We start from the raw sequence: 72,089 nt of genomic DNA, 5'->3' as shown, positions 1-72,089 counted from the left end.
GAGTGAACTAGCCCTCTGCCTGGTTTTAAACCACGACAAGGTCCCAAGGGAGGCTGGTCCCAGGCATTGAGGTCTACCAACACTCTCTGGGCCCCGACAGAAGGAGACCTGCACTCCTCATATACCCTCCTTCAGACGTGTATGGGGAGCCACTGGAGAGACAATATTGGGTCAGATGGACTGCCGATGGAGTGCTGTTGTTCTCCGGCTCTTGTGCTTGGTTCTGTTTCTCCAAAATGAACAAGTCAGTCATTTTTAAAAACTAGTATTTGCAAAAGGGGTGGGTTTGGGAGTGGGGGGAAATCACAAGGAAATGAGCAGCTATTGCCCATGTACAAAAAATTTGCAACTATGTTGTTCAGGAGCACGTCCTGGTTCATGCTGAGGGCTCTATCTTTGAGCCTCACTGATGCCAGAGATATGGTCTCTTGCTATCTTGTGGAAACCCAAATAATCTGGATGGAGACAGAAGAATTTCAAAAAACAGTTGACACATGTTTTTTGCAATGGTGTTCAGGTGCTCAAATTATCCAGAGACAATCTACATCTCTCACCCCCATCAGAAGACACAGGCCTCCTCACAAAGTGACAGAGCCAACGCCTGTGATGACACATGATTACTCATTGTGAATGTATGCCTTTTGCTAGTGGAAGGCTGGGATGAAATGTCATCCAGTATTTCGTCAGCATGTGCGCCTAGGCAAAGAAGGAAGTGCGGATTAAAAAAATGGAAGTTGGACGATCATCAAGTCCAACAGCCACTTTGGGGCTGGCCAAAAGTTCAAGCATGTTATTAAGGGTGTTGTCCAAATGCCTCTGAAACACTGATAAGCATAGAGCACTGGTCACCTCTCTAAGAAGGCTGTTCATGTGTTTGGCCTTCCAGCCCTGTCACCAGCTTTGTTGCCCTCTTGGATGCATTCAAGGACCTTCATGTTCTTAAATGGTGGGGTCTAGAACTGCACCCAGTGCTCAAGGTGAGCCTGCACCAGCGCTGATTACAGCAGGAGAGTCACCTTTTCTAAGTGGCAGGTCATGCTGTGCGTGATGCACCCCAGGATGCAATTTGCCCTCTTGGCTGCCGTTGGGCACACTGCTGACTTGCACTGAACCTGCTGCCAATCAGCAGCTCCAGATCCCTTTCTGTAGGGCTGCTCTCCTGCACCCCTCTCCCATTTACACTTGTGGCTGGCATTCCTCCATCCCAAATGCAGGATTCAGCATCTGCTCTTGTTCAGTTTCATGTCACTGGTGATTGCCCAATGCTCCAGTCTATAGAAATCATTCTGCAAGACCTCTTGTCCCTCAGGAGAGTCAACAGCACCTCTCAGCTTAGCATCATCAGCAAACTCACCAATGATGCATTCAACTCCTGCATCCAGATCATTGATGAGAAGATTGAACAGAACTAGACCTCGATCCCTGAGGAACAACAGTGGTGACCAGATGCCAGCCACATGTAGCCCATTTGCTAGAACCCTCTGAGTCCTGCCATTCAGCCAGTTCTTCACCCAGTGCACCATATATCAGTTCATCTCACAGCTGGACAATGTGTCCAGCAGGGTGTCTTGAGAAGCAGTACCAAAAGCCTCACTGAAACCTGCAAAAACTATATCCACCACCATCCCTTCACTCACTGGGCAGGTGACCTGATCACAGAAGGATCTCAAATTTGCTAAACAGGACTTTCCCCTTGTGAACCCATGCTTGCTGTGCCTGATAATTGCAATGGGTTGCATGCCAGTTTTACATTTCCACAGTAAAGGAGATGTTACAATGAATAAAGTGAGGACTGACAATTGTACCAGAGACCATCTATCACTGTTCTGTAACTCAGGGTGTTGTGTTCAGTGAATTGTTTACTGTTGTTTCATACAATTGACCTGCGTCGTGGTTTAAACCCAGTCAGGCAACTTGTTCACTCACTCCCAGTGAGTGGTACCGAGCTGACAACAATCGAGGTCCGTGTCCCCTCCCCACCGGGGTTCTCCCCCACTCCCGGAGGAACGGGGAGGAGGATCGAAAAAAGTGCGACTCCCACGGGTTGAGACAAGAACAGTCCAGCAACCAATGTACACAAATCACCGCTACTATCAACTACAACAATGATAAGGGAAAATAACAAGGGAAGAGAATACGATACCAGGGGCCAAGAAAACGAGTTCCACCCGGAAGCCCGTGTCCTTCCGGGTAACTCCCAGTCACCCCCCACCCTGGGCATGACGTGCTGTGGTATGGAATACCTCCCTGGCTAGCCTGGGTCAGGCGCCCTGTCTCTGCTTCCTCCCAGCTTCCCCTCCTCCCTGGCAGAGCATGAGCCTCACAAAGTCCTTGGTCAGGGTAAACATCACTTAGCAACAACTGAAAACATCGACTTCACCAACACTGTTCTCAGGCTGGAAGTCAAAACACAGCACTGTACCAGCTAACACAAAGGAAAAAAAAACATGACTGCTACTGCTGAGCCCAGGACATTATCCACCCCTTATTCCATACCATTCACGTCGTGCTCAGATCCCACATTTTCAATACACCATCGCTCTCCCATATATATACATCCATATAGATACAGACCAAGAGGAAAAAATCATTTTCTTAGTGCATGGACCAATCCCTATAATGCTGCCAAGTCCATTCGGTCCATGATGTTCAAAGTTCATTCTCTGTTGGGATGATGGCTGGAGGGAAGTCAGGGCCAGTCGCTGGTGACCTGGAGACATCTAGTTGATGGGCTATAAAAGCATTACACAGCAGGCAACAGCATACAATTGAGTTCACTGGCTGTTTTCCCCTAAAATCAAATCCCCTTGAGGTATACATCGGACTTCCCCATCTTCCCGCATTACCCACCAAGTATATCCAGGTCCCTGAGCAAAAGCAATCCCACGAGTGGGTTTGCCTTTACCTGAAGCAGGAATTACCCAGACTGTCTTCCCCAGCAAATTTTCATATGCACCACGGGAACTTTGTCCCCCTCTACAATATGTAAAAGTTCTGACTGGGCCGGGCCAGCCCTGTTGGCAGATCCTCTGGGGTTGACCAACCAGGTGGCCTTTGGTAAGTGTGTATCCCAATGCTTGAAAGTTCCCCCACCCATTGCTCTCAGTGTAGTTTTTAACAGCCCATTGTACCGTTCGATTTTCCCAGAGGCTGGTGCATGGTAGGGGATGTGATATACCCACTCAATGCCATGCTCTTTGGCCCAAATATCTATAAGGTTATTCCGGAAATGAGTCTCATTGTCTGACTCAATTCTCTCTGGGGTGCCGTGTCGCCACAAAATCTGTTTCTCAAGGCCCAAGATAGTGTTCTGGGCAGCGGCATGGGGCACAGCATGTGTTTCCACCCGGTGGTTACTTCCACCATGGTAAGCACATGGCGCTTGCCTTGGCGGGTTGGTGGCAGTGTGATATAGTCAATCTGCCAGGCCTCCCCGTATTTATACTTCAACCATCGTCCTCCATACCAAAGAGGCTTTAACCGCTTGGCTTGTTTAATTGCAGCACATGTTTCACACTCATGAATAACCTGGGCAATAGGGTCCATTGTTAAGTCCACCCCTTGATCACGGGCCCATCTATATGTTGCATCTCTGCCCTGATGACCTGAAATGTCATGGGCCCACCGGGCCAAAAATAATTCACCTTTATGTTGCCAATCTAAGTCCATCTGAGCCACTTCAATCTTAGCCGCTTTATCCACTTGTTGGTTGTTCTGGTGTTCCTCAGTGGCCCGACCCTTGGGTACATGGGCATCTACATGACGTACTTTCACCCCAGGTTCTGCACCCTGGCAGCAATATCTTTCCACAGTGCAGCAGCCCAGATGGGTTTACCTCTGCGTTGCCAGTTGCTCTGCTTCCATTGCTTCAACCACCCCCACAGGGCATTTGCCACCATCCATGAGTCAGTATAGAGATAAAGTACTGGCCACTTTTCTCGTTCAGCAATGTCTAGGGCCAGCTGGGTGGCTTTCACCTTGGCAAACTTACTCGATTCACCCTCTCCTTCAGCAGTTTCTACAACTTGTCGTCTAGGACTCCATACAGCTGCCTTCCATCTCCAATGCTTTCCCACAATCCGGCAAGAGCCATCAGTAAAGAAGGCATACTGCTTTTCACTTTCTGACAGTTTATTATATGGTGGGGCCTCTTCAGCGCGCACCACCTCCTCCTTTGGTGACATTCCAAAATCTTTGCCCTCTGGCCAGTCCATGATGACTTCTAGAGTGCCTGGACGACTGAGATTTCCTATTCGAGTTCATTGTGTAATTAGTGCAGCCCATTTACTCCATGTAGCATCAGTTGCATGATGCGTAGAGGAGACCCTGCCTTTGAACATCCAGCCCAGCACGGGCAACCGGGGTGCCAGGAGGAGCTGTGCTTCAGTGCCAATCACTTCCGAAGCAGCTCGAATCCCTTCATAGGCTGCCAGTATCTCTTTCTCAGTTGGGGTATAGCTGGCCTCAGATCCTTTATATCCCCGACTCCAAAAGCCGAGGGGTCGACCTCGAGCCTCCCCTGGAGCTTTCTGCCAGAGGCTCCAGGTAGGACCATTCTCCCCAGTTGCAGTGTACAGTACATTTTTTACATCTGGTCCGGTCCGGACTGGTCCAAGGGCTACTGCATGAACTATCTCGTGTTTAATTTGCTCGAAGGCTTGTTGCTGCTCAGGGCCCCATTTAAAATCATTCTTCTTCCGGGTCACATGATAGAGAGGGCTTACAATCGAACTGTAATTCGGGATGTGCATTCTCCAGAACCCCACTGCACCCAAGAAAGCTTGCGTTTCTTTCTTATTAGTTGGTGGAGACATTGCTGTTATCTTGTTGATCACATCTGTGGGGATCTGCCTACGTCCATCTTGCCATTTTATTCCCAAAAATTGAATCTCCTGTGCAGGTCCCTTGACCTTACTCCGTTTTATGGCAAAACCGGCTTTCAGCAGGATTTGGATTATTTTCCTCCCTTTCTCAAAGACTTCTTCTGCTGTATCGCCCCACACAATAATGTCATCAATGTATTGCAAGTGTTCTGGAACTTGCCCCTGTTCCAGTGCAGTCTGGATCAGTCCATGGCAAATGGTAGGGCTGTGTTTCCACCCCTGGGGCAGTCGGTTCCAATTGAACTGGACACCCCTCCAAGTAAAAGCAAAATGTGGCCTGCACTCTGCTGCCAAAGGAATTGAGAAAAATGCATTGGCAATATCAATCGTGGCATACCACTTGGCTGCCTTTGACTCTAGTTCATACTGAAGTTCTAGCATGTCCGGTAGGGCAGCACTCAATGGTGGTGTGACTTCATTCAGGCCACGATAGTCTACTGTTAGTCTCCATTCTCCATTAGACTTTCGCACTGGCCATATGGGGCTATTAAAGGGTGAGCGGGTCCTGCTGATCACCCCCTGACTCTCCAGTCTACGGATCAGCTGATGGATGGGAATCAGGGAGTCTCGGTTGGTGCGATATTGCCGCCGGTGCACTGTTGTGGTCGCAATTGGCACTTGTTGTTCTTCAACTTTCAGCAACCCCACAGCAGAGGGATCTTCTGAGAGACCAGGCAAGGTGGACAGCTGCTCAATTTCCTCAGTCTCCAAAGCAGCAATACCAAAATCCCAGCGGTACCCTTTTGGGTCTTTGAAGTACCCTCTCTTGAGGTAGTCTATGCCGAGGATGCATGGAGCCTCTGGACCAGTCACAATAGGGTGCTTTTGCCACTCCCTCCCAGTCAGGCTGATTTCAGCCTCCAGCACAGTCAACTCTTGGGATCCTCCTGTTACTCCAGAAATATAGATGGATTCCACCCCTTGACAGCTTGATGGCATCAGGGTACACTGTGCACCGGTATCTACTAGAGCCTTATACTTCTGTGGGACTGATGTGCCAGGCCATCTGATCCACACAGTCCAGTAAATCCGATTGTCCCCTACCTCCACCTGGCTGGAGGCAGGGCCCCTCTAATGGTCGTCACAGCGTTGGACACTTAAGTCGTGGTGAAAGGGATTATTCTTCGTTATCACAGGAGCTGGAGTAAAATCAGCTCTTCCATTCCATCTGGGAAACTGCTCACCAGAGACTGAAGCCGTAGCTCTCATGGGACGATCAGTCTTAGTCCTTGCTCCCCTCTTCAGTTCACTCACCCGTTCCTCCAAAGCTGAAGTAGGTTTTCCATCCCACTTTGTCATGTCTTCTCCATGATCCAGCAGGTAAAACCATAGGGTACCCCGTGGCGTATACCTCCTGTATCTCCTCTCTTGAACAATAGGACGCCTTTTGTTAATAGCTGAGACGTGTGTTGGTACACGTGAGGAGCTGGATAAATCAGATCGTCTCTCAATTGTTCGAGGTCGTGGGACAGTTTTTTCACAGCTGAGATGATGGAAGGGGTGAGGTTGTCTTCGAACTCTCGGAGGTTATGAACCATTTCATCCACTGTTAGTGGTACTATGTCATTCCAGGTTACTGTTGCCAATGAATGGGCATATGATGACGGTGCATTCCGTGTAAGTTTTCGCCACATGGGTCGTGTACATTCAACTTCATCTGGATCTATAGGTGTATCCCCGTTATTCGGCTTGATGTGATAGAGCATCTCTACGATGGCCGATTCCCTCAGAGACTGGATGCCTTTGTCTATAGTAGTCCACTTGGCCGAACGACTCGTAACATCGTCCTTGTACGGAAACCTTTCTTTCACAGCTGCCAAGAGCCGCCTCCAAAGGCTGAGGGACTTTTTCTCTCTTGCAATTGCTTTTTCAATTCCCCCTTCTCTAGCAAGTGATCCCAGCTGCTTGGCTTCTGTACCTTCTAGTTCGTGACCATCGGCCCCATTGTCCCAGCATCAGAGTAACCAGGTGATGATGTGCTCCCCTGGTTGACGGGTAAAATCTTTTCGCATATTCCGCAGCTCGGTTGAGGTCCGAGGTCGAGAAGTTACCTCTTCTTCTTCTTCTTCGTCATGTGATGATGACTCCTGATCAGATTCTGGACCGGGTGGTGAATTCATTGGTTCTTCATCTCGCTTCACCCTTTTTGCCTCCTTTTTACTTGTTCTCTTGCGTACAGGGGCAACCGATATTGGTACAAAGTGGTCCTCTGGTTTGGCTGCAGTGATTATCACTGAGGGCGGTGTAGCTGCTGTGCTTGGAGCTGGGGTAACCACGCTGTCTGTTGCAGTTGAAGTTTGAGCAGCTGCTGTACTTGCCGCTGGGGTAGCTGCGCAGTTCATTGCAGCCAAAGTTTGAGTAGCGACTGTTGCTTTGCCCTCAGATCTGCCGACATTCTTTTCCTTTTGAAGGTGCTGGATAGTGTTGAACAAGGCCCTATAAGCATAGGCCAAGCCCCAGCATGTTGCCGTGATTTGTCCATCTCTGGTATGGCCAGAATGACCACACACCTCATTTAAGTGTTTTACTAATTCTTCTGGATTTTGTAGTTGTTTGGTAGTGAAATTCCAAAGTACTGGAGGGGCCCACTGACCTAGATACTTGCCCATACTGTCCCACACACCCTGCCGCTCATGGCTGTCCAGCCTCAGGGAAAATCTCTCGGTCCTCCTACATCGTCGTTTGACCCCAGACAAGACTCAAACCTGACTCTGCTTAACTCCTGAAATCAGTAGTGGGCAAAACACACTTTGTATGCGTGTTAGCATGGTGATTCCCATCACCATCAGCAAACAAGTCTCAACAGCATTAAAATGCCATTCAAAAAATTCAAAACTCTCAAATGTAAATGGTCTGGGGGAACCACTGGGAGGGTAAAAGAATGTCTCCTTTACAGGTTGAGCACCTGAGAAGGAGAAAAAAGATGTGTAATTGCTAAGCACCTCCATCATATACCTCCCAAAGTATAAAGGTGGTGACCACACTGGGAACATAAGCCAGATCAGTTTCATGATCAATGATTCTATTGTATTACAAGTCATTACCATAAAGTACAATGAGACAAAAACCTTAGCCCAAGCCCCACACTTGAAAAACACTAATACAGCAAATACCGGATGGACGTAAGATACTATATACTGAAACTGTGAGATCAAGAGGAACAACCTTGAGAGCCAATAAATCAGCATTGTGACAAGTGACTATCAATCCAGTCAGATCTGTTCTTATCTCAACCCCTCGTGCCCCACGTTGGGCGCCAAAAAGAACTGTCGTGGTTTAAACCCAGTCAGGTAACTTGTTCACTCACTCCCAGTGAGTGGTACCGAGCTGACAGCAATCGAGGTCCGTGTCCTCCCCCCCCCACCGGGGTTCTCCCCCACTCCCGGAGGAACGGGGAGGAGGATCGAAAAAAGTGCGACTCCCACGGGTTGAGACAAGAACAGTCCAGCAACCAATGTACACAAATCACCACCGCTACTATCAACTACAACAATGATAAGGGAAAATAACAAGGGAAGAGAATACGATACCAGGGGCCAAGAAAACGAGTTCCACCCGGAAGCCCGTGTCCTTCCGGGTAACTCCCAGTCACCCCCCACCCCGGGCATGACGTGCTGTGGTATGGAATACCTCCCTGGCTAGCCCGGGTCAGGCGCCCCGTCTCTGCTTCCCCCCGGCTTCCCCTCCTCCCTGGCAGAGCATGAGCCTCACAAAGTCCTTGGTCAGGGTAAACATCACTTAGCAACAACTGAAAACATCGACTTCACCAACACTGTTCTCAGGCTGGAAGTCAAAACACAGCACTGTACCAGCTAACACAAAGGAAAAAAAAACATGACTGCTACTGCTGAACCCAGGACAACCTGAAACCAAAAAGCTGTAGGCAAGCTTTCAGACTTCGTATTTCAGAAAAGTGTCTATTGGTGAAATCGTAGTTATATAAAGGAAACCTTGCTGCATAACTAAGAAATAGTACTTTTATGAAGTTATTTGTTTGGGTTATGTGAGCAGAGTTGCAGTTTAGGTTTTCAGTTGGGTTCCATTTATTTGGTTTATTGACATAAACAGACACATACATGTGAAACTAGAAAGGAGAAATTTTTCTGTAGAGAACCGTGGGTACAGGGCTGACATTGGGGCCCATGAATGGACATGCCATCCTGTGCCAAAGGACACCAGCCCTTTGCTTGGCAGAGCAGAACTCATCAGTACTTCCCTTTGTGGAGCATGCGATGTGTTTCTCCAATACCGAGAAGAGATTTCAATCCATTGCTTCCTTTTCCCCATGCTCTCCTCCCATCTAGGGACATCACTGTTTCTTAATCCTTTCCTCCTGCAGCGCATCCTTCCTTATTTTTACCATTTCAGGACACTGTGCAAATTGGCATCAAGCTGTCCCTTCACTGCTTCTCCTGTTTCCTGCCTTCACTTATGAAAGCTTTTGCAACAGCATAGCTGCTGCAGTTCCCTCCATCTTGTCTCTCTTAGTCTTGGCTGCAGCTCTGTTGTTTCACACTGGTGTCTTCAGCAGAAATCCTCCATTTCACTTGCCAGTACTGCTGTAATGTGAGGAGTTATTTGCACAAACCAAGGAGATCGGTAGAGAGCGATAGAGATGTAGATATAGACGTACAGATACAGATGTAGACACAGCTATAGATATAGAGGTAAAAATGCTCTACAGCTCTATAGCTGTAGCTAGATAGAGAAAGGTGTGCCTCTGTTTGTGCATATTGTTTTTTCCTTGTTGTTTCCAAGATGTGACTATGCTCACTTTCTAGCAGAGCTGGGAAGAGGCAGTACCATTTTCTACTAGTGCATGTGAAAAACGTAAGTGTTTTGCCTAAAAGAGCGGTTTGTTCAAGCAGGCACAAAAATTCCCTCATTTCAGATAGGAACACAGCTGGGGCTGTCTTCTTCAGCCTACACCAGCATCTCCAATAACAAACTCGGTGACTTTCCCTTTTACCCACCCCCTGACAAACCACTCAAGAAATAAGCCTATGGGAGAGAGACCAGCGGTCAGCCTGCATTTCAAAGATTTGACCAGATGTGCTGGGGGCATTTGTTGCCAGTCTCTAAACCTCTGCCCTCTATACAGTACCCCTGCATGATACTTAGCTGAGGCTGAGTATCACTGATGCCAGAGATGTGATCTTTTTCTATCCTGTGGATACTCAAATAAACTGGATGGAGACAGAAGAGTTTCAAAAACCACTTGATGCGTGGTTTTTGCAAATGTGTTCAGGTGCTCAGATTATCCAGAGGCAATCTACATCTCTCACTCCCATGAGAAAACCTCCTTTTACAACTGTTTGGTCACTCAGTGCTTCTGCATCTGTGCTTAAATGTCACTTTATGCATGATTATGCATGACTTATGAACTGAAATGACTTTTAATGATCGCCTGAGATATTCACAAATAAAAAATGCACCATGCATAAAAGAAACCACCATTTGTAAAACTTCTGAGTAGCAAATGCATTTCCAGCTGTCACATCTAAAACTGTGATCATTGGGGTCTTCATCCATGATGTATCATCCTGCATACAATGATTATACGAATAGCAATAGCAATAGTAATAAATGTACCTGTGAGGTTGCAAGTGAATATTATGGCTCCTTTTTCTCTGTGTGTGTTCTCATTTCAACCACTGTGTCATCCACAATGCCCACAATTACATCTGCAGTCTGAGCGGCGGAAAGCCGATGAGCAATAATAATAGTAGTTTGACCTTGCCTGGCCTGTAAACAAAATACCAAACTGCAATTCATGTCCCCTGTTGCTTGGTGGTTTAGAGTAATTCCTCTAATTTGTCATATTGATACTGCTGTTACATCCCATTGATCTCATTTTCTGAACATATGTATAATCCATGATTCTCTCACAACTGACTGAAATCTACAATTTGCTCCTCTTCCTGGCAGGCTGAAGTCATAACTGGCTTTCTCTTTTGGTTTATTTTGCAGCTTCTGCTTCTCTTGGAGTATTCTTTTTTTTTTAAATGCTGTTGAAAAGCCTGGCCATGAGGTACAAAGTTGGGAGCATTTTCATAGAGACTAGCAGAGGGTACATGTCTTTTTTGCCGGGGTCCTACCGGTTCTAACAGCATGACACCAGTTGTCTGCCACTGGTAAACATTGCTCAGCATCATCTGGCTGAAGGCAATGTGTTTGCCTCAGAAAAGTAGCTTTGTTCCTCCACAGCCACACAAAACCCATAAGGTTTATAATCTGGTAATTTATGGAGGAAATTTATTCACATCACCTAAGTGCAGATGCCAAATATCCAGGAATACAAAAATATGCAGGTTAGTATCTGCAGCCTGCCTATACAACCAACGAAGAGAGACAAAGACTTCTTCCAAAAGTCCTCTGACTCAGCTTCCTTCTGAGTTAAACACTCAGAACAGTTAAGCTCTGTGGAGTGTTACAGTGAGGGCTCATCTACTCAGATGGCTACTGCATGGCGCCAGCCGTTAGCTAGCTGAGCCAAACAGAAATCATTGGTTCAGTGATGGTGAGATGAAAGATAGGAGAATATCGTCACAGAAGAACAGTGGGCAGCTTTTTGCCATAAATAGGGAAATAACCCTTGTCCTTGTTACAAACATGTCATGGGAAATGATAGCTGTCACTTGTGTCTTCTCTCTGAATTTAAATTAAATACATAATTTGAGATACCAGTGACAAAGCACTTACTTTTCCAAGTCCAATGTGAACTAGCATCTTGCTTTCTGTGTCTAGAGCAGAGACAGCATCATGTAATAAGAGGATTTTAGGACTAAAATTCACTAAAATTCAATCAATAGCCGTTTCTGGTTTCTTACCCCTCATTTCTGTGGATTTCCTCTTCCAAACACAATTATAGCACTTTTTAAAGAGTATGAACTCTACCATTCTTTGCCCTGTGAACAAATAATTTTTAACTGGACCTGACTGAGTGTATAGATAAATGAAAAGGTCCCCTTTGATTTTGGCAGAGCTCAATCTGCATAGACAAGGGATCTAAAAGTAATGTTTTATGTTATGTCACATTTCCTCCTAGAAACTGTGTATCAGTGCAAATCCACCCTAATCCAGAGTGTTTTCCCACTGACATAACACATGGGAGCATGTCCCCTGGCAACAGCAGCGACATTTACGAACCTCAAGTTACCCTTGTGTCCAGCATCTTGCTGAAGGCGGGCGCTGTGCTTACAAAAACGGACTTTGAAAGCTGCATTTCCGTGTTTTCGACACAAGGTGGCTGCAGAAAATTAGTGTTTGGTTGTAATTGCCCCTCTCAACCCCCCCCCCCCCCCTTCCCCCATGCCTGTGTTCTACTGTTTTTCCAGGGCGCCAGATGTGACCCACTTGGGACTGGCATATAATCGCCCCTCCCAGACCCCCCCGATGCCGATGTTAGTCTAGCTTTTCAACTGCATTTACATTCATCTACTCATGCTGTAGCTTTGTTCTTTGTACTTCTTAATGTGTTGATCTCCATTTCTCTGTTCTCAGTGTGCTTCTGCATGCCTTGCTTTTTATTTCAGTGAGCTGAAAGATAAGTTATATTTTAGATGTGAACTGTTTTATAGATAAGCACACAAAACTCCACTACATATATGAATATTCTATTCAATACTGAACTTGGTGTCTCTTAATTTCCAAGGAAGAAAGATATTTGAAAATCATAACAGGAAATCCACTAGGTAAACATCCGTATTTCTTTCCTTCAACTTTGTTGAAGTTACAACTTCTTAACCAGTTACAGTTTCTCTGCCATGTTTTACACTTGTTCTAATCATAGAATCATAGAACCATAAAATAGCTAGGGCTAGAAAGGACCTTAAGATTATCTAGTTCCAACATCCTGCCATGGGCAGGGACACCCTCACACTAGACCATGTTGCCTGAGGCTCTATCCAGCCTGGCCTTGAACACTGCCAGGGATGGAGCATTGGCTGCCTGCCTGACCGTACCTACGAATTTTCAGAAACCTCTAATATTAAAACGATTTTTACATCATGTTCCTCCAGGGTGAACTGCAGAAAACATCGCACTCTGTCACAGTGCACAATTGCATTGTGCAATTTCACAATTGTGCCTTTCATCTCTGAATCAGACTGACATACAGGGCAATCTGATACCAGATTAACAAGTCATTAGGTAATGTTTTGTCCACTTTAGGTATATATATCTATGTTAAGTGGTCATAGAGTGAATCAGTGCCTCATGATTTTTAATGGAAGAGTGCCTGGCACTGGAGTTTAGGCTTGAGTGTATTTTTACGTGTTACAGATTGATCTGAAGAGAATATGATTGCCTTAATGGCTTCAATTCTGATAGGTTTTCTATACTCAATCCCACTAAACAAATGTTATCCCAGCATTTTCCATTCTTTCCTTTAGCCTTTCTAGAGGCATATTTATCTTCCCTCTATTGGTTATAAAGGGAGCCTAAATGGTTAGCTTAAGCTAGAGAGAAAACTTCTAGATGGTTAAAACCAGGCAAAATAATGCTCACATAAGATGTAAAAATTATTACATTTAAACTTAGAATGCTTTATAGGCTGAAATTGGGCTGGAGTACCTCTCTTATGAAGACAGGCTGGGGCACTTGGGCTTGTTCATCTTGGAGAAGAGAAGGCTCTGGGGAGACCTTATAAGTTTTCAATGCCTGAAGGGGGCCTACAAGAAATCTGGAAAGGGACTTATTACAAGGCGCATGTAGGGATAGAGCAAGGGGGAATGGCTTTAGACTGAAAGAGGATAGTTTAAGATTAGATATTAGGAAGAAATTCTTCACTATGAGGGTGATAAGACACTGGCACAGGTTTCCCAGGGAAGCTGTGGCTTTCCCAGTCCCTGGCTGTGTTCAAGGCCAGGCAGGACAGGGCTTTGAGCAACCTGGTCTAGTGGGAGGTGTCCCTGCCTGTGGAAGGGAGGTTGGAATTAGACAAGCTTTAAGGTCCCTTCTAACCCAAAACATTCTATGAGTCTATGAAATGTTAGAAACCAATGAATAGGTTGTTTTCTCATCTCCTGAGGAGAAAAAGTGATTGTCCTGGAGACAAGAAGAAAGTAATTCTCAAATACTCATTGGTTAAGTAGTTATTACTATATTAAATTTTACAAAAAACTTGCAGTCTCCTGCCATCTGCACAGGGAGAACTTTTTACTTGGCTGCATTGTAAATATCACTATTTCATTTACAATCTTGCATCGAGAAGCAAATAAAGCTTCAGTTATCTCTGTGTATTAAAAATGTTCAGCTTTACCCAGCAGAATACTGTTCAGAGGAAAGGCAACCTGAACTTTGGTTAGGCTTTGGTAACTATGTGATGTTTAGATGAGTCAATATATTGTGATAGAAATTCCAAGAATACTCTACTGCTATTGGGATGTCCCTATATAGCTTATGATGTTCTGTATTTAGGTATGTGAAATTAAAAATCCAATCTTCCATGAAGTCACATAACATTGTTCCTCAGTTAAATAAATATCTCACAAGTCATATTTTTATCTTTAATGGGTCTAGAAAGTGAATTTTACTGCCATCTCCCCCACACATTTCAAGCCATTTCAATTCTACTGCCATATTTACACCAGACAGTAAAATACATGTTTTGATGTGGCTAAGATTTCCTTTCTTTCCTGTCATACTACAGTTCTATTTGGTAGCTGACTGAGGTAAGGATAGTTCCAGGTGCAGTGTCAGTGGTGCCATTGGGGTCCTTCCCTTCATATAAACTGGGGAGTGAGTAATTGCAGTGGAACAAATATGGCCACTGCAGCAGTTAAGCTTTTGTGAGAACACTAGTGCCATTCGATGATCTCAGTATCATCTCTGAAGGCTTACTGGGAAAATGTTAGGGGTGTTTTTCAGACAGCTGATCTACTGAAGAAAGAAAGTCATTCAGAACAAGATAATAATAAGTCTCCTTACCACAGGCTGTCATGTTATCACTGAATATTTTTATGTATTAGTGTTTCCCTCCCATCATGTCTATAGACTATTTATCCTGAAAATTATTGTTAAGAGTATTATTTACTGGAAATTCTTTTGATTGATAAAGAACACATTTTCTATTGCTATGGTGGCTATAAGAAATCATTACAAAATATAGCTTTGCATGTGATATACCACCAGTTCCCGTGTTCTATCAGTTCTGACATCACCATTGCTTTCAGTGTCCCTTCACCAGCTACACTTGTAGTAGAAGAAACAATTGTTGAAAACCAGGTAATGGGGAAATGTGTCACAGAAATAGATTAAAAAAAAATAAAAAAGAGATTGTGAGTATTTCACATGGGAGAGACTGGATAGGGCATGATTTGTATATAGGTCACACAGAAAAGCGACTGGAAATGTCTTCATACCTCTCTGTGCAAAAACAATAGTGCAATTTCAATATCTAGGAACAAAATACCCAGAATGCAACAAGAATGTTATATCTATTTCAAAAAATTGTTTTGAGCCTTATGTCCAATATACTAACCTACACTCTACTGAACTGTATGTGTCCTTTTGTGTGGTTTTGCCTCTTTAGCAGTTTAAAATATCCAAGACAGAGGAATTTACAAGCCTGGATGGAAGTTCCCTATTTTGAGATGCACTTCTTTTATTCTCTACTCAGAAAGGGGAAATTCTATACATGGGTTGTCTGATACACTCTACATTTTCTACAGCACTCTTATATAGTCAAGCATTTCTGCTGTACCAAAAAGCTACAAGCATGAGAAATCACACTACCTCTCCATACACAGGCACACAGCTTCAGAGAGTTTTACAAAGGCATTTGGAATTGCCTAGGGGGTGTGCAGAAGCTGTGTAGCAAACAGCAGCTACGGATCATTTCAAGAGAAATACTAGCTCAACTGCAACCAATTTCCTGCTCTTTGCCATGGGAGACTATTCTGCATGAGCTTATATTTAACTTGGGTCATTATTTCTTTACTATGTTGTGATAGCTATAGAAGAACTGCTTCCAGCTGATCTAAGCAAAAGTTAACTTGGAAAAAATGCACTTAGGCTGTATGTAAAGGCAGAAATAATACAACTACCCTTTATTTTAGAAGCAAAAATCAGCAAAAGATATATTGAAAACACTTGTGCAAAGCATTATGAAATGAAAGTATCAGGGACTTATAAGAAAAACATAAAGAAAGACCATCTACCTGCCAGTTTCGGTGAAAGATGTAGCCTGCTGTGTTAGCCACTCAGCACCGCTGTCCTGTGACACTGTAAGATTGAGGGTTAAAGAATTGTCTGAAACTAATCTCTCAAGATCTCTCACACCTTCAGATCAGTTTCCTTAATCTATGTTTTGCCTCTAGAAGCAAATAAAACCACAAGACAACTCTATACTATTGTTTTATGAAGTATATTTATCCAAACCATGCTAGGAGGCCAGGTGATGCCCAAGCTGGTAAATCTGTATGAATGCCAGTAGCAATCATGGCTTTCACAAAGATCTTCCCAGTGTGCTGACAAGAAGTCAGAGCTATGGGAGAGGAAAAGGACAGCAATGTAAAAAGTATCAAGCACTGCAGAGTAAGAAAAACTGGCACACCTATTTGCTTTCAATCAGGTAGTCAGGCATTAGAACAGGCTTCCCAGGGATGTGGTGGACTCACTGTCCCTGGAAGTGTTCAGAAACCGTGTAGATGAGGCCCTTAGTGACATGGTTTACTAGTGGACTTGGCAGTCCTGGGACAATGATTAGACTTGATGATCTTAAAGTTCTTTTCCAACATAGTTAATTCTATGATTCCACAATTCTATACTGCAGGGAAATGGGAATGAAATTAGATCTCTAAGGCAACGATTAAAAAATGGATGAAGATGCTTTAAAAAATGTAAGAGCGGAAATAACCCATGAATTTGACTGTCCAAATACTGCAGATCCGTAACAGCAGAGCAAAGATTTTAGTCTGGGAAAACTCACTTGAACCAATTTTAGGATGATTGACAGCACAAGGTTAGCAATAGGTGGGGTATATATTTAAAACTGAAAGACAAATGGAACTCTTTAACAGCCATTGCAGTCCATTCCTTCCCTTTTCACTACTCAACAGGATCATGAGTATGTTAGAGGAAAAAGTTTAGTATGAATTTCATTCAGCTGGATTAAAAGTGAAGTCAATTGGGCTGTAGATCTAAACCTGAAAGGTTATTCTATCGAGACGGAGCAAAAGCTACCAGGAATTGAACAGCCTTAAGGCAAATATCTCAAAAAAGATACTATAAATGAGTGAAGAACCTGAAAGAAAGAAAAAATATATTTATGACCAAATTTAATTGTATTTTAGATGTCATGTTTGTAAGGATGAAGTGAGAATAGCCTCAAATCAAGAAGATTTGGATTCTGCAAAAATTTAAGAGTAATACCAGGTAGTTTTCAAGACAATGGATAGAAAATGAAAGAAGCAACAAGGCCATTGTGTATAATTGCCTCCATCATGCGTAATGTAGGCATGACTTAAACTGCTAAGTCAACACCTTGTCTCAGCTGGCTAGGAAGCTGATAATGTCATGTATGTGGGAAAGGCAGAACTCCAAATGGGGCAGATAGCACAGAAATAGAAATTACCATTTTCAGGGAGCTTGTGGGCTCAGCTTGGATCATCTCTGCTCCGGAAAGGAAATGGCATCAGCAGTTCTGCCCAGAGGCAGCCAGTCTGAAACATTCTGGGTGCATCAGAGGCATATTGTATCCTTTACTTGGCAGAAAATAGATATTATGAATATATTTGGATGTGAAGAAACTGATCAGAAATTACTCCATCATCTTACAGACTTGTGTGAATATTCCTACCTTTATTTTACTGGATCAATGGTATTTGTAAAAGGAATCAGAAGGAAGTGTAATTTGCATTCAATTTGATAATCAGTAATTTAATTTAATGAATTCTTCCTGCACCAGCAAAAATTAAATTTTAAATCAGGAGGTTAAATAAAAAGAGACTTTCTATACGTAAGTGAGGACCTGTTTAAAGTTTCTGGTGCAAATTTTCTATGTTCACCCAGGGATGAATATGACCTGCACAACCTGAAAAAAAGCCCCCAAACCCCCCAGAACTCCAGGTGCAATGTATTTAAACATGTTCAACACCAGCAGCATATTCCATTTGCAAAACATCTCAGAATTAAATCTGCTCCTTTAAATTCAGATAGAGTATCATAGTATATGAAGTTCTTGTTTAAGACTGCTAGTTCATGCCATGACTACAGCATATGAAGCAGATGCTCAGTTCAGAAATTATAATTTCATTGGTGTTACAGCAATTCTAGGACTTCAAATTTGTAAAGTACACATGAATAAATATATAATATATTATTAATATACTATTAAATTAATATATTAATATAAGTATAAAAAAGAAGTGACACAAAACACGAGTTGTAGAGTGTACAAATTGATTTGCAAAGATTGAGCTATGATTAGAAACATACTCTTCTGAAAAATGCTTCTATTTGACAGATAACTTTCACTTTCCTCTGTAGTTACACTCAGCAGGTGTGACATAATGTATAGAATTTATAAATAATTCTCTAAGGTTAGCATCTTTAGTACTACTTTGCTTAGGTTCTTCCAGCAGTGAGGCAAGCTGCTTTGCATAAAATGCTGCTCTCTGTATTCAGAGGAAGGAGATAGGTGCCCAAGAAGCAGAGAAAAGTGCCAATGGCTATGTAACCTGTAACTTTTGATCCATTCAAAGCAGTAAAAAACTCCCAAGGGAGGATCTGACAGTTAAAAAGATAAATGAGAAACAAGAAAACTGAAAGAAAGTCTTTTTTCCACAAAATACAATAACTACACTCAACTCAAAACTGATAAGTGTCAGTTTTATAGGGATTAATGATGCTTTATACAAAGCAAATTCTTCCATAAGGAGCAAAATTCTGTAAATTACTTTGAAAAGGTGGTTTGTTTTTTTTTCTGCAGTTAAAGTGGTGGACCTTCTTGCATACTTTTAAAAATTTGTCATAAAATAAATAGTACTATACGTTTATAATATATTTATATATTATATATGTATATTACGTGTGATACTTCAAATGTATTAAATGCATCATTGGATATGATATATACTTACACTGTGTATGTGCTATAAAATTCGTGTTTTCTTCCATCTGGATATATATATGTTTCTGCCGAAAGAGTATAGAAATTTGGGTCAGCATATGGTATTTTCTTCATTAATTAGTTAAATCTTTGCTTTTAGAGTATAAGATTTTTTTTAAAAAAAAGGACTGGATCCATTTTTTGATGTGTCATTGCATGTGTACAGACTGACTTTAGGCTTACGAACATTACTGTCTTTTTCTATTTTTCCTTTAAAAAGAAAACAAAGGATATTCTTCTTCTGAACAGATTCCACTCAGACCTTTGCTTTCCCCAAGACTAATACTCTTGACTGCTACAGCATTTGAGAATTCTGGCAAATCTCCAATCAATATGTTCAAAGGATTTTCATATTAGTATCTAATCTGTGTTGACATGTTTGACCATGAGCATATAATCAATAGCTTGCCAAAACATAAGTTGAGTGGGATAGCTTCTCAATTTTATAAAGAAGTCTTTCTGAATTCACACCTTATTTTTTCTCCTACAGCTTAGTGAATTTACAAGAAAATTTTGATTGAAATAAACATTTCCTGCTGCCAAAAGTAAATATAAAATGGCCACACACCATAAAAATCAGCTTCCTACTTTAACAGAAAGTTTTAGATTATGGGAAAAATGTGCCTGAGGACAGCATGGGGCTGGGAGCATGAAGATATATTTCTGAAATAATATGCCCTTTATTTTTAAATGACAAGTCTTAGCTGTTATACTTGGATTATGGAAAGACATGATGCATTTTGGAATAGGCTTTTTATTTAGGACATTTTTCTGCAATTTGCTTTGATCTCAGCCAAATACGTGGCTGAGAACTGATAGGTAGAATCTTCCTATCAAAGAGCATTTCTTGCAGAACATACTGGAAAAAGATAAGGAATTATAAAACCCCAAACAACTACATGTCCATCTCTCCTTGTATTAATGTCCATGTTCAAGTGATGAATGTGCATGCCAGCTCTCAAGATTCCTCACAAGTGTCAGTATCTGTCAGGACTCTATTTTACGGACAAAACCACAGATCAAGGCTTCTTCCCAAGTATCACAGTATCACAGTATGCTGGAGATTGGAAGGGACCTCAAAAGATCATCTAGTCCAATCCCCCTGCCAGAGCAGGAACACCTAGATAATGTTACACAGTAATGTGTCCAGGCGGGTTTTGAATGTCTCCAGGGAAGGAGACTCCACAACCTCCCTGGGCAGCCTGTTCCAGTGTTCCGTTACCCTCACTGAGAAGAAGTTCCTTCTCAAGTTTAAGTGGAACCTCTTGTGTTCCAGTTTGCACCCATTACCCCTTGTCCTATCATTGTTTGCCACTGAGTAGAGCCTGGCTCCATCCTCGTGACACTCCCCCTTTATATATTTATAGACACTTATAAGGTCACCCCTCAGTCTCCTCTTCTCTAAACTGTAAAGACCCAGCTCCCTCAGTCTTTCCTCATAAGGGAGATGCTCCACTCCCTTAAGTGCAAGCTCGGACTAGTTTTGACACCATAGGAAAAGACACCAAGCTAAGTCTGGAGCAAAGTAGAAAATCTGTTAGACTATCCTTTAATTGTGTTTGGTTTTGTTTTTTTTTTTTTCCTCACATTTGTCTCCATGTTAATATTCCCTTAACAGTTCTTTCACTGGCTGGTCCCCCTAATCCTCATGCTTGTGACTGGATGCTTTTGTTGGTGGATCTCCAAGCAATACTGTGCTGGCCAGTTTTATTAAGAAAGGACGTGGAAGAAAGAAGCCAAGGAGGAGACAGGAAGCATTCTTCTGAACCCCAGCAAATTGTTTCTGCAGCCAGACAGTTGCAGAGACTTTAAAAAGCCAAGCTTATCTGCAGAACTGATGAAGAAAGTATTGCATATGATGGATATTTTACATAGAAATACAGCTAATTTGTAATTTGACCTTTGTCTGTGGCTTCTTCACTTTGCTTTATGCTGGTTGATCATCATCTGAGCTGTATGTAACATTTTAGCTCCTCAAACTGGCTCAGTTTATAATCAGGATCAAGTGCCTCCAGCTTGGAAATGTCTTTTAAACCCACATATCTAGATTCACAAACACAACCAATTATGAGAGCTGTAGAAAACACTTAGATAAAAGTGATGAAAAGAAAAAGAAGAAAGGAATGAAGCTGTGTGAATACACCTGTGAATTTGCTTCCCCTTGTTTTCAGCTCTAGGTCCAGGGGCTTGTTAGTGACACCTAGCACACTGATTACTTGTGCAAAGAGGGAAAACCTTGTAACCCAAAGAGCATCATCATGTACCGCATGCATAAAACTGTTCACCCAGGAGAGCTCTGATGCCACAGGTTTCTTGTTCTGACTGCTCACTGGAGTTTTAATTGCATTGCTGTGCAGGAAAGCTACTTCTTCCAGAGGCAGCATTTGTCTCATTCTCTTAGTCATTAGCAGTGAATGCATCAGCTACCACCTCTTCCTGGGCAACATCAAAGATTGTCACCACAATGGTAATCCAGTCTCCTCACAGTCCCTTCCTCCTCTGCTTTATTTACACAAGATTTCATAACTTTCATGATGTGTGATCTTGCGCAGCTTTGGCTTCTTTACAGACAGCTGACTTAGATGTGAGAAAGTTAAAACACATTCATACAATTAAACTTGACTAGACAACACTTTATCACAACGAACAGGTAAAATAGAAATTAAAATTCACTTTCAAATAAATTTTATAGGGTTTCTTCTCTTTTTTTTTCTGAGGCTTCTCTGATGGGACAAGGAAAGCAAACAAATGTCACTTGGTTAAAATACATCATCCTTTAACCTTTTCTCTACATCTTTTCAGAGCCACATGGTGCTAGGTAAATTGTTTGCAACTAATCAGAACAGTCAGTAATATTTTCACTGGAAAAATGGTTAAAAAAATCTAACAAACCTAACAAAATTGGAGATTTAACTTGACATAACAATGCTCCTGAAATACTTGAGAACACCTTATTACAGGAACTCAGTTTATCCTCTTTCATTAAGCCACACAGTTTCAGGTATAATTGTGGAAACTGGAAAAGATCACAGGGAGTTAATAGTAGTTATTGAAGCACATACTCATCTAGAATCATTGTTTTGCCCATGCAGTAAGGAGACAGTTTTACCTAAAAGCAAACCTCAAAACACTTAAAACATGCCATGCCATCCTAAATCAGAAAAGATGAAAGAACACTGTTATGGTGAATAAGAAAGGGAGTAAATCCACTTGTTAATTGTTCACAGCCAGGCAAGGAGAAGAAGGTAAAGTGTCTAATACATGTTAACTGATTCCTTGACAGTATCTCACCCTCTCAATGCATTGGCATACTGACAAATAAAAGCATCAAAGGAATTGACATCAAGAATTTCTGGAGCACTGATCAGAATTAGTTATCTTTCTCAGGAAAATTACTCCTGGGGTGCAAATTCTGTCATGTAGAAAGAGATGGGTCTGGCAAATCAAGTGATCTAAAACCACAAACCCAGGGACTTCCAGAATTTGTAATTCTGCTATTTCCTCGTGAGCTGGGAAATCTGAAGCTTTAAGATTGCTGTAGTTCCCTGGGCTGGACTTAACACACAGCCTCAAGGACTTTACGCCAAAAAGAAGAACTGTTTTTGCTAGCAGTCTGTGCCATGGAGAACCACTGGGTTACCAAGACAAAAATATTCTTGCAGTGCAGTGTCATTCCCTTGTCTCCCAGCCCAGCATGTCCCAAAACAATGTGTTTTGCTACAAATGAAGTTTTACACAGGTTGAAATGTCTTAAAAAACCCCAAAACACAAACAAAACCAAACACCACCAAAGAGTCCACAGTGAGTAGGGATTGCAAAAACATGATCTGCAGTTTATACTGTTCAAAGAGAATAGGCCACTCATAGAGACTAAATTCCTTTGAGTCCTAATGGCAAGTCATCCAAGCAGCTCTTTTCCCCAGCAGCTCTGCCGCCTGTCAGGGCCTGTGCTCCAGAGTGGCAGCATGGTATCACAGCAGCGTGGGACGGACACTCGTATTATCAATAATGCAGCTAAAAGTACTGTGGCAGAATAAAGCAGGGAGCTGTACAAAGTATGTGTGCCAATAGGTGTCACTGTTGCGTATTTTATGTGGTATGGCGCTGGCAACTGCTACCCCACCCAGCTCTGCAGGGAAAGGTCTGTATATGCGTCATATTTCATTCCATAGACTATGCTTTTTTATATATAAGCCTGTTTGTATGACAAAAAGCAATTCAACTGGGGCATCTGCTGACAAGCGCTTCATCAGTTAGTTAAAAATAAGTTTTAACTGTCACATATCAGTAAAAGCAGATTTTTACCATTGATCTGTTTGAATTTGCAGGCCTGGCAGAAAGCAATGTACATATACAATGTACAATACCATGTACAATACAGTTGATAATCAGACTGTACAGAGATAACAGAGATGGAAGCAAGGAGCTGCAGAGCTGCAAATAGCAGCCCGCAGCTGCTCTGATGTCTCAGTTGCTGCTGAGATAACATCTGCTCACGTGCAGTGCTGTTGTGGGCACATATAGCTGAGAGCAGGACTTGGCATGGCTTTTTGGCAACCCCTGTGTCTGACTCATGCTCTAAGAGAAATACCAGAACACTCCTTTGCTAAAGCACTGGGAAAAGGAGCCTCTTCCACACTGGACACGTTGGCTGGAGACTCTGCTCTGCAGGGAGGAGGGTTTTATTCTCTTGCTAGGGGGTTGCTTTCCCTTATTTACCAGATCATTCATCCTGGCCTTCTTCTGCACTGAGGCCCTGCTCATGGTCCGGCATCTCTGGATGCGTAACAGGAGAATCAAAGAAAATGTTACTATAATTAACACGCCACTGCAGGGTCCCGTCCTGCCTGTGCTCTCATTCTTGGCTAATGACTCAGCCCCTCTTTTATTCCTCCTTATGGCAATCCACATGCATCAGTGCCTTTACCACAAATGGCAATGTTTTCATTAAGGACATTGAGCATATCCCTTGCTCAGTGATGCTAGGTAGAAGACAAGCGACTTTGATCATACCAGCCTAACCAGAAAACCCAAAGAGGCTTTTTTGGCCTCCTGAATTTCCTGCATCTCATTAGAATGTCCAGTGCACATCTGTAACAGCTCACAACCAGGCTTGTCAGCACATGGTTCATTAAAAAGCCGTGGCTGCCAGCTTCTTTCGGCCTAAACCCTTCTCTTCACAGCATAATACAAATACTGGTCTGTGCACTGAGTACCTTCATGGGAGCTTGAGGGAAGCAAGAAATCTCATATCAGATGGTTCAGCTCTCCATGGGTGTCAGTGATGGACGTCAGTGTCTCCATGGGTTCCTCAAGAGCGGGGAAGTGGAAAATCCCCATGGATGAGACTCTGACCTGAAGAATTTGCCTTGTAGATTACACAGAAAGGTCCAACGGTTGAGAAGACACTGTTTTGTCCTCCTTCATTATTTTTTCCATTTCCTCTCCTTCCCCAACCATATAATCTCTTATGATCTCAATCTATATATATATTGCACAATATATACTTAAACAAAATGGGGCTGGAGGAAATGAATGTGCATTTTAAGTCAGGGCTATTGTTTCCAATTCCCCTTCACCCTTCCTAATAAAAAAATCATTTCTGCTAAATTATTAGAATTTAATGCTTGGAGCATGTGAGCTACAAAACTTACGTTAGAAGCCAGAATGCCTCAAATTTAAGTCACCTCAAAACCTTTGTCATCCTAATAACAAAAACTGGATGTACAGACTAAGTATCATCACCTTGCCTCTTCCTCAGGAATATCAGAAATTTTCTGCATTGGGGTTCCAGAGTGTTTCTAATGAAAAATTGCTCAAGACCAGTTTTGGCTAAAAGCGTCTTGAATGATGACAACTTAAATATATCTGACTGTCTGTTGAAGCATTAAAAAGCACTGAGAGTTTTGTGGGCATGTATGAAGGAAGGAGGCAGAGTGGATTTTTATTTAATCTAGCAAGTTGGGTGTTGGATTTTTTTAAATAGTAAAAATTTCAAATCAGGTCATCAAACCAAATATGGATGAAAAACGTAGGTGACACCTCTCCTTTCCCTTCCAGGCACAGTTTGTCCCATGAGTGAGAATGTCACAGGGGCAAGGCTTGCTTAGAAGGCCCAGAGAGGGCATGGTCAGCAGCCCTGGACCCCAGCTGTCTCCCATGGAAGAAGGGAAGTGGAAGGGGTGTCCCCTGGCTGGTGTGGGTGGTGGCTGGGCAGGTGCAGAGCAGCACAGTCATCCTCATCATGCTGCAACCAGTGTTTGTGTGGCAAGTGCTGGGAGAGGCACACCAAGGATGGGCAGCACCTGTTAGGTGCCACGGCCAGTGGTCAGGGTAGTGCTGGACAAACCAGGGGGATCAGAAGCTGTAGCTTCCTGTCATTGTCCTCCCTTCCCTCTCCCACAAATCTGCCTCCATCCATCTGCCATAAACCTTTCTTTCCCATCCTGCCTGAGAAACTGGGTGAGCATCAGTGGGGTGACCATTAGGGTGCCAGCTGCTCAATAGGATGGAAAGGGCTCTGCAAGGTGCACAAGCTCTTCCCACTGCCAACTTCAGGTCCTGTGACCTCAGCCCAGCCTCCCCAGTGCAAAGGGGGCTTTTCAAGCACTTATTAAGCCAAAAGCTTTTCCCTGGATGAGGCAGGCACAGGTAGGGACACAGCAGTTTCATTCCATGTGTGAGATGACACCATTTGATGCACTAAAGAGCATAACCAGAACACAAAAATTTTGATTTTCTTTTAATTAATCTTGCTTTCCTCTCCTCAGCCTTCCTTCCCCAACAGATTCCCTTTCTCACATGAGTCACTAGCCAGAGTTGCATCTCTAGTTTCTTAGAAACAGGAATGGGTGATTGGCTTTGGATGTATACTTTATTCAGTAAAAAAGGGCAGCAGAGGTTAACTATAACTATTCACAGCTGAATATGGAAAATGGTTTTAGCTGTGAGAAATTGCTGAGAAGGTTGAAGGTCTTCAACTAAACATTTCTAGAACAACAATAAAAAGATATTTTTACCTGCAGAAATTGTTTCTAATCAAGAATTTTAAAAACAAAGACAAAACTTTCAGTTTCTGCTTGAACAAAATGTTCAAATTATTTGGCTTAGCTGAAATAATGCATTTTCATTCAAATTTGAGGGAGAATGTCTTTGCAATGGCTTTTCAATTGCAATTTGCTAGGGAAGAACTTGCCATGGCAGAATTAACAGTGTCAGGTAAGACCCTGACACAGTTTTGGAAACCTTCTGATATATATGCTGGCACTGATTCTGTTGTATCTAACAAAGTAACTGGTCCCACAGACACAGCTCGCCTCCTGGTTGTCTCCACAAAGCTCTCAGTGTGGTACCAGGAGTATGAAAGACCCTCATGTTTTTAAACCTGGGACTGGGTGGACAGTTTGCTTACCTCAACTGCTGCTGGATAGAGAAATCCCCCATCTTGTGATCTGTGCATAATGAGGCTTCTTAGAACAATATGACCTTCTGAAATCCCTACTACTAATCACCCATATGGACAGAAATCCTCTGCCTTTTGTTAGTTTCCTGTAACATCATTACCCACCACTTCTGGAGTTTGCTTACCCTTTTCATCTGTAGGACTTCTTTTTTTAAGACACTTTATTATTGTGTTTCATGTGCTTGAAAGTATTCAGGCAGGTCTGAAGCTGAATGGTGCTAGTCAGCTCATAAACAGCTTGGGGAAATATGTCCCTCTCTCTTGACAGCTTTCCCATTTAATCTGAAGCAAGATATAACAAGTGAATGTGATGAGCTGAAAAATGGAAGGCGACATGAAAGATGCATGGCTAATGTCCTTGTAGAACACCATTTACACCTCGAGCCTCATGAAATACTTCCAGAAAACACTCACATCTGACTATCATTCGATTCAACCTTTAATGGCTGCCAAGTTTTTTTGAAGGTTAAAGTAGTGCAGAGTCCTGAAGAAAGATTTGAAGACGTTTCTGCTTGTGAACACTTGAAGAACATGGGTAGATGAATATGCACAAGCAGAAACATTTGAAGTGGGGATTTTCCTGATTTATTTTTCCTAGACTGTTCTCATTTGGGTACAGGAGTCTGCCTGGCTCATCAGAAAGAAGCTGGCACATTTTAGAGGCAATTGTCTAAATAATAAATACGATAACAATTATAGTAAAGCCCCTTCTGACTTTGACTTACCATCAAACTGTATTTACATGCAGTAACTGCATCTTGATACTGGAAATTCCCAGACATTTCCAGTTCTAACAACCAATCTGGCCATCTTTATCTCCCTTCCAGTAAATGAAACACAGCAAGCCATTTTTTGTGTACCTCTGTTTCCTGGGAAATAGTATCTCAAGTAACATGGTCTTGCTATGTGGCCCTTTGCTAGTCTTGGTGAAGAATGGAGCTGCCAGGGTAGGTTAGTTTCTTTCTCTGTGGCAGGGTTTGCAGCTGAGATATTGACCAAAATGTGGGGCACACTGAGAAGGAACTGTGTGTGTGCGTGTGTGTGTATGTGAAGAATGGTGTTTTCCATTTTGGGGAAAACAAATAGAACTACTGACGTAAAAAAATATTGTGCAGTAGTTTTAAAAAATATCCTATTATTTACAAATCACACAACTTGTTATATGCAATATTAAAAAACACTTATCAGTGCCTGTTTTCTTTTGCTTGTGCTTTTGTTTTTGTTTTTGTCTTATTAAAAAAAACTGAGACAGATTAAATATGACTTGTGTTAGCACAAGTTTATTATAAACACATGTGAATGTTTATGTGAATGTGCCATCCCTGGTGGCATTATGAGGGATTGTGCTTAACAGGAAAAAAGATAAAATACAATTTATATGCTCTATACTACCCATAAAGATGAAAACAAGCTAAAGATATGGCAAAAGCTGAACTCAAACAAAATGTGTTTTAAATATCACCCACATAGTACAGTTCTTCACTGATGTTTGATAGTAACTATGTAATGATGACTAGGGTGGGATAAGCTGTGCTCCTGCTGTCTTGAGGTAGTTTTTAAGGACACTCTGTGTGAGGATGTTGGCCCATTGCTGGTGGCACTTCTAGGCTCCTTCTGACACTGGCTGGTGTCTGGAGCAGCAGCAGGGCACTGCTGCCCCTGTTTTTCTGAGTAAAATGTGTGACTATGGAATGGCTGGGGAATGAGTAATGAAAATGAAGCCTTCACAGGGAAGCTATGCTTTTTGGAAGAGAGCAAGCCTCTGGCAAAGCAGTGAGACAAGGAGAGGTTCAAATTTGTTGTGAGAAGTGTTTTCAGAGAAATTGGTTTGGATTGTGTAGCTTTTTAAAATACCATCTCTCATGGAAGCCAGGAAGCTGTTTCTGGGGTCTGGACAGACCTGCTTCTGCTTTCATAGTGTGAGCTGCCTGGGCATTTCAGGTGCAAGAAGTTTAATTGCTTTCCCTGGAGGTATGGTTAAAAGACCTAGACATAAAAGCTAACGTGGTTTCTCTACTGGAATAAATATGCGTAACTAACATCATGTGTGTAAGTGAAGTACATTGAATCAAAAGTGATGGCTTGAGTCTCTAAGCTGAAAAGAGAAATGGCATCAGCAAAGCTTGATGACTGTCAGAAGAAAAAGATTGAACTAAAATGCTGAAAGCAAATAGAATTTTCCCATGATTCAGTCGATTTTTTGCTTGGATTCTTTCAAAACTTCTCATCATGAAGCAATCTTTAATGTATTTAAATAAATACAAATATATATTTTATGAATCTAAAACTATATATCCATTTAAGTATACTCACATATATTGCAAAGTGTATGCATTCGTCTCTTCCATAAATAGGGCAGATGAAACATTTTTCTCTTAGGAAAATACACATCCATAACTCTATTTGTGAGAAACAATTAAGATGCAAAACTAATAGCGGTAGATGCAGACAAATTTATCAGAATCAATATACCTTATCACATTGTGCAATTAAATGTATAAGTGTAAAATAATTATGTCAAGGTATGATGATATTAAAAGAAAAAAGAGAGAGAGAAAGAAAGAAAACATTAAGACATAACACTGAAAGACTCCCAAAAGGACTGGCATAAATTCATGGAAAAAGTTGCTCCAGGTCTTAAAGTATGTATGAAATAAGAAATCAAAGAAAATAGTCATGTGAGTCTTTATTGGGAAACATATTTATTTCAACTAAAACTACGTTACTGAATATTAAAATGTAAATCACATTACAGATGTCTCTTCACATTGCTTTAGCATCATAAAAGTGACCCATTAAAATTTAATTTTCATATTCGGTGTGGCTGATATACACTTAATTTACAGTACATAAAACACATGTAGTGGGTTTATAACCAAGAATGTTAGTGCTGTATAAAGTGATAGTTGTTTGGTTGAGTTTTTTCTGAAGCAACACACACATACTACATTGCCAGGTGTGTGTCCATATGAATAACAGATGTGAAAGTGGGAACTCTACTTACCATTTCTAGTGTGGTTTCATAAAAAAATAGGCAATGTATGGGATTGTCAGAGACATCATTTATTTTGATTTCTGAAAATGTTAATTCCTTGTTTAAAATTCCCCTCATGCCATCCAAGTGGGGAAAAAACCCCAATGGATTCTGCTAGTTCACTCAATATTATAAGCCATTTTGGATGCTTCTGCAATCTGTACATTTCTTCTCCATCTTACACTTTCATTCAATTAAATAATTCATGTTTCCTGAACATTTGTACTTCAATCTTCTTGCACTGCTAATACCTAGAGGAAGAAACTTCACCCTCCTACCTTGCAGAGGCCCTTCCTCCTCCTTGCACTCCTCAGTGCTTTTCTCGTCAGGACCTTAAAAATTATCTGCAGGACTGATAAGCTAACATAGCAATCTCTTTAAGAAAGGTCAAACGCTCAGAGTGGAAGTCCACCTAATACAAATGCATAATCTGAATGGAAACTGAGACTCCTTATTTAGATTTACAGTAAGAAATACGCACTTCCCTGGTGTAGTTGACTGTATGCTCAGGCAAACATTTGGAAATAGATGAGTCATATCCTAGCATGCTTTAAAGGCAACCTGATGGATTGCTTCAGCCCTAAATGTCTGCAGCTGTGTGGTAAGTGTCCCATGGCAGTACCTCTTTCTCCTTTGTTTCCCTTTTGGTAGAATACCTTGTGTGTTCTTTGGGAATGCTGCTCATGGTGTACATACCCCACTGAGGATATCCTTCTGCAACCAGAGCTGAACTCAAACAATTATTTCCACCAAAATAGACATATTCAGGTCATTCTTTCAAACCTCAAGGACTATAACAAAAGGAACTATTCTAGTGGTGATTAACTGCAACCTGGTTTTGCTTTGGACAACAGGAGAGAGCAGTAGTCACAGAAGCTCATAGTGACTAGAAAGAGATGAAGATGTTACTCCTATGAAAACAACATAACATGAAAATATATATGGTCAATTCAAATAAGTCCACAAAATCTATTTGTTGAGCTAACATGACTTTAAATACCTTTCTGTGAAAACATTCAGCAAAATAAAGATTGGCGTCTTCAGGAGAGTTACAGGAAGGTTCAGCAAGTTTGCTTTGGAGCACGTAATCCTGATGTCATTGGACAGGCTGGGGATAACTTGAGTGGATGTGTGAGCTTCCCTAAGGGCACAGCAAATCATTATTTCCAGATGGAAAAACATACTTCAGAAAATAGTTTCTGGACATAACTGCTGATGAGCCAGGTAGGCAAATAAATGCTAAAATGGGAAGATGACTAGTAGGGTCTCAGGTAGGTAAGAGCTGCCTGCAGTCTTAGATGACAAAGAACAGCACAGGGGCTGATGGAAGCAATCCAGTGTAAATGATTCACTTACTGAGAGCAATGACCAGTCTTCTGCTGAGAAATCTTTGTTAATTTTAGAAAGTAAACCTTTTGCATCGCTATTGCTTTTGGCACTTCCCCTCTCATCTTTGTCTGTCCTTCAGCATTAGTTCATGTGGTGCAGCATATGCTGTGTGTGCTAGGGAAGGTGCTGGAGGAAGAAAAACAACCCAGGTAACTGGAGGATAACAGCCAGGGAGAGCTATAACCCTGGAAAATGTCAGGGCAGTAGGCAAGTTGTGGTAAGGCTTGTATATAGGGCGGATGGAATTTGATAAAGGCAAGTGGATTCTTCTACCTTTGCATGGAAAACTGTCAGTCCTGTACAAGTACCTAAGGATAAGGACTTAGCAAAGAAGTACCCCCCAAGTGTATTTTACAAGAAGAAACTACATATATGCTGTTTGTGGCCTTGTTGCCAAGCTGGTTTTCTTATTCCCTAGCTACGTTGGCAGATTTTAGAAATACCTGAATGTCTCAGACATGGAGAAGATGTATTTTACAGAAGTCACGTTTGTTCTACATACAGCAGTATAGATACACAGAAAGAGGTCAAGTAATGTACTTTATTCACTGTCTTACCAGTTCATGTACAGTTTGGATATAGCTGTAGTGACTGCCAAGCCACATTTCTTCAGTACAATCCAGTCTATTTGCAAACAGAAGAGCTGGAAATACCTTGGGAAAGCTGTCACATTTCCTTCTTCAGCAAGGCTCAGCCACAGCTCCAGATAAACTGTATGAACTCTTATGCCTTGGGTTGTTTCTCTATTAAAAAACAAAACATGAGTGACCCAGGTGGAGTGCCTGTGGCAGCAAGTGAGCCCTAAATGCAGGCAGAGCTGAAGCATTGCTCTGAAAAAACGTTTATTAACGGAAGGGGAGGCACAAGCTTCATCCAGGAAAGATATTTAACCCTTGAAATCTCCATCAGCTCTAGGTTATCCACTGTCCTAGTGATACCTGTATGGTAGGATCCAGCAGATCAAGAACTGGCTTTTCTATTTACTTTTTTATTTTACCTTTCTGTTACAAGGGCAGCTGTTTTCCTAGAGCACAGTTTCACTTCAAACCCTCCAGCAATGTCAGGTGAGCAGACCTCAAGGATCCCACATAGCTTCTTACCATTTCCCTTACTAATTAGGTGAAATTACAAACCATTAGCATTTAAATAGGCCCTTGCCAAAGCATGAAAGGAATTTTCCTACAGCTCAGTATGACAAGAGCCCTTCCAGCTTTCCCTGGGCCAGACACATTCCCACTTGCAAACAGAGAAGTGAAATTTCAGCGCACAATGTATGTTGATGGTAGCCAAGAAAGGACAGGTTGGGTATTGCCTGCCACAGATGACTTAGTGGAATTTTGCAAACTCTTTGAACCTTGATAAAACACAATTTGATTTTTTATTAGACTCATAAACCTAATCCAGGTACATACTCAGGTATGGGTATTTCATCTGAAAAAAATCCAATTGTCCTTTTCTTCCTGCTTGTCAAAAGAAGAAGAAAAGCACAAGGGTTTTAGATTGCAGTTTTAATGAGGACTTTCCTTCTTGCCATGCACCCAATATTATTAAATAACTTCATGAGGATACATATTTTGCAGGTTTTAGATGAATATAAATTGAAATTTTATAGGCTGCAGAGAAAAGTAGAAATTTGGGAAAAAAACCATGCGATGATAAACATGTTAATTCCTTGTTTTGCAAACAGCATTATTCCTGAATTGCTGACAGGTATTTCGAACTGAAACAGCACATCCAGGAGTGGGAAACACCCACACCCACTGGGAGTGTGCTTCAATGTTCACTCTAACAAGCAGACTATTAATTTTCCGAGGCCAAGAAGATACTTGGGTCCCGTGTCCTCTAGTTCACATTGTCCTCTAGTTCACATGCTTCTGTTAGTTACATATCCCATTTTTGGGCTTTCAGTCTGCATTAGTAATTACATTGTAACTAGACTAAAAATTGCAATGTTCTAATCAAATTTAACAGCTGTGTATAATACCACAATAGAGTCAAGTGGTTAACTTCACTGGTTAAGAAACTGAGAAAAACTGTGTGAGGTAGAGCAACAATATTTATTTTGGCAAAGTTAAAGCAAGTATCCCAGCGAAGCACTTCTTGCCTAGTCATGAACAGGCCTTTGGTGTTCCTTGACAAGCCTGGGATGATGGGTTTCCTTAGAATCATAGAATCACAGAATAGTTAGGGTTGGAAAGGACCTTAAGATTATCTAGTTACAACACCCCTGCATGGGCAGGGACACCTCACACTAAATCATCTCACCCAAGGCTTCGTCCAACCTGACCTCGAACACTGCCAGGGATGGAGCATTCACAACCTCCCTGGGCAACCCATTCCAGTGCCTCACCACCCTAACAGGAAAGAATTTCTTCCTTATATCTAATCTAAACTTCCCCTGTTTAAGTTTTAACCCGTTACCCCTTGTCCTTCATATAATTTTTAGGTAGTATTTTTAGTGGAAGAATCATTGGAATTCTGCTGTTGGGAGAGACTAGATTTGGTCTAACTTTTGGTTATCAAAGGTTTTAAAATGTTTTGTTATCAGTACAATGCAAATTTAAATTCAAAGTAAATGGCTCTTCTCTAACTTAAAATACATGCCAGCAATTTAGGAATAGTGCTGTTTGCAAAACTGCAAATTAATATAATATTTATCATTACATTTTTTTTTTCCCAGATGTCTGTCCAGTGCTATCATCTACCCCAGTGTTAAAAAGATTTCCCTATGCCTGCTTGGGCAGGGGCTGGTGTACTCCAAACATGCCTACAATATGGTGAGTCACTGATGGTGTCACTGCTGATGTCACTTCACCCCTAAACGACTGCCAGAGGGGTAGCAATGAAAGAAACACATCAGCCCAGGCTTGTCAAGGAACAGCATGTCATGACTAGACAAGAAGCACTTAGCCCAGACACTTGCTTTATGCTAGCACTGATCTAAGCCTCCTATGGAATTATTAAGATATGACATCCCAAAAAGAGAAAGCAAAGACTTCAGAGAATGCATTCATAAGGGAATCTGGAGAAAGAATTGAGTGCTTACTTGATGGGGCCAACAAATCCTTGGCTGTTAAGATGTGTCCTCATAGGCTTTTCTTTTTTGGTAAAAGATGATTCTTTTGATCTCTTTATCAATCTAGAGTTTGGTGCTGAAAAGGTGCTTTTGACATACACTTGTTTCTGAATTTAGATCTGTTTCTAAGCAGAGCATAGCCAGTCTGCAAGCTGTATGGGCATAGCCAGCTGGGAAGGTGACTTGCACGGTCTGAAATAAACCATCTGAGCACAGCACTTGTTATTAGCACTTACAAGCTGAGCATGCTAATCTATGCGTATCTCATAGAGTCAGTAAAGTCATTCAGGTGAGGCTGTCTTTTAGCAGGCATGCAGTAGTGGGCTCTTCTGTCACTCTTAGAGATGTTATTCATGCGCTGGTTCCTTGCTCACCGTCTCTTTTATGGTAGGTAGGATGTGCTTTTGTCTGGTGTTTTCAGTGGGTCTGCAGCTGATCTTTTAAACAGGGCTGTGATACAAGTGGCTTTTAGTATGTTTGTATTGAAAGAAATCAGTAAGATACCTTCATATGCTTACTGTGAACTTCAGTACATCAATACTATTCACTTCAATTTCCCCTTTTCACTCATGCACTAGCAGAGGCTGTTCCCGAGGCACAGCTGCCAGGCACTGCTTTTTCCCCACTTGGCTCCCACAGCCCAGAGCAGTACATCCACGCTCCCTCCATTACCACATCACCACCTGCTCTTTTTGGCTCCAACTGAAACTCACACCTACCATCCCATAAGGACTTAACATCCATAGCTGGTGCTGAACTCACTATGTAAACAAGGGTGAGGAACCTGACAAAAGGGATGCAAGTGTAGTCACTCTTCCTTTCATGGTAGGTAATGTTGGCCTCAAAAGTGCAAATAAAGGGAAACACAAGTCACAGAACTTATTTTCTAGGCTGACCATGCTGCAACTCTTTCCACACCTTCCAGGTCAAATACTGCATATTTCCTCATGGCTCTTCCCTTGTGCTAGTAAATGATTCCAATTTAGTGGGAAGGAAGCATGTTTTGGATTCTTCTCCATTATCTGTATGGATGGGAACACAGTATTTTCCAGAGATGCTCCATTAACTAGCCCCAGATGTTAGATGATTCATCATGTTACAGAGCTTTAGTTTAGTGACTGTTGTATCTTCTATGTATTTTATCCCATTTTTACTTAATATTGTTTCTGTAACAGACCATAGTGAGTTGTAATGGTACAAAGATACATCATCACTATTGTAATGAAAAACACATATACATCTAACCCAAAAGTACAAATTAACTCTTTGCCCAAAAGATTTCTAAATTTAGAAGGAAGGTCTACTTTCAAAGCTGAGAATCAAACTTGTAATTTTAACTCCAGTGCAGAAACAAAATAGGGAAAAAAGAATTATTTGGAGCCCATGCTGGATAATTGGGAATGTATTAGGGGCAGCAGCTCCTGTAGTTATCTGCCTATCAGGAGAAAGTGAAGACATCACACAAGAGGGGTTTCTGAATGAGTAGCAACTCCTCCTGTAACAGTCCCTGAGAAAAAAACATGTGAGGCAGAGTGACTGTATTTATTTTGGCAAATCTGAGACTAGAATTTGTTTTGTTTTGTGTGTTTTATTCCCTTCATGGATCCAGATGCCAGAAGACAACTGAAATGAGCAAAGGAGATACTCATTACTGTAAGTTCTGTCTGCTACAATTGAGAACAGCTATCTGGAAATTATAAAGTACTACAGGTTGCTCCAGGCCATAAATCCTAACCCAAAGCCACGTGCAAAGCCTTGGAAAATTAAAATGCTGCAATTCGGTCTAAGCAGTCAAAAAAACTCCACCCCAGCTGCTGAGTCACTCTGACTACACAGTACACACTGTTGAAGAATATACTGCAGCACCCTGAGGAATATATCAGAGGAACAGCCAATTATTAAAGCACAATGTGTAAATGAGTTTTGCCAACTCTTCAAACAAGCTTTAGAATTATTCATAGAATCATCTGGGATGGAAAAGATCTTTAAGATCATCAAATCCAACTGTTAACCTAACACTACCAAGTCCACCACTAAATGCCATGTCTATTCAAAATAAAGGATCTCATACTGAAAACCTCATTTTTAAAAAAAATGAAAAGCTATTTATATGGCTGACTTGAGTCCATTTCAAAAGAAGCTATCCTAGTTCCCCTGGAAGACTTTGGAAATTACCCTGATGGATGCAAAGAACAATTAAACTGTTAGATCAGCAACTGATAAAAAAAAACCAAACCCAACTAATGCTAGCTCATGTGTTAGTTTATATGAAAAGATTGTAACTATTACAATTATTGTCTGACAGAATATTGACTTCCAAGAAATATGTGAAGCACAAGTAGTGAGGCACTGTCCAAGGAAGTTGTGAATAGTGCATCCCTGGCTATGCTCAAGGCCAGGCTGGACAGGGCCTTGAACAGCCTGGTCTAGTGTAAGGTATCCTTGCCCATTGCAGAGGGATTGGAACTAGATGAACTTTCAACCCTAACCCATTAATATTAGAAATATATCATAAAGTGGGGGAAACCAAAACCAAGCAAAAAAACACACAACAAACACATCCAGCACCTTCTTTCTGCATTTTTTACAAGTGTCTTTATTTGGAATCCCAGCAGTCATCAAGAGTTGTCAGTCACTTTTAATTAAGGCTTTACAGACGTATCTGGCTGGTGAAGAAACCCAAGTGGCAAGCACAAGCACCAGCTCACTGTTCATCCATGATGCTTAACCACTGTCATAACTCTGGTACTGTTTTGCAATAGGGTACTTGGCATGGATCAGAGAGAGGGTGACCCACCCAAGCCATGGCATGGATAAGGCTACTCCAGGTCTGGCTCCCTCCAGATCACACAATCCCATCAACTGCCCAGTAGGTTCAGCCCCTAGGACTCCCCCATGTACCTTCCTTGACCCACCCAAGGGCATGCACTGCATATCCCCATGGGGGGTTGGGTCAAGGGCTATGCTGGGTACAATAACCAGGCTGCAACACATGGTGCCTGCTCTATCAGCACAGACACAACCAACATTAATCCTCTGTAAGCTTTTCATGTCTTCCCAGGGAAAACATTTTAAAAAATCTTCAAACATTATTAATTAGACTTTTGTGCATTTACAAGGGCATTTACACATTTACAAGTGTCCTTCCTTTTCCAGTAACTGGCTGTGGGTGCCCTGCTCAACCACCCTGCCATTCTGGATCACTGCAATGATGTCTGAAGTCTGTACAGTTGTCAGGCGGTGAGCAATGACGATACAGGTTCGACCTTGCCGGGTGATATCCAGAGCTTTCTGAACAACTTGCACACAGATGTTGTGAAAATGCTGTTAGCACATAGATAGCCTTCACTTGTCATAGGAACCACACTTTATTTCTTACTCTTTGTTAGCACCTGAATGTATCTCCACAGATCTACAAGTCAGTGCATACGTGAGACCCTTACTCAACAGGATTTATCACTGAGACTGACCAAATAAGCATGAGATATTCAGAAGTGGGTTCTTGGGCGTCCAGTCTAGGTCAGAACACAAATACAGCATTTACCACCAAATACAGCCAATAGGAAGAATGCTGAAGAGTATCAGCTCCACACAGTGTTTTCTACTTAGTTTTGAGGGGTTCTACTTGTTTGCAGGTATGCATAGTTTCCTAGTGGTGTTCAATTCACAGCTTGCAGCTTGAAAAGCTACAGTGATGTTGTTTCATAGCTGAATATTTTTGCATTGATTTTATTCTACAGAAAGCAACTAGCCATGTACATAGGTATAGATATATATTTCCATTAATAATTATTACTCACCTTTTCACTTTGTGTCAAGATCAAAGGTAGCTTCATCCAGAAGCCGAATAGCAGGATTACAGAAACAGAGCATGGGCAATTGCTATTCTTTGCTTTTTGTCCCTCAGAAAGTTGTGTTCCTTTCTCACCCACAGGGTTATTATATCTCTGAATGTTAAAAATTCAAAAAAGAAAGCCTGTGAATAATCTTTGAGAAGGAAGATAAGAAAAGTTTTATGTGTGGTTACAAGAATGATTAGTTATTTCCATCTTGAAAGAGGAGAATAGTGCAAGTTTTAATGAAGCTAAGGTTTTATAAACAACTCTAGCATGAACAGTTATATGTACAGCCACACATATTTATACCTGGCCTGAAAATGTACTTCTCCAAAGACTGGATTAGGTCTTGAATAAGTACCACCAGGGATACAGCACTGAGGTGTCCACACACATCTGGCCTATTGTAAGTATATGGTCGTAAGAGTAACTAGAGATTTAATGATTACTGATACGCACAGGAAGAAACTGATCCTGCAATACTTGGGAATAAAGTCATCAATGAAGATTAAATATTTTTCAGCATGATTACATCATTTTCAAGTTACACAGAACTACAGCAAAAACAATCGTAGCTTTTTCCTTGTTAGAACCAAATTCTTGGCAGGCATGAAGGTGAAATGCCATGTCATTCGCTTTTGATTTATTGCCCCTTCATATTTGTTGAGAAAAACTTTCTGTTCCATCCAATTAGAAATAGAGCATTTAGTTTTACTGAATTATTTTAGAAAAAAAAAAATAAATTGTCTTTCTTGGAGGAACTTAGGAAGTTTCTGTTCTCAAAGGAAAAAAATATATAAAATAAGAGGACTTACTTGTACATAAAGTGTCCTCTTACTTCCTCCCCTCATATTCTGCTGTCACCACTATATTAATTGGAACAATCACTTTTTTTGAACATACTGGGAAGGTTTTTAAGCTTTAAACACACATTTTTAAAACTCTATACTTCCTCCTATGAAGGGAAACAAAGATGTCAAATTTCATCTACTTAAGTTAGCATTACTTGAATTTCTCCACATGATTCCAAACATCTAATCTCACTGTAAAGAGAAGATCACCATCTCATTCTTTCAATGAAGCTATGAATATTTGCTGTTTTAGCTGCTTCTTCAACTTTGTCCTAACCACCCTACTGTTGTCTCCGTATTGAATGTTTTCAGCAATGCTGCAGTCAAACAAAATGTGCCTCTGTGACACCAGGCCCAGTCTGGACCTCAGCCATTGTATATGAAAAGATCTGGTATCGAATCCATCTGCTAAGCAGAAAAAACATCAGAAAAAATGATGCAAAGTTGACTAGAGAGCTTATCCACAGACACTTGCTGTAAACAGGAAACACGAATTGTAAGAGGAAGCCTATCATATGTTAGATTCCCAGCTGAAACCAAGTAAATTTTGCATGCAAAATGGAAAAGAACCAACAGTATAGATGAAATATTTCCTTTCATTAGTTTTTAATTTTGTATGTGTGTTTGCTTCCATTTTCCAGCAGACAGAAGCAGAGGGCAGATCACAGGCTCTTCCTTGCAGACCTTCCAGCCCTAATCACCACAAGAAGCACAGTGAACCTCATGGGAAAGCCTATCCTTAAGAAGCTTTAACACACCCAAAATATTTTCAGCTGTAGGCCTTTAACTCAAAACTGCCAAGGAGGCTTCTTTGGACTTTCTATACCCATTAGCAGGGATTGAATCAAAAGCCCATTGCTAACTTCTGACAGTGTTGCAGCAGCATCCCTGTAGGGTTGTATTTGTGCTATGTGAAACATGTAGCTATGTCCCTAACATGTGAATTGACAAGGACATGAAGACTTACACATCGACAAGCAAGTTACTTGAATGTTATGCCCCTATATGACCAGACTGTGAGCAGCTTTGAGGAACAACAGTCTGACACAGTCATTCTCTTCCCCAGTGAGATCTGTGCCTTGAGCCAGCATGCTGTGCCAACATAGGTGCCAATGCTGGTACATGTGGTGTGTTCACAGGGCAAGCAAGGACAGGGGTCTTGAGGTTGTCTACAGCTCCACTAGAGCCACCATCTCAGTAACATGCACATCTGAAAAAGGCATCTTAACAGAGATATTACCAGGACTGCTTAAAGCATCTGAAACCTGGGAAGATAAAGATTCTGTAGATATAATTGTGTTAATAGCCACATGTCTACCTTTACCACTTGTCCTTCCACAGGGTTATAAAATCTCTCTAAGAGCTGAATACATGTGCTTTTGTCACAGCTGCTACTTCCTACTAATGCCAGAGTCTGTCCTTTGTTATCCTTCACACTGAATCCTTGCAAGACTTGAACTTCTGGCCTTGCTGGATATACAAAATGGACATTCCTGAATTCAATGTTGCCTTCAAAATTCCTCTGAAAAGTAATGGAGAGTTCACATATTCGTACTAGCACTTATTAGTTTTAACTATAATAAGATTTCGTTATTAAGATGAGAGAACTGACAAGAAAGTTTGGGAGTGTGTTTTCAAAACTGCTTTTTAAGTTCTTTTAAATTACATACTGTATTGAGCACAGTATTATTTATGGGATGATCTTCAGATGGTAGTCACTAGGTCCTTCTGGAGAAAAAGTTTTCTGCATCTCTTGTATCTATTTTTCACTTCACCTTTGAAAAGAATACCTTTAGGCAAATAAGCAATGTTAATATTCATAATTTCTGACATATAATTGAGGCACTCAATCTATATTGATATAGACCAATAACAATCTAACATTTGCCTTCCTGATCTCACACTGCAGGTAGCACAATTGGAATGAATGTAACACAAGGTCAAGACCAGCTATTAAGATAGAGCTAAATAAATTCTTTGGTAAGTAATTTGCAGGCATGTAGGACAAGCTGTGTTTTAAAAAGCAGTGATAGTTGTTAATTAGCCATTCTAGCCAGGCTGACTTCTAAGCACAAGTGGAAGAAAGGGGTTACATATTAAGGCTATTGTCTCTTCCCTGGTGTTTGGGCTAAGAGCCAGCCCTATGTACATACTAGCAACACTGCTGCTACAGTGCTCTCACAGTAGCTGACAATCCGATTTAATGGGCTCAAACCTTTGCTTTGCTGAAGTCTTAGGCATCACTGGTATTAAAGTACAATCCATACTAGAAATATTTTAATTTAAGTCCTAATTTACTGGGTACCTTCTGCTAAGTTTTTCAACCTCTGTTCCAGAGGACCCTGGTTCAAGAAGATATGTAAGTATGTTCATAACTTTAAAGGCTGAAAATCCTGTGAATAAGCTTAAAGTATTCTATGATTCTATGGAACTGGATTATGGCTTCCTGAGTAGGCACTACCATCTAAAACCTACACAGAAAGTTAATTTTAAAGTAAGATGGATGTGCAAATGTAATCCTTTCACACCAGGTAAACTGAAAGCATTTCATGCAGAAATTTGGCAAATACTGAGGTGAGTTTCCTTAATGACAATTTTGGTGTAACGTGGTTTTTGTCATTTTTTTTTTTGTGTTTTTTTTTTATCTTGTTCTTGGTTTTCATATTGCTGTTGTCCCCACTCTCTCCAACTTTAGAGCAAAATAGATTATTCATTAAGTTAGTTTTAACTTCACAGGAGCACATTTTTACTTGTTAATAATATGGTCCATTAAAAAAACAAAAAACGTTCATGAGTCAGTACTACTACTTTATATGATGTCTATCTTTTGTGACACCCTAATATGAATACAATTGCAGACAATAAATATTACTAAATCAATTTTTTTCAATATTTTTCTTGGGAAAAAACCCAAACCAACAAAAATCCCACAAAAAAGCAGCCAAAAATCAAGCCACAAAACAAAACCATCCCAAAACAAACAAAACCAAACCCTCAAGCCCCACCACCAAAACACATTCCCCCCCCCCCCCAAAAAAAACAAAACCCTCAAGCCAAAACACCCATCCTTACCAGTTTTTCACCTTCTTCACTGTAACTGTCCATTAGAGATTTTCTGTCCAAATGTTTAAAAATTCTTTGGGTTGACAATTTAGCTTTGCCATAATCTGGTGCTAGGGAAGTAGACTGACCAATGTTTATAGCTGCAGACATGATGGAAGAGTAGCCTCTAAAAAACAAAAGACAAAGCATCATTAGTTTCAGATAGGACAATGAACTGTTTTCCTCTTGTGCAAAACAAACCTTCAGAGTGAATGTTTTTAGCATCTTTAGATTATGACATTTCTAGAGCTCCCCACCCCCCAAAATGTCATCCAGTATTAGTAAGTTCTAGTTGCTCCTAAAACTACTTTATCGATGAGCAGTGGTGTCACATCACTTCTCTATGTAACACCCTCTGCCTGGAAGAAACATTAAATAGCAAATACTTCTACAGAGTAGGTGTGCTGAGCTTGCTGCTCACTCCAGCTTCTCCACTGCCCATGCATTTGCTGTTTTACTGCCCAAATAAGCACCTTTCCCAAAAGAACCCTTCAGGCCAAACCACACTCCCAACCAGACAGAATTCCTGGATCTATATGCCCCATTACCTCTGTAAACTGAGGAAACTGCATGCATTGAACTCCCTATCCTACCCACCATTTATATATATATATTTTTCATTTTATAAAGTATACTCACACAAATACATGTTCAAAGTCACTCAGACAATGGGCAGTGAGCCATGTCCCAAATCTGAAGACGGCTACTAGTCTGCAGACTGAGCCACTCCATAGGTAAATCCATATAAAGTAGCTTTTTTCAGAGCATCTCTGATAAAGGAAGAGACTTCTCATAAATAACTTGTAAAACAGAAACAAGAGACACTGGCCAGGGGGTGGCCAAATTTCTGGATTGAAGTTCTCATACAACACAGCTTCCCCCCCAAAAATACTTCAGATCAACCCAGAACACAGGCAAACCCACAAGCAACACCACCCAGCCCGTAAAAGCCCACAACACTGTGACATGGAACTGCCCTGAAGACAGAAAGCAATGGGATTCTTCGTTCTCAGTTATGCTCGCCTGAATCCCTTCCTTTGCTTTTCCATAGCAGGGCCAGTCACTAGAGCAGTGCTTTTGTGTATTTTTTTACTTGTTTGTTTACTTACCACATATGACCCATTTTAATTAGAAAGCAACAGGCTCCAGTCCAGCCTAAGAGCTGCCTGTGGGCATTTGTCAGTTCTTCCCATCCAAGCAGAGACCTCTTGTCCCAGTTCAGAGCAGGAACATACTGCTGGGTACCCCTGCAGGGATTCAGACTAAGCCTCTATTTCTCAATCTGTGCTCGTGGAGAAGTTTCATTTTGTGCACACTTTAATCAGAGTCTGGAAGACTCTCTGCCCTCATGGTTTATGGTGCTCTCTGAGGAAATAGGAACACCTTTCTAGTCCAAGCTGTAAAGAGACCTTTGACAGTCCTGCCTATATCTGGGGTATTACCAGTTCATCAGACATTGAATTTTAACACTGTTTTGGCCAAGGACAGATTATGCAATACACTATTTTCAATTCCTTCTTTTACATTAGTTACATTGAAGCAGGAAACAAATTACATTTGGGGCTGTCCTGTTCAAATAAAATGGAGTTACAAAAATCCAGCACCCTTGATGATTTGAATGTGTTTCAGTGAAGACAAGTCAGTGGAATGTAGCAGGTCAAACATGGGAAACACACGAACTTCTTTCAAGGTTTCAAAGTCATGAGAGGAATAAACTGATTTATGTTATAAAGGGCGTGGTATGGGAGTTAGCTAGTATCAGTGCAACTCTACTGGAGTGAATGTATGTACAATACCCTAGGCACACAAACCCAAAATATTTTGTCTTTACACATATGCAGAGAATGCAGTTTATAAGGTGCTTGCATAATGAAAAGGCAAATCTTGTAAATGTTGTTTCACTCCGCATTTAAGAACGTATATTGAAATATACCAAGTGAACAAATTTCTAAACTATGTAAACAACTGCCGATACCCTTCCCAATCTTTTGGATGTTGGATAGTTTGCAAGAAATGTGAATAAATCTGAAAGGCCAAAATGTACAAAGAAAGAACTATTAAAGAAAAAAACATCCCACCTATATGGACCATTCAAACTGGCAACGTATCTTTCATAAAATACTTCTTTGGTCCGTGAAGTTCTTATGTTTTCAACTGTTTCTGTTGAAATCTAAATTGGAACATAAAACAAACAGGAGGCAATTCCTTACAACTGCAATCTATAACATACCTCCTAAACACTCAAATCTCTTTTCTAGCATTTATTATTTTAGCTCAGAATGTGCTTGCTTTAAAGAGGAGCCGGAGGTCTATCACCAGTGAAGGAAACCTCACAATAATGAAATTATTCACCCCATGGTCAGAAGACAAGGCTGGGCTGAAGCCAAAAATACAGTTGAGTTCAGAACCTTGGGCTAGCACGCAGCAAGTGTCAGCAGTCCCCACCCAAACCTGTGGGCTGTGATCTCAATGAATTAAACCTCTAATAAAATAGGATCAAACCCCAGTCGTTTGGACAGTTTGCACTTTTACATGGACTACTTCTGTCTCCTGGAAGAGTGCTATCAGTTAAATAAAGGCTGTACCCTCAAAATCTTCAGCACATTAGTGGTTTGGCATTCCATCATAAAATGCAGTGTCAGGGCTTGGTGGCTCAGCTCTGGAACACTTCGGGCCCCAACACAGATCAGTGCAGAGCTATGCTGCTCACCCTAGGCGTGAGGCACACCAGTGCTGCGGCTACTGCTGTTACAGCTATCCCTGCCCAGCAATTTCTATACGGGCTTTCAAATGCATTTTTATAGCCTAATTTACAGATGGTTTGTGTTATCTATGTTTTGCTTTTGTTGGGGATGTGTAAACATTCCCTTCATCCCCCACTCTGTCCTGAAATCTTCCCCCTTCATCTATCTTGGATAATTGAGTCAGCTGTAATGCTACAATGTTATCCTTAAAAGTGATCTCACACCATAACCCTGCAGTTAAAATTGGAGAATTTACTCTTCCAGCCTCTTCCGAAGCTTTTGCAGCATGACCAGGCATAGAGCTAAGGCTCACTGCATTTGTAGCAACAAGGAATGGAATGCACACCAGGACAAGCAAAGTTAACTGCCAGCTGTAGACAAAAGTAACAATGATGGCAGTCAAAAGGGGAAGGACAGTCACAGCCATCAGTCCAAGTCAGCTTCCAGTTGCCTAAGAAAACCCCAGAGCCCCTCAAATATTAGTCATTAGATTTTGTTACTTATATCACCACTTCAAACTACTATATATTCAGGGCCAGCAGTACAGCTGGAAATGAAACCATTGAGTGGTCACATGCGTGGACATCATGCACCTAGATGTAGCTGTTCTAGACATTCCTCATACCTGCCAGCATTCAGGCCTTCAAGCCAGGTTAAAGCAGTCTAAACAGTTGGTCATGACAGCTACTTAATGAAATATGTATCTGGGACTTTTCACGCTATAGAAGGCATAGAAGACTGTCACAGTAGAGCAGGTTGGCAACTGGGTACCCAGCATCAGGTAAAAGGGGCTTGAAGATGACCTAGTTCCAACCCCCATGCCATGGGCAGGGACACCTTCCACTAGACCAGGTCGCCCCAAGCCCCATCGAACCTGGCCTTGAACACTGCCACAGATGCGGCAGCCACAGCTTCTCTGGGCAGTCTGTGCCAGTGCCTCATTCGTTGACTTGTCCCATTAACGCTGCTGGAAACTATTCATCCTCAGGTTCTCACAGTGCTGCACCTGGGGTTTGGCTCTCCAAATAAAACCCTGCATTTGACCACCCTGAAGAAATGCTTTATCTCTGTGGGATAATGAGTGGGAAAGATGAACTCATACTGAAGAAATAACTGTCTCCTCCAGCCTGTGTAACCTTTCCATAAGAAAATTTTAAAATGAGAGATGATTAGCATCCAGCACCAGGGTGAGCTCTGATCTGCAGAAAAAAAAAGCTGAAAACAGCCCTGTGGAAACAGTTCATCTTCCAAAATTTGGCTGGACAAAAATCCTTGGGCGGGAAGCAAAAAATTGTTCTCTATTTTGCCAAAGACTTTCCTGCCATGAAAAATAGTAATAATTAAACCAATGACAAAGTGAATTCTTGTTGAATGTTTTAGGGGCTGCACATGAATACGGATTTGGAAACTTCAGCCAGTGCAGCATGAGGTATGGTACTTACTTATTGACACTCTGTAGTGCTCCAGACAACACAGTAGCTTTGGAAACCAATTTGTGCCCTTAGCTGGCTTTTGTAGTGAGGGAACCCTGTGCATCCCTTCTTTCTACTGCCCTGATAAGGTGATACAGTTCAATGCCACTGAAGCAAACTGGAACTTTAAAAGATGAAAACAACTAAGTTTTGTCAAAGACTATTTTCTCACTACACATCCATAAGGAAGGAGGACAGGAGAGAGAAACAAAAGTCTCTATCTATGGAGACTGAAAAATGTAGAGATTTAAAGGGTTTTGTTGTACAGATTTGAAGGAAACAAAGACATCTTAAAACAAACCAGTAAACTTTTCCCCAGCAAGCCCTGCAGTGATTTCCCTCTTGCCCCCCAGGAGAAGGGAAGAAACAGAGACATTTGGCAGACTGTGGGGACCTCGGATGAGGTGAGCAGTAGGAAGAATTGTGTAAAATTTGCCATACTTTCCTGTGAATGTCCAGTGTCCACCTGTCCCATATCAGTTCCTGAGACATTCCCTCCCTTGGCCATCATCTGCCCTGGTGATCCTTATTAATGTTGGGCAATTTCTCACTGTTTGGTCTGCTCGCGTGAGAAGCATAACTGCCAGGGATAGGAAGAAGCATTCTCTTTATTAAGATTGGTAAGGGTCTGCATCATCTGCGCAAGCCACCTTTTCATAGTGCTCAGGTGACACCCACCATAAGGCGTAAAAACCTGGGGTCCACTGATTCTGGTCCCCAGCATATATGCAGATTCCATTTTGCATGGTGAAGTGGTCTATGCTTATTATATACTTCGCTTAAAGACTTGCACAGACAGAAATGAAAGGTATGTGAACGTCTGCTGGATTTTTGATAGCTGTCATAAACTATCAGCTGGAAGACCATTTCCAAGGTGTCAACAGCATACTATCTAAATGTATCTTCCAGTTTGTGAGGCAGATTCACTACCTTGTGTAATCTCATTATCCCTTACCAGTTGCAATCAATATTTCTAAGAAAAAAAAATGTAAAAAATATACAAAAGAGAGTCAGCATACCCCTTTGACTTGGGAAGCTTCTGTAGCAAGCCATGTTAACAGAACACCAACAGCATTTTTCTGATCATCATACCATCAAGAAAAGGCATCAATTTTTGTTTCAAAAAATTACATGTTCTTACCATATTTCAGATTTATCAGGATTAATAATAAAGTTAACATTTCCAGCTCAGATAGTATATGAGGAAAAGGAAGTACAAGTCATGTGGCTAACTGCATTATTTTTCCTTTGTAGTCAGCATCTTCCAAGATGCGAAAGCTTAAAAAGAGAAAGCTTAAAAAACATTATTCTATTGTGAACACCTAATTGTTTACAATCAAAGTGTTATGAGCTGTGATGTTTTTATGTATGTGTCTATTTAGAAACTTTTATTACAAACCCCTTTTACTCAGTCCTTTCTTGGGCCTGAAGAAATTAGCTATTCTCTTCTTAAATGCTAATTATTCCATTAACTATAGAAGAGCAATTGCTCATCTATATTTGTATGTACATACAGAAAGTGAAGCTCTTTTACCTCCAAAGGCTATGGCAAGGTTTTTTTAATCACTAATTTATCATCTCAGATGTTTCTGTGAAGACACAGGTTCTTGTCCCCAGTGGGTCTGTGCGGTGCCAAGTTATGCATTCTCAAAGCTTCTATGCAAGTGACATGAATTTGCACAAATTAATAGGAAAGGTTTAATATATTAACATTATTCTTTTCATGGGTAATTCTAGATTCAATAGGGTAATGTGATTTTTTTTCCAGTAGACAAATTATCACATTGTCTATTTATTATGGATTGTAGTATGCAGATTGAAATATAAATAACTAAACAGATCAGACTTAAATCTATGTATTACATACTTGCATCATGACCACCCAAGAAAGGGGATGTAAAATATTTTTTGGTCATCCTTGCATACACAGACTGTGTGCATATTAGCACGCCAGAAATATAAATGTTTGCAACAACATGTCTTCAAAATAAAACTATTTGCAGCAGCAGCACTGAGTCAAAGTGTACATGGATTAAAAGATATTCAGAAAAATCATACTTTTTCCTATTCTAGTGGTAAAAGAGACATGGTTTTGTTTTCTTTTCTCCAGACCACACCATTAAAACCCTATGTGTACCTTGTAACAGTCTGCAAAAACCACCTGGCTCTCCTGATACCCTTGCATAATTCATACCTGCTGAAGTAATGTTTTGAAGGACAAACAGTGCAGTCTCATTGTTAGTATTTCCCCAGACTTCCCAAACATGAATCCCTGGTGGAGAAAAGAGTCAGATTTTCTCATCTGATGCTTTAACTCTGTTTATAACGCACCACAACAAAATCAATGACACCAAAAAGTCTCCTACAACTCCCTTTGCATAGGTAAGTTGGGAAAAGCACCATTCGTGTTACTGGAACTCAAAACTCTCTTTTTCCACAGAAAGGAAGCAACATGGCAAAGGCAGCATAAGTTTTGTGCAATGCCTTATTCATATGCCACAGCAGCATTAGAAAATAAATCAGCCTATCTAGTCATTGGCCTCCCTACTCTGACTGCTACCAGGGACATTTACTCAGTCATACCAATGAGTTTTATGATGTGGACATCAGTGTGCAGTAACTGTTTCCTGCAATCTGTGAAGCAGTTATAAAAGGACAACAGACGATGGAGTTCACTTGATGGTATGCAAAACACTCTCTGCTATGTAAAGAGTCTGTTTTGCACTTACTTTGGCAAGAGCCTATAGACTATCAGTGTGGAATGCCAGTCTTAACTGTGGCTTTTAAGGCCAGACCCTGAAACTTTTATTTCAACCATGCTGAATCCACATTGCCTTCAGTGGCTTCTTTAAACCAACAACAAATATGGACATATGTCTTTATGTAAACACATGTATAAACCCCACATATCTTGCGGTGAACTCTGTCACTCCACTGTGTTTTTGTAAGCTCTGGTTAGTGTTTTGCTTCTCAGACTGCACTGATATAGTTACCTCAATACTAATTTCAGTATAGATCAACAGCTACATTTTATTTCACATTTAAACTGACCATCAGTGAAGGTGGCAAATTCTGTATTTCCCTTGAGCCATACTTGAAACTCATAGCTCACTGTGCATTACTACTGAAGTGAAAGGCAGGATTTTTCACTTAGCTTTTAATACATTAAAATAACTATTAGATAAATGAAAACCTACACTTAATATTGTACAGTAATTTTTCTTAAGTGCTATTGCACCTTTTCATGGTGACCGGTAGCTCCAATAACATGACTCATACCTTATCAAGAGCTGCTTGCACTATGGATTCACTCTGAGTATCTAGTGTGGATATAGCTCAATCCAGAAGAATATTGTTGGGATTTCTTGCTAGGGCATGGGCAATAGCTATTCGCTGCTCCTGTCCTCCACTCAGCTGAGCACCTCGCTCCCCTACCATAGTGTTAAACTTTTGAGAAAGGAGAAAACAAACAGAAGTTATGGGATGTCTCAAATTAAATCCTCATTGCTCTATGCGACCATAAGTACCTAGTTTCTAGACTAGAGGTATCTTTATCTGGCTGACTTGAGCAAAGACAGAAGTGCAACTACATCCAGTGGTTCCTGCTGATTGTCACTCACTTTAAAGTGGCAGTTCTCAAAGTTCATTGTAGTCTTTTACTATATAATAAATATGATCATATAATTCTTCCTGAGAAGAGGGAACCTTGGAACAGATTGACATACTAGAAATGGTACATGCTTGAGAGCGCCAAGCTCTCTGGGGTAGTAGAAGAATTTGAAATCAAGTCCTAGGTAGGCATTTTTTCCAGTTTTTAACCACAGGATCAAAAGGAAGGACATATCACCATACATTCCTGAGGATGTTTTGAATGACTGACCTCACTTCCCACCGCCACCCTGAAAGGAGTAAGAGACCTGCTGCTAGGAAAGGGTTCAAAGCTGTGAATCTCAAGCACTAGGAGAGCTCAAGCTTCCAGCTGCTAAAAACAGCCTTGGTTCTGGACATACTTATTTACTTCCACCCCCATTTTCTGCTGAATGTGCAGAGAGTTGCTGACAAAAGGTTTTTGTATTTCTAGATCTTCCCAATGCTTCCTGTGCCTCATGCACAGTACTCATGGCAGTACAGCTGTGAAGCTTCCCTTCTCCTGAGTTAAGGCATTGACATTTTTTCCAGACTTAAGCGCAAATCCGTTGAGGATAACCAACCAAAGGCACAATATTTAATTCAAAAAGTCCCTGAACTGAAAGCTACTGGAGGCTAAAAGAGTATTTTGAGAAGTTATACTACAACTGAATTCCCATTCTCTCCCTCTCAGAAACAAGACACCAGCCTAAATGGACCTTTCAGCCTTATACTCAAAAGAAGTTCATGAATTCACATCAGGCAGTCTAGATATAAAGTCAAAAGCATTGGCTTCTTGGCTGCTTGCTCAATTTCAGCATCAGAAACATCTTCCTGGCCGTAGTGAATGTTATCAGCTACTGTTACAAACAAAACAGGCTCCTGGCTCATAATACCAATATCTTCTTGTAGCCACTTTACATTAAGAGTCCAAATATCCCAGCCATCTAAGGTGATCTGAGAGGAAAAGCATATGTTAAAGAAGATGAGGAAATGTAGTCTATTAATAATAAAACAATTCTTTACTATTATTTAAGTATCAGCTACAAGAACCAAAAAGAAAAGAATTGTTGTCCTAATAGAAAACTACGCTGGGGGAGAAATTGTAACTGTAGTTTTTCCATCCACTATGCAAGCTAGAAAATGGTGAGGAGCAGAATAAACAAAAAACATACCATATTTTTTTCTTGTTCTCTTCCCACCAACAACCATCCTGTTAAAGCTGGCTTAAGAGTCTTTCAGCTTCTCTGATATTTTCTACCCTGTTCTCATGCCCCTGTGCCAGTTTGCTGCCCTTGCAGTTGTAGCAACACAATTGTCTCTGTGGCTGTGCTATACACCAGATCAAAGAAACAGTCCATGCCAACTAAAAAGGAAGCAAAAGTTATTTTTAACTTAGATCATTTGCAACGTGGTCCTAGGAACACAGATATCAGCACAGGAGAGGAACAGCAAACTGAGGCACAGGGGCAGGAATGAACAGTGGCAGAAACAGTAAGTTAAAGAAACAACTGTGTTGATAATAGATAGCCATCTTGATGCATTCTATAGTGACAGCTCAGTGTTTAATATGCTTACCTAGTTCTGACTAGCAGTGACAGCCACTAAGTAGCATTCTTCAAATATTAAGTATAAACCAAACATTTTCCTTAAAAATATATTGTTTAATTTCCTCCTTTTGCCCTTTGGAAATTTCTTATGGAAAGTATTTACCATTTACTGACTGGATCTAGTGTTTAGCAGTAGAGCAAATATATAGTGTGTAACAATGGAAAATTTGGCTGTGAGCTAGCAGGTGGAGGAAAATGAGGCAAGAAGCCAACCATTTAAAATAGGAAAAATCTCTCTAAGTTTTAGCTTATGTTCAATTAAAAGCAGAATACAGCAGAACACTGTTGGATCATGCTTTACCTAAAAACGTTTACAGAAAAGCCAATTGTTGATGAAAATAATTTTGAATCCAGAACTTACATCTATTCAAAGACTCGTGGTATTTATTATTTCTGGCATAGTACTGCAAGAAGGAGGAGAATAATGAAGTCAAGCTAACAGAAGATAGTTCATTTGAAATTTAAATTGTGGAAATACTAAACTATGGAGAGATATGCTCACATTTAATAAAAGTATTAAAAAAAATAAATCAAGATTCAGTCAATATGGGAAACTAATGCTTATCCTAATGGTTCCTAAAGCTGTAAAGCTTTTTACAGTTCACTTGCAAGCACTCACTTCTCCCTCAACAGGATCATAGAACCTCTGCAGCAATTGAATAGTAGTGCTTTTCCCACAACCACTGGCACCAACTAAAGCAATGGTCTTTCCAGTTAGAACTTTCAAGTTTAGACCTTTGAGAAGGGGAGAAAGAAGAATAAGTTAAAAATTTATATTTTATTTTGACAAATTTGATTAGAGAACAGTCTGTCAAGGTAACTGCAGCAATAGTCAAGGCAGTAGAAAGGGACACAGTCTGGATGGATAGCAATATTAGTAAGTTAATTTTACCTGGGAATATTCTGGGGCACTGATATGAAAGAGACTGCATCTATGCTTGTGAAGTGTATTAGCCTTTGAAACTGGATGGCTACATGCAACCTAACTTTTGGGAATGGTCCCTGGTTCCTTCTGTCTATGAAACCAAGCCTGGGAATTACTTGAGAAGATTGATAACTAGAACAGGACAAGTTCATGCCAAGAAACATTTTAAGAGTTCCCTTGCATAGATCACTGCATTCCAGTGCCTGGGAAAATTCCCCAGCACACTCAAATCAACTAATATAGACAGCCACAGTACTCTAAACTTGATAGTTCACTTTATCCAATTCGTGTGATTGGGTAGCAGGCTCAGGGTCTTACATTCTCCTGCTGCCCTCCATTTTCCAATGCTTAGATAATGGCATAACAGTTATGAGTCTCACAAAATACTTCTAAGGTGATAAACATTATTGCTGAGAAACAACCCTGCTTTGTTCTATTTTTAGAATATAAATGACTGTTTTGGTAACTTCTGGAAAGGTGACTTCTGGAAAGCCCTTAATAAACTCCAATCCTTATTGTTAACAGCCTCAGAAACCTGGGGAGTAGTTACAGATATCTCTGTTGCCATTTTCATATTTAGGAACATTTTACCTCAAAAAACATCCATGTCATATACTAGTAATGCTGTGTAGTTGCCAAGATATTTGGCTACTATGGGAACTCTTCTTGTTTATGCTAGGCTGATTTATAATTTTGCCTACACATTTTTGTAGTGAGAGATTAAAATAGCTGCACTATTGCTCTCCTCTTCCTGTGCTACATCCAGCAAGGTTTGTGTCTCTAGGAAGCTGATATCCTGGTGCCTGCATTATCAAGTAAGACCTGTATTTTGGATACCATAATTTCTCCAGATGCAAATAGTCGCAACCACCTTAAAGATTATTTCTAAACCTCTTTTATCAGGAAAGGTGTTGTCAAGATTAAAATTGACGATAACTAGACTCCTGAGGTTGATTTGATTTAGCCTTCATATGGGGAGATTACACTGTGCTGCATCAGTTGCTTGACTGATTGTGGATAACTTGTGTATAACATCCACACATCTTTGCTGATTCCCTCTGGCCCTATTAAATAATGTTGATACTCTGAGCAGGGAGAGTTGCTGACTCAGATTTTGGAAGGATGACAAAATATTTCTTATTTCCCTCCCTTTGGTGTGTAGACCCATTGCACAGCTAGCTCATGGGCCTGAACAGCATTTTTAGGAAGAAGGATGAAGAGTCTGCTCTTTCACTTCTAATTTCTGAGCCAAGAGTGAAAGAAGATGCATTACACTAACTACAGTTTGGAAGAAAGCCTAGCTCTGACTCTACCCTTCAGCAGCCTTAGTGTCCTGGAAATAGATTTGATGCACAATGGGCCAGACCTCAGATGACTGAGGTGGGAAGAACCATCTGAAGAAACAGACACAGTGATATGAACTTTCCCATTCTCAGCACTTAACTGGCATGCCCAACTTTTAATTGCTGACTTTTGAAATCTCTATTTCTACCTTTTTCTTCACCAAGTAACAGCAGCAGCAAACCTCTTTTCCTTTCACCCTTATCAGGGTCTTCAAAAAATTACAAACTGTTGAATATGGTAGAGAGGTGAAATCAACTAGATCACCACAAAAGTAACCACCATGACGTGACATACATAGCACTACGTGATAAGGGTGTTAAGGGAAGTTCAACTGGCAAAGAACAGGAACATCACTTTATTGAACAGCAATTTTAACATCTGCCCAAAATAACATTTGGCTTCAAATGTGTATTTAGGATGATACGCTTCAATCCATGTGATGGCATATTGTTATAAAGCCTGTCTCAGAGGTCATATTTCACATGGGATATCACAGCAACTCAGAACAAAAGACTGGAAAGAGCAGCTTCCTGATTTAACTGTGTAGAGTCTAGAAGATTTAATGGCAGATCTTGAAAAATCTTGTTTGGTCCATCAGAGTTCTTGTTCACAGAAATTCAGACTACGAGTAACACATATTCTTAGCCTTGTCCAGAGGCAGTAGATCTAGAACTTTATTTTTCCCCCTTGTAATGCACAAAGAAATGCCCCACCTCCCAAGACAGGAACACATTTTGCATTCAAGAACAAAACCAACATTAGGCAAATAATATGGACATAGGTTGCAGAATTTCAGTACAGTAGATTAATCTAAAATGGTCACCTACTTTAACATCAGGTCTGGATGGGTAACCAAAATGGACATTTCTGAATTCAATTTCTCCTACGAGTCTGTCTGGTTTGTAGCCTTCCTTAGAACTGCTGTCTATAAGCTGTTTCTGGAAAGAGGTTTTTAAAATCTATTGCTGCTTATTACAATTTTTGGAACTGTTATTTCAGCTTGACTCATCGTTCTCTCCTTTACTTTCTCAGCTGCTGGTTTACACTTCAGTACACCATGGCACAGCTGCTGTGTTTTACTCACAGGATGCTGAATGCAGGGGAACATCTGACTGTGAATTCTACTATGACAAATATATTACATTCTCAAATGCAACAAAATCCATAGCAGAAAGCCTGTAATTGCAGAACTTGTCTGTACTATCTTGCAGCTAAACATGGCTCTCAGTAATCTCTGTAGGAGGAGCTTACACTCACATCAAGAAGAATGATGTAGCCACTTCTTCAAGAGCTTTCTAGTCCTACTTGTTTAAAATATTTTATGTATACAGATATCCCATTACCACATAACACAACAAGACCTTGATAATAACCTTTTCTCATAGCAACATCAGCACTGCAGCTTTATATTATTAAAGCTTTCAATGGCACTATTAATCCCCTCCTCACCAACTCCCCCCAAAAAAACAAACTCAGCTGAAATTGTGCATACAATTTCATGCCTTACTATTTTCCCTCTGGAGCTGCAACTCTAATATTAGAGAATGACTTCATCCATCAATCTCAGATACACGTCTGATTTCCCAACATTCATTGTAACAAAGAAGCAGTTTTCTTGATATGAATTGAAATATTACAGGTTTCAGTGGTTGACATTTATAGTTTGAATATATATATAGTTATGAATACTTTTGGCTATGTCTCTTGAGGAACAAAAAAGAGGGGGGTGGATTTAAGTGTGACTGAAAGGCTGCCACTTACATAGATAATTACCTTATTGATAATCTGATACGCTTCATAGGCAGCTCCACGTGCATTAGCCACCTTCTCCAGGTTGGGAGCTGCCTAGCCCTGGGTCAAGGCTCTGATGAACACTGAGAAGAACACCTGCAGGAGACAGAAGGAAGCATTACAGTTAACAGTGATTACAGAGCCACCAATGCCCAGCTGTTAAATGCCTATGTCTTTCGACTGCACCCTTTCCAGGAAAAATAAATACGAAAGTGAAAAGAGCATTCCAGTCACTCCTGTCCACTCCTCATTTTCCTGGGGTGAATAGTAACTACCGAAACATGCTTTTGTGGCATGAGTAACTTTTCTTTTTGATATTCTTGCATTTTCTATCATGTAGGAATAGAACAAATATCTTTCTGTGTTGCTTTCCAGATGTTCTCAAAATTAAGAGGCTTACAAAATTTATTGCAGATTTTCTTAACTGACATCCTACTTATGGGACCAACACACAATTAACTTCATGTGCTTTGAGGAACCATACTGAGGGGAACTCATCAGACATCGCTTTAGTGTGTAAATTAAGCATATAACCAAAATTTGCAGAACAAGAAGATAGCTAAGTATCCTCAAACCATTACCAACTTGGATATATTGGTAAGGTATGGTAAACACCTTCAAGTAAACAACAACAAATATGCAAAAAGACATGGCTAAATGAGATATTGAGGACTTATCAGTACACTTTCATCACACCAGCAGGATTCATTTAATCCTAGTGTCTAGCTAGAATTTTGTTGACAATCCAGATTACCTGTCCTTGCTCCCTAACTATCAGCTCTAGTTTGTTCATCCTGCCCTACAATAAGATACAAGACAAGTGATGAAGTACACATACTTTTGCCTCTACATTGATTAGAGTGGGAATTCAAAGTGTCCTGTTCAAATTGTTGTATCAGAAGCCAGGGAAGATGAATGCCTTCCTTTCAGTTCTTTTATTCCAAGTGAGCTGCTAACAGCTAATTTAGCAAACACTTGGCAGAAAAATAGAGATAATTATATAAACTACTGACATAACTATTTTCTTGAAGCTGCAGAGCATTTTTCAACGCTGCATTGCTGCACTTACAATTAACACACAGCTGATGTAATAATTTTCATCCTCAGCAGTGAGCTTGGTTCCATACCAAAATGCAAGCGCATAGGGTTCAAAAATGAGAAACTGTGAAACACCTAGAGATGTGTTGGTGGTAATGGGTTTTTTCAGTCCAACACTTCTAGCCACCTCTAAGTTAGCATCATATCTGAAAGTGGATAAGGAAACCATTAATCTGATTGGTACCACATGCCATTCTGACTGATATTTCCCACTGACCTTTTTTTAATTAAATGGATTTCTGACATAAAAACAATTAAAGTCTCACAGAAAGAACACAGACTTCTTTTTTTTGACAGAAGACTAATAAGGATATAATCCATTTGAATAAATCTGCTCTTGCATACACTGACAACACTGTCATACTGTTACAGAAGACATTTAGAAAAAATTGAATAACATGGTATTGTAATTCTTGAAGACACAGTATCACTCTTGAGCCATTTGTTTGCATTAGTCCTAAAAGAAAATCTTGAAAAAGTTTTATCAACATTACCTATCCAAGGTAAAGTTTAGTCTTCCACATTCAAAACAGGTAAAAAAAAAGCAAGCCCAGGCACTACAGGTTAAGGTAGGTAAATGAATAGAAGCCAGAGTTCCCTCTGGCATTTGAGTTGTTCTCATACTGGCCATTCTGGGAAGCCAGGACTCCTTCCCTTAGGTTAATTTACTGATTAATGTGGCAATATAGCAAACAAGTGGACATGGAAGACTAGTATGAAGACTGACAAGTTCAACGGGAGAATTATTTCTTCTAAGAACAGTTTGTATTCATTCATCTATAGTTTCCAGGTAACAGCTTTCACTTACTCAAGCTCATTATGGAAAATATAGCCTAGGGACAGGCTTGTAAAAAGAAGATGTTTTTACTTGCCATCTCATGCTCAGCATGCTCAGCAGCTTGCACTTTTTTCCTAATACATGTTTTCTATGAAAATCAACCACATAAAAGGAATAAATGAAATTCAGTCAGCTGGGAAGGAATCTTTAAACAATGTGTATTAATTTTGCTCATGTAAATTGCCCACAGGCTACCAATTCTGTATCGTTACTCAAATGTATTTAAAAGTTTTGGCTTGGTTGTGTTCTTAAAACCAAGCCCTAACTTCGAGTCAGCAGCATCACAGGACCTTCAGGGAAATGAGAACTGGATTTAAGGAGTGTAACGAGTATATGTGATCACTCAACTACAAAGAAGGAGCCAAACCACTGCCAGAAGCATAAGATGACTGAAGGTCCCTTGCAAGCATAAACATTTGCAGTCAGTGGAGGCACCGTGCAGCAAAAAGTTTTCCTAACTATGAGGCCTTCATTCAAGACCTGTGTAGGAGCCATAATCCACAGCTCGAAAAATGCCCTAGTCAGCCCCTGGTAGGAGTGTCTGTTCCTAGTAGATGATGTTCCTATGAGAGCCACCAAGGGTTTTTACATTAACTGGCGGTAGAGCTGCGGAAGAGACTGATGGGACAACCATGGGTGAAAGGCCTTGCTGGCATGGAGTTACCCAGGTATCAGTTATTTTGTTTCTAGACCTCATTAAAAAAAAAGACCCTCGTATTTGCAGGGACCAAGAAGATGGGAAGGAGAGGGACAACTTATCTAGGTCATCTTAGGGCTGTTCTGCCTTTAGTGCATAAACAGAAAGGGTCTGAATATTGTTGCAACTTAAGGACAAATCCCACTAAGCAGAGCACAATGCTGTAAGACAGTCAGAGCTCAGCCTTGGAAGCAGGTGAATGCAGCAGCAGGCTCTGAGCTAGGGTTAACATTGCCTTAGAAATTTCACAAGATCAGGGCAAACATGAGAGTTAAAAAAAGACAGAAGAGATTCATGGATCATATGAATCAGGTCTTCCGGTTTGCCTTTCCCAACTGCATAGTACTGGTGATGACCTGTATTTGCATATTGTTTATGCTTGTTGAGTTATCTGATATACATGTGAATAAATTAGTGGTCTGTCATATTCACGTTACCCTTTTACATGTGACTAGGGCCAGCAATGGATTAGGTCAACTGCAAGTGTTATTTGCAAATTGTTAAAATAATAAAGGCCAGTAATGTGATTTTGCTGAAGGCTGCTATCCAGTGAAGTTTGAACATAAGCTCATCAATCAGAGATCAGAACAACGGTGCATGTTCTAAAAGTTAAGCAATTAATCACATGCTTCTCTGCATTTGACTACAAGGTAAAGATAACCTTCCTACCACTTTCACTTTCTATTCCACTCCAGATCTCTATCAGAGGAGAAATTTGAGTCTGTGCTGCAGTAATAACACAAAGTACCTTGTATGCACTGACTAGGCTCATTTATGCATTTTTATTTCAGGTAAGCTGTCCACTTACAGAAGGATAAAATGACACTAAGGAGACTCCCCTGCCTCCCTCCCCTAGCCCCCAAGCCAATCTCTTGTTCCATATTTATAATAGAATTTCAAAAACTTACTTTGCTAATGCCTTCTGCTGTCCATTGAAAGCCACAACAGTCCTGACTGCTGTCAAAATTTCTTTCGCCACAGCTCCTGCTTTGGCATAAGCAGACAGCTCTCTAGCAGTAAGGGATGCCAGTAACTGGAAAGTTGAAAAACAGTGTTACTGCAGTCTGCTGAAAGGATATAAACACTATATTACTGAATAAGAATGATCACTGCTGAAAACACAAGTTGAGATTTTAGGAAGGAGTCCATCAACTCTTCTCTTTGCCCTGAATTTCCCCAAAATTCAGCTCATTCTCTGATTGTATCCTCACTACAGTGAAAGACTACCATGAGCATCAGATGAGCTTCATGACTGATCACTTTCCTCCCAGCCTGAGGACATCCTCTGAACTACACTATGATGTGTGCGTGTGTGTCAGGAAGGTGTGATGTTGCTGTTCTGCAGGGTGTCCAAGGTGTTCAGAAACTCAGAGCACCAGTAGACATTGAAAGCAGTCACATTACAGCTTCTAATGTTCTTCTTCCTAGCTTATCTGAAATGCTTCTAGTAGGAAAAAACTCCTAGTACTATATACAAGTACATATAACACTCAGGAGTACAAGTGGTACCCATGAATGTGGCTACAACAGCTCACAAAGGGAAAATGTTTTCCTATCTGAAAGGGAAATCTCTCCAGGTGTTTTTACTAATTTATATCACTCCAGTAGCAGCTGTATATATGTCCTAGAGTTTACTCTGTACACAGCATGAAGCCTGGTAAACTGTTTGAAAGAGATATGGTATTGCACTTGAGTAGACAGAAAGAGCTTGAAAAGTATCTGTGTTAAGAGTGAGGGCCACATGTGTGTGCCTCGACTTCCCCAGTTCTCTGCATGAAGAAATCACTGTGCAAGGAAGATGCTGTGATGCAGATTACCCTCCTGCAACAAGCCATAAGGACAGAGTACATGGACAGAAGGAATATGATTCACAAGTACATGCTTGGGAACTCAGAAGGAAAATCTAAAGGAGGAGTGAAAATCACAAAGTAAGCATGGGACCAACAGTCTCAATTTAGAAACCACACTAGGTTGCTCCCATTCTCTCTCTCTTTCCTGTGCATAACAGTTGTGCTGTTTTTCTGGTTTGCTTTGGTTTTTGATTCACACACACTTACAGATGACCAAAATGCCGCTGATGCAGCAAGCAGAAGGCTAACAGACAAAATCACCAGTGTCAGCTTCCATCTGTAGATGAATCCTGTAATAATCCCTGCCAGAAATGTGGCAAAAACCTGTACAAATATACAGATCTTTTCTTCAATGCCTTCATGAAAAAAAAAATAAAAAATTATTACCTTTGAATGCCTTTCATTCTAACTTCCTCCCATTCTGCTTCATGCTGTCTGGTCTACTGTCAGAAGCTTTGCCATTTCCTAACTGGCACAGTGAAATTTCTAACCAAAGCTACGGAACAGTGCCGTTAGTCTTTTGTGTGGGCACAACACAACAGAAACCTCCTATTTTTTAGGACTAATTTTCTATATTTTCCATCATTCTCTGCTGTTTCTGTGCCCTGTCGCTACGTCACAAATGACCTAGTTTCCTTAACCAGCATCCAAATGTAATACAAGTAGACAGCCAAACAGCCTCCTCATATCCTGTGACCATCTCTAAATGATTCTTTCTGCTCAGCTCTCTGGTGCATTTTATGTTCTTAATTTTGGCTACAGACTGAGATCAAGGGTTATCTCCATTTTACCAAAACAATTATTATTTGGAAGAATCTCTGGCTTTCACATAAATTTCCTTCCCCGTTTTCTCTTCTCAGAACATACAGATATTAGAGTGGTTTCACTTAAGCTTCTCTTACACCTTTCTGGACACAGCTCTGTCCAAAGATACCATAAAACTCAGGAAAAAAATAATTAATCTGTGTTCATGCATACAGCCCCACTGGATCTTGGGGCACACAGCCCTCATCCCTACATCTAAATCAATGGAAAAGCTTGAAGACTTTAACTGGACAGAGGTCCATCCTGAGATCTGGCTTGATGCAAATACAAGCTCATTTCCATTAAACAAAGTTTCAGAACTTTTGGTGTTTGTAAACTAGCTGGAAACAGCAGAGCTGTTTATATAGACTGTCTGCTATGTACTTCATGGACATTAGAAAGCCAGCGCCAAGCATTTCACAGCAAAACCCCTTCCAATGCATGTATCACACAAACTGAACAAATGAAGCTGAAAAGGATAATGAATTTCTCCCTTAGAGCAGTGACATTTCAGGTTTTTGGTCTGTTTTTTTTTTTTTTTTCCAACTTTCTGTAGGCTATACCATAAAAGACAAACAGCAGTTTTCTTTAAAACGTCGTACTTACAGAGGTAAATGAACAGAATCCTTACTCTGTCAGCCTGGTGTTCAGCATTCCTATTTGGGCAGAATCAAACCAAGCCGCTTCCTGGTGAGGCACTGCAAAGAACAACTTCTACCAGATTCTTGCAATCTGCCTCGTGGCAGCAACCGAAAACGTTCCATGCTTGGATGGTGCTCAGGACCAACACAGCAAAGCCAATTCCCACACAGTAGTAAGCATACCTGTGATAAGGGAACAAAAACCCCACTGTGTGCTGTGAGAGAAGTTAGACACATAAAGCAACCATTATTCTTTGTTTACCCCACCAATGTAAATACTGAAGCCTGCGATACATTCTCGAGAAGCCTTTTTGAGAAGTCAAACCTTTGGCTTCTGCTGAAAGGAATAACATAATAAAAGGAAATCGCCCAATGCCCTGTAAACAGAACAACTACAAAGACTCTTACTTTGTCATTTCACTTTCTATATCTATGCCTGGAATTGTTGGACAGCTGGAACTATTTACTGAAGTATCTGTGGGAGAAAAAAAAGTCGTAATATTTGTGAAAGTGTAATATAGAAAATAAATCAGGGTAATCTAGGGTCATCAGATTTGGAACATTTTGTGTTTTACAAGTGGGGTTTTGCATAATACAAAATAATTTGGTAAATACATTTATTTTTAAGGAATGTAATTAGAGCCTGATAACTGATGATACAAAAGGTGGTCATGCTGCTTACTGTCTTGCCAAAGTTGAAGTCATTCATAAAGAGCACATCCAGCCACTCCTCCTGCCCTGGTCTAGCCATTAAAGATTGATTAAAATGACTGGATAAGTTCCAGCAGGATGAATTTTGCTTATTATGTACTTTTTTGGATGTGTACCAGTGCATAGTCTGGGGAAGGGAAAGGCGGGGGATGAGGGTGGGTCTTAGCCCCTGTAGCGAAACATAACTGGTATATAGAAAATCTAATTTTAACGTTTACCTTGACACATTTGCTTGCACTCTGTTTTGCATAAAGCTGTTTGTCATATCTCCATAGAAAATGACCATAAGTGGCATTCCAGTACCATTTGCAACAACTGCGATCAAATCAACTACCAACAAAAGGACATCCACACGATCAGCATAGCAAAACTATGTGATCATTAAAAAAACCCAAAACCAGAAAGTGAAGTTATGCCTCACAGTTCAGTATCTGTTATAGTACAGTGGGCTTTCAGATTATGCTTTGTTTCTACCTATATATTCCAAGTAGCAACAACACTCCAACTGAAGATAAACTCAGAACATAAGAATTTTATACGTCTTTAAATCAGTACTCAGTATGGCTACTAAGGGAATACTTATGGGACACATGGCTCTTCCCCAGCTTGGCAGCAAAATACCCAAAGTGTATGTCCTACATGTTTCTTAGTGATAATCTTCTTTGTACAATATATTTTATTTTGTGTTCCCTTAGTTACATATTTACTAAGATAATGCCTTTGAAATGTAAACAAGAGTGAGTTATTGACCAGCACCTGTGTTACATATACTAGCAGAAAATGTTTGCAGCAGGGATTGTGTCTTAAAGCTTGTCTACCCTTGAACATTTATGAATTTAAATACCATAACTATTCCTGGATGTGATTAATCTGAAATCAGAGTATTTTATTCCTGACTGTCCTAACCCTCTTCCAAAGTGTAAGTGACATATGAATAAGACAGAGAAGAATAAAACTTCTCTTGTTTCAGAATAAGCAAGTCCACGTGTAAGTTATTTGGGAATAGCTGTTGTACAGCAAACTGATACAAAACCATACCACAAGTTCTCTCAGAAAGCACATGCCTCAAATGTCAAACATAGGATACATCCTTTACAAAGCAAAGGCAAGGTCAAAGCAATGTCCTAGGTCAGCCTCAGCAGGGGTGAGCTTCTTCTTCCAATACCACTACAGTTGAACTGCTGTCAGTGCCACCAATACACTGAGGGGAGCATATGACCTAACTGACCAAATTTTAGAGAGGTCTAGCACCAATAGATCTCAGGCTTTTTCTCCAAATTTTGATCGCCTATTAATTGTAATTCATAAACAGTTCACAATGACAAGTAGCAAAAAGAAAATATAAAGCAGACCATCAACTTGGACACTAACCAATTCAAATGCGGCAACCACCTCTTTCTCTGGCTTCTCATTTTCCTTCCTAGAAGTAAATAAAAAAGAATAATGAACATGTGTTTTTTCTAGCAAAGCTATATTAAACTCTTTCCTCACCTCCTCCACCCTGCCCTCATGGAGGGCATCTTACTCAGTACACCAGTGGCCAATGTGTTAAGTTCAAAGAACACCTGCTTTTAAGAGTACCTGCTTTTAAGAGTACCTACTTTTAAGAGTACCTGCTTTTAAGAGTACCTACTTTTCGTTCTTGGGCTTTAAGTGGTCACTTGGTTCAAGATTTTCATTGTGTTGGAAATAGGAGTTGTATCTCTTGGTTGAAGATTCTGTGAAATAGAAGTAGAGTTTTAGTTTAGGTTGTTGCGTTTGGGTTGGTTTTCTTTTACTTAATAAAACATCTTCTGTACCAGTTTCTTGCAGCTTTCCCTGCTAATTCTTTTTTATTTAAATCTTTAGGATTAGTTTTTCTCATGTTCTTGGAAGAGCCTCATGCGTTTTTCTTGAAACTTCCTTTCTCTTCAGTTCATCTCCTCTACACCAGAAAAAAGCTCCCAGCTTCATTTATGAGACTGAAACAAACTTCATTTTTACAACTAAAATATATTTATAGAGAAAAGCTATCTAAAAGCAAGAATTAATTCATCCTGCAAACACCTACACAAGTGAATGCAAACAAGGAGAAGCACTACTGAAATAAGTGGACTTGGTTATGGAGAAGAATCACAGAATCACAGAATCCCAAGGGTTGGAAGGGATCTCAAAAGATCATCTAGTCCAACCCTCCTGCAAGAGCAGGGCAACCTACAGTACATCACACAGGAACTTGTGCAGGTGGGCCTTGAATATCTCCAACGTAGGAGACTCCACAACCCCCCTGGGCAACCTGTTCCAGTGCTCTGTCACTCTCACAGTAAAGAAATTTTTCCTGATGTTCACATGGAACGTCCTATGCTCCAGTTTACACCCATTGCCCCTTGTCCTATCACTGGACATCACTGAAAAAAACCTAGCTCCATCATCCTGACACTCACCCTTTACATATTTGTAAACATTGATGAGGTCACCCCTCAGTCTCCTCCAAGCTAAAGAGTCCCAGCTCCCTCAGCCTCTCCTCATAAGGGAGATGTTCCACTCCCTTAATCATCTTTGTAGCTCTGCACTGGACTCTTTCAAGCAATTCCCTATCCTTCTTGAACTGAGGGGCCCATAACTGGACACAATATTCCAGATGCGGCCTCACCAAGGCAGAGTAGAGGGGGAGGAGAACCTCTCTTGACCTACTAACCACACCCTTTCTAATGCACCCTAGGATGCCATTGGCCTTCTTGGCCACAAGGGCACATTGCTGGCTCATGGTCATCCTCATATCCACCAGGACCCCCAGGTGCCTTTCCCCTTCACTACTGTCCAGCAGGTCAGCCCCCAACCTGTACTGGTACATGGGGTTGTTCTTCCCCAGATGCAAGACTCTACACTTCCCCTTGTTGAATTTCATCAAGTTCCTCTCTGCCCAACTCTCCAGCCTGTCCAGGTCTCGCTGAATGGCAACACAGCCCTTTGGCGTGTCAGCCACTCCTCCCAGTTTAGTATCATCAGCAAACTTGCTGAGGGTACATTCAGTTCACTCATCCAGGTCACTGATGAAAAAAACAGCACTGGTCCCAGCACCGACCCCTGAGGGACTCCACTAGTCACAGACCTCCAGCTAGATTCTGCCCCACTAACCACAACTCTCTGCTTTCTTCCTTCCAACCAGAAGATTATAATTGCTGTAGGTAAGACAGAACAGATAGGAGTTAACAGAAGAATCATGTTTTCGTCTGTAATAGCTGTCTTCATTATTCTTTTGTATTGCAATAGTTACCACATATCCCACTTCCTTTGTGCTAGGGGCTTTAGTAATCTACACAAAAAAGGAATCTTACTCCTGAAAGATTATGATTCTAAATGTATAAAATGAGATGTAATAACTGGATAAATAAACTGATGAGCAACCACAGTAGGGAGCTAGCTGTGAATCACATGGGGAGAAAAAGGGCTCCACACACCAGTCACACCCAATTTACATTTACCTTAACTTTACATAATGACTCACCATGAACAGAATTTTCTACATACTGTTTTCACGTGAGGCTCATTTAGAAATTTGTTTAAAGACCTGCTTAAACAACCATTTGAAGGTAATAATGTGCTTTCACCTTACTGAGATTATTGTACTAACATTTTCATGCCCAGGCTAAAACCCAGCTGAATAGAAATGGAAATGAACTTTGTTGAACTTGGTGGAATAATTTATACATTAATGTTTTCTAGGTGTTAGATTTAGTTAACTCTTTGTGTAATTTCCTATGAAATCACCACAGCAATCAGGAAAGACTTACAACGCACCTTTAGACTTGGAGCTGTGGAATACAGCCCTCAAAAACATACATGGCTTTCATGGCTGTGGCTTACCAGCATCAGAGAGGTCCTTTTCTGTGGAGTTTACAACATATTTCTTCATTGTTCTTGTTTTACATTCACAAGATGCAGTCACTTAAATCAAAAAAGCAAGAAAACATTTAGAAATAACAAATATTTAAAGAGTTCACGTTAAAATGTTTGCGGGGTTTTCCATGACTCATTACATCCTGATCTGAACATAGTCCTACTTGAATGCAACTCAAAAAAAAACCCCACCCCAAAAGGTAACAGCGTGACAAAGAACTACTTTTAATGAGATATTAAGAACAGTGCAAACTATTACAATGGAACCAAACTCAGTAGCTTTTTTAGCCAGTTTTAGTAGTCTTTTATGCTAAATCGTTCATATACAAATTATGGTGGATGATCTATTACAGAATGGTGAATTTCTCTCATTAGCTTACGTTTGATTATGTGAGTTACATCAGAGTGATTCGTGTCAGCAACTCAGGGGTCCTAGTGATCATTGCACTTTGTGTGGAGATGGAATCCCTTGTTATCATTGTGCTATGTGCAAAGGGTATGATAGTGTCCCTGTCAATACCACAGTGAGGAGGAAGAAGAAACAAGGGAATAATTCCCCTGGGTCAACCACAATACTGTGCAAAGAAATGTTTTGTTCATTGTTTAAATTGCATATGGATGTTCTTAGAAAAGGGGTGGGGGGAGGTAACTTAGAGATATGTCGTGTTACAGAACGTTGTGAAGTCTGTGCGCTGAACAAATAAACACATAAGGAGTGGAATTTATGGGGGCTAAGATGGCGGTCAGACTTGTGATAGACATCTTATGTTTAGTAACCTTTCTAAGATATTTCTTCACCTGGAGACAAGACCCCAGCAACAGGTGGAGAAGCCCGGGAAAAGAAGACAACAGGACTGGCTGAAACCCAAGAAGCCCGGGAAAAGAAGACAACAGGACTGGCTGAAACCCAAGAAGCCCAGGAAAAGAAGACAACAGGACTGGCTGAAACCCAAGAAGCCCGGGAAAAGAAGACAACAGGATTGGCTGAAACCCAGGACCAAAAAGTATGAGACTATCCCCAGAAGTTCCCCTCGTGTGTCTCAGGCAGCGCGGAGACTCTCTGGCGCACCCAGCACTGCTTGCTTATTGCCTCTCAGTATAAATTATAATAAAAATCAACTAAAACAGATTAGCGATACTAGGTTTTTATAACAATTAGAACTTATTGAAGAGTCATAATACAGTCATGGCTATAATCCTAAAGACTAAGGTTATTTAGGATGATAGACTGGTTTGGGTTGGAAGGGACCTTAAACACCATATAGTCCCAATCCCTTGCCATGTCTGCATTATACCACACACCAACTATGCAAAACTTAAAGGCAGTAAATGACTGGTGTTCCGAGTTTTCCAAGTCTTTTTTTCTTGATGCATGGTATATACACGTTTAAAAAAGAAACCTGTATATACGGGGGGGGGGGTGGGGGGGGGGGGTGGTGCAAAAAACCCTACACGTGAATTTTATGAAGGCTAAAATAATAACAAACCCCATAATAAAATATATTTCAAAACATCTTTTAGGGTAGATTCCTGACTGCTATTCCAGTTTACCTTGACAATCCACACCCGCTGGTGACCGTGGCCTCTCTCGATGTCCCCGCCCGCCAAGCCCCATGCAGCCCCTATCCTGCACGGCGGCCCCGGCCGCCTACAGCAGCCGTTATAGCGGCAGTGCCGCCTTCCCTTTCCGCCCACCCGGCCCCGGCTCTGGTTTCAGGTGAAGGTCGGTGCCGCAGCTGGGCAGGAGGCGTGCAGGGAAATGCGTTTTGCCCACAGCAGACCCCTACCAAAGCCGGAAGAATGATGACTTGGAAAACTCTGCTTATAAGCAGAACCGAGGGGCAGTTTGAACATGAAGGAGCTGTCCAGTGAAAAACTCCAGGCTTGTGAAAACTGTTGGTAAGGTCACAGGAAATCTGAGTAATTGCTTCCTGCATTTGCTGGGTTTCAACTTAAGAGTAAAGACACACTGATGAATATGAACTGAGAAATGTAATGAAAGAAGTATTCTGATTTCCCACTTCTAAACGACATGAAGATCAAAGCTAGCTAAATTTATTACTGTTTTTAGGGAAGCTAAAGATCACATTTTGCTCATTTACTCCCCAGCTCTTCATCACAATGTGTGTGGGGCTTTTTTTCAGGAAAAGTTAAGGCTGTTTCTTTCTTTGTCTTAGCTCAGAGGATTGGGTTTTTTTCTTCCTCTGAAGAAAGAAGGTAAACAGATTTTCTGCGCAACTCTAAAAATAACAGTTGTTTGGCTTCCCCCACCCGCACATATTGGAATCTATCATTTACTTACAGTAATGCTTTTAGTATTTGCAAAAAAATAAACTCCAGCTGTGTTCCCATCCACTCAAATTCCTTTATCCCAAAGCTGAGTGCCAGATAATTAACTGCAGTTACTCAGATGTATTCTCAAGTAACAAGTTCAGGACTCATTCCAAGTTAGGCTTCCCTTTTCTGCCTGCCCCACAGGGTCCAGGTTACGTTTTACATGTTGGTTATGGTGTTCTGAAAGAAACTCAGAAGAACAGGCATTATCAGGCATCACTCCTGCTTACTGGGACCTTATATGTTCAGTTAGGTTGAAACTCCTGCATATCAGACCTGTTACTTTTTTAGTGCTTTCTTATCTCAGTAGTAATACTCAGGGTTTATACTCCTGACTCAGTGTTAAGCTTATGCAATGCACATCCACATCTGTGTTCTCTGTTCCAAGAAGGTAATGAAAAGCTTCGGCTTCTGCTGCCATGAAAAATCTGAATTTACAGATTTTTAGGATAACAGACAGAACAGCAAGCTGAAGCACCTCACTGTCCCAGCTGCAGAGTTCACAGCTGCATGCAGTATTTCCTTCTCCAAAGACAAAAATTTTAAGTGTAAGGACATCTCACCTCGAAAGCAAATGCCAAGGTTTGATGCTTGATGTGGGGCTGACAGAGCACACAGATACCAAAGTAGGAGAATGGATATAGTGTGAAACAAAAAAAGCCCCTTCCCTTTCACCAGTTTTCAGATCTGCTGAATACTCACATACCTTGGCTTGGGATCGGTTGACAGTCTAGGGAGTGTTTGGTACCTCTGAAAATGCAGAAGCTTTGAAAAGTGCAGGTGTCATTACCATACACACATAGTAGCAACAAAATGGTAATTACAGTTCAGATCCACTGCTCTACACACTGGTAAGAAAAAGCCTCAGAGTTCTGCACATAAAAGTCAGTCCTAAAAGGGCATGCAAGCTGAGCAGGACAAACTACTGGTACTGCAGAAAAGAGAAGCATGGGGTGTTGAGAAAGAAGTTGTTTCCTTCTCTTTTCTACCCACCCCCATTTCTTCCTTTGGGAGTGATGTTATACTCATGCAGGTTAATGAGCATCTCCAAAGAGGGGTAAAATAGAAACCCAAACCATAACCAAACAGATTAAAAAGGAAAATAAACAAAAGGAGGAATAAGAAATAGTTTCTTGGAAAAAGATTGCTCATTTAACCTACTGAGAAACATAGACTCGTAGTCTAATTGCAGCTAACTACTCTTTGCTTAAATAAAATATAAATTAGCACAGTCTGACATTTTTGCAGAAGTAAAAGTTCTGGTCTAAAATACATGTCAAGTGGAGAAGACTCTCAATACAAGAAGGCAGAGAAGCAACACAGAAAATGACAGTTTACAATAATGCCCTTGGAATCTGTGGCATGGGGAGAGAAATTGTGATAAAATATGTGATTTAGAGGAGAAATACTATTTCTTTTGTCCAAAAATATTTGTACAGATCTGGAAAATACTTGATGTATCTGAAAAGTATTCTAATTCCAAACAGACAATATAAACCCATGCCTCCATGTGTTTAGTCCATCTGTTCAAAAGTGGTCAGTGACAGGAAAAGCAAAACTACATGGAGTAAATATCATTAATACCAGCCATAATTAACTGAACTAGAAAATATATCACTTCAAAGAACTATTAACGACAATCACAAGGTTATTAAAAATAAATAAATCTACAATAAAAAAACCCTCCAGCAAACCAAAAGACCCCCAAACAAAACATAAACTGGAAATAAGAACCCATTTACCCAGCAAAGCATTAATGCTGAGAAGAATACAATGTATGTATGGAAAAGCAGTATACACCCAACTTTACTAGAACATTTCCTCAAAGTAACAAGTATAAAGAAGGTGCATTGTATTTTGCAAGTGTAGTAGCTCCTTACTGCTTTTTGACTTCAACAACAGATAAGAAGAGCAGCAGCAAGACACCTAGCCCCCATTTACAAGCCATATGTGGGTAGTCAGGGCTAGTATTTAACCAATTACCTTAAGGAGAGGTGTTCCCTTATCTTTCCTACATAGCTGGGTTTTAATTAACAGTGTGGAGCTATAAAATACCTTTATCTTTACTTATTGCTTTTTGGTGTTATTTGCTTTGTGACTTGTGCATCCATGTTCTACATGTGACTCAGTCAGAAAAGATTTGCCAGAATCACTTAGAAAATAGAAAAGTTCTGTTTTCTTATTGGTTTGTCAAAAATCAGACCAAAATAGAGCATTGAGGTCTTGTAGGCTTTGTGGGCTAGTCACCATTACTTGTAATCAGCTCCCACATATCTACAGCAGTACAGGGTCATATGTATTGTACTCAAGTTCAATAGTAATATTATTAATAACCACTGGTAGTAACTGTAGTCATGGCACAGTATTTGCAGTCTTACTCTGAGATAGGGTCATATTTTGTTGGTCATAAACAGAGTGGCTTATTATTATCTAAAGTTCTTCACTGAATTCACTGATTCATGGATGTTGTCTCTTTGGGTCATCGATATGGGACTTACAAATATATCCTACATGTTAACTTCTGTCAATATAAAAAAGAATAGAAGGACTCTGCCTAAGCTTAATTAATGTCCAGAGAGTGGAGGAGAGGTAGGGTTTTCTTCATCACAGCCTAACTGATCCAAGTTGAGCTTTACAAACAGGCAGTACCGAGCACCCACAGGGAATGAAAAGGACTCTGTTGTGGAGCAGCTGTAGCCTTCCGTGTCTTTCAGAAGAGACAGTTTTTTCCCAATTCTCTATAATAGCAATCTATGCTAGACCTAGCTGGAATAGTAGAAAACAGAAAGCCCACAATTTCAGAATATCAGCTGGGGCAATGAGAGTGGCCTAAGTTCTGCTGTCTAGGTAAGCTTAATTATACCATTGTTGAAACTAGTCAAATGTTTGGAGATATTAAACACATTTTCCCAAGGAACAAAGCCAGAGAAATGCATTTTATTCTTTCTTACAAAGTTTGTGAATCTGTTTTAGGAGAGGCTTAACTGAAAAATGTGAAAAATTTACAAATTTGTCAAATAATTACTGTAATTCTCCTTGCCTTTAAACATAGCTCATGTCAATGTGGCTCATTGCTTTTTATGAAATAAGAAAAAATACCGTTTTTTTTTCCTTCTAAGTGAGAGAGTGATATAAGTAGTAAGATCGTAGGAAGCACAGAAGGCAGTCATTCTGCTGAACGCTTTGTAAACCTTTAAGAGGAAAACTTCATACTTTATCAAAATGGTGACTAAAGCTGATAAAGACCTGTAGAGATAATTCACAAGAGTGAATGTCAACTTATACACCTATTTCAAAAAGACAGGGAGGAAAGAAAGGGAAAGGGAGGAGGAGCTCTTCTTATGTAAGCAAATAACTTATTATAGGGCCTTCCCTGTATCAGGAGAAAGACATACCAAGGGATTTTGGTCCATCAGACTAGAAGTATTAGAAAGATGATGTTTCATTAGTCTAACTAAAGAAAAAGCCTAAAGACACCATTACGTGCCTGGACATCTGTTGGGCAACACAAACAAGAGGAAAAAAAATGCCTCTGAAGTTCTTATTTATTATTCTTATATTATTTTCTTTCAAGAGGTGAGAGAAGTAACTGGAGATGGGCTTTTCTACATTTTATCCTGAGGAGTAGAATGTGATCAAGGAAGAAAATTTGCATGAAAGTGATGATGAAATGATGAAATTAATGATTCTTTAGAAAAAAGAGAGGAATGACAACAGAATAAGGAAAATAAATTTGAATATAGGATTGTTGTTATTCATGGAAGGGCAGTTTAAGGGAAAAGGGGATAAAAAGAGTTTGAACTACTACAAACTTGTTATGGCCTTAAAACAAAAAATAAGTGGTCACTCTTTCATGCAGAAGTACAAGATTCTTGTGTAAGAATAATTTATCAATAAGCAGAGGTTGGGAATGACTTTTGTAGGCAGCTTTTTTGCAGAATAGCATCTAGCAGATATACTGGATGGAAAAACTGAGCA

General features: G+C 40.6%; 1 pseudogene; it reads right to left on the bottom strand.

The window, feature by feature from the left end:
* Positions 1–37,089: 37,089 nt before the first annotated feature.
* LOC134162733 (ATP-dependent translocase ABCB1-like) lies at positions 37,090–67,392 on the bottom strand (annotated as a pseudogene).
* Between the last annotated feature and the right edge of the window lie 4,697 nt (positions 67,393–72,089).

This window comes from Pezoporus occidentalis, unplaced genomic scaffold, assembly GCF_034315485.1.
Source record: "Pezoporus occidentalis ecotype Australia unplaced genomic scaffold, CSIRO_AGI_Poc_V1 ctg103, whole genome shotgun sequence".
NCBI classification, from domain to species: domain Eukaryota; kingdom Metazoa; phylum Chordata; class Aves; order Psittaciformes; family Psittacidae; genus Pezoporus; species Pezoporus occidentalis.
Note: the sequence above shows the minus strand (reverse complement) of the source record. Positions and strands in the feature narration are given on the sequence as shown.